Raw genomic sequence first — 72089 nt, 5'->3', positions numbered from 1 at the left:
TAATAATAAACGGATTGTTTGGGATTGAGATTGTCTTGATAAGGACTAAAGCAGCTTTTCCCCTTTTTTGGTGCACTCCAGATATGGTGGGCATCAACCCTTATGCTGGCTGGAAATGATGAGAATTGAAGTTCAGCCAGCTGAAGGTACCACTTTGAGCTAAGGAAACTGGACTGCAGCAATTCTCTCATGAAATACACAGGAAAAAATAAAAGCCTGAATCTTGTTCTCTCTTCTAGTAAACATGTTGACCTTGGAAAAGTTATTTAGTCCTTGTTTGCCTGGAATTCAGTCTATTTGTAAATTCAGTTGAAAGAAGCAAAGATCGGCTGGTGCGCATAAGGAGTGCTTGGTTATACACACACAGACACACAGACACAGACACACGGGGTTAAATCATTTGTATCTATGGCAAGATGGGATCCCACCCAAATTGCAGACAGATGTAGAAGTTTGCTGTAAGCAAATGCCAGGAGGAAATGCATGCCATGCATGCAAACAGCGAATAGAATCTGTTTGTGAGAACCACTTATAAGCCACAGATTTAATTGCAAAAAGGGGATCATTCATGCAATTTCTAAAGCACATGGACACAGGCCAGCACAGTTGTGAATTGCAATCTCCAAATGACTGTTCAGCACTAGAATTCTTGGTTGAAATATGCATGTGAGTGCTCAAAGGTAGTTAAATGAACAGCAGGGAGACAATTTCCAAAAAGAGAAGTTATATAAAGGAGAATTTTCATGTTCACTTTTTCACACATATTCCCTTGCCACAAAGTCAGACATGGCTCACTTTCCCAATGCAGTACATAAATGTCACTTCAAGAACAGACAGAATGATCTGTTATGCTTACAGAAACAGTGTCCGTGCATCTGTATCTTGAGATATATCTATACTAAATATGTATCTTGAGATATATGTATACTCGTTTTCTGCAACAGCACTTTGCTTGTGCAATAAAAAACCAAAAGAGAGATTCATCTATAGAAACAACACAGATTACAAAACCATTTTTAGGTTCAGGCATAATGTAACTGGTTAAAAATTCCTATAAGCAGTAACTGTTTAAACATGGGCAGTATATAAACTAAGGCATTTCATGTAAGAGAGCCAGTTTGGTGTAGTGGTTAAGGCATCAGGCTAGAAACCAGGAAACTGTGAGTTCTAGTCCTGCCTTAGGCTTAAAGCCAGCTGGGTGACCTTAGGCCAGTCACTCACTCTCAGTCCTAGGAAGAAGGCAATGGCAAACCACTTCTGAAAAACCCTCCCAACAAAACTGTAGGGACTTGTCCAGGCAGTCTCTGAGAATCAGACATGATTGAATTGAGTTTTTAAAAATCATATAAACACTTATTACATATTGACTATTTTTTAAATTGAGATGTATTTAAATCTATATTAAACTGAGATGTTGGGGTTCCAGACCTGGTGGGTTTCACTTCTAACTAGATTCTAAGAAGATGGGCTGTTAGGGATTCTGAGAGTTGAAGTCTAACTGCCCTGGAGAGCATTAGATCAGAAGAAATCACTTTAGAGCTGTGGTATTCAAACTGTGTTCCCCGGAACCCTAAGGTTCCGTTAGAATAATCCAGAATTTCAACACAACTGTTTCTGTATATATAGTATGCAATGTATTATTGCAACATTAACTGTAACATTTTGTTCAAATAAAATCTATGACATGAAATGATTTTTGTAATGGTTGCCTATCCTAATAGACTCAGACTCACAAGCAGGTACTTAATGATATCTGATTTATTAAAATAATAGTATGCAAATACAGAGAAAGCTGAGAATGAGTAAAAGCACGCCAAATACAAACTGAAAACCCTTGCCTCAAACGTAATCCCTCCCCTCGCCCTGCCGTTGCAAACTCCCCCCCCCCCCAGGTGCTGGTAACCGTTTGAACTGCCATCCTGGGAAAGTAACCTTGAACACATGAGATAACCCAAACACATTCCAACCCAGCAGCCAACAGATAACAACTCCCCGAGATGGAATCCTCCGCCCTTCCCAGATGAAACACGTATCAGTGAAATGACATGCGAAACGTTACGATGTACCAGCAACATTGGAACGGTGAACATGACATACCGCCCCCCCCCCAAAACTAAGGAGCAGGTTTCATAGGATAAGCGAGATGAAAGCGTCTAACTAAAACAGGAGATTGAACATCGCATGCAGCCACCCACTCAGGGTGGGGGAAATGCTTCCACCGAATGAGGTACTGCAAGGTGCCATGAAGCCTGCGAGAATCAAGGACCTCCTTCACCTCAAAATGTTGCTGTCCGTCAATCATAATTGGCCCAGGAGGTATAGGTTGCAGATGCCACTGATTGGAGTGGTTGACAGGCTTGAGCAAGCTACAATGAAAAACAGGATGTAAACGTCTAAGATTGTGAGGCAAATCCAATTTAAACATGACAGGGTTCACAACTCCCACAATGGGAAAAGGACCAACAAATTTAGGAGCCAATTTTTTCGAGGGCTGAGGAGACTTATTGAACTTGGTGGAAAGATAGACCTTATCACCAACTTTGAAAGCAGGTTGAAGGGCTCGTCTCTTATCAGCATGCAGTTTGTAGGCGGACTGGGCATCTGCCAACGCTTGTTGAATAACTGGCCAGGAATCACCCAGGTGCGCAGCCCAATCAGAAGCAGAACAGGGCAGTGTTGTGGGTTGAGGTAAATCAGGAATGGGAACAAAGTCCCTGCCAAACACAGTACAGAAAGGGGTGTGCCCTGTGCTCTGATGGACGGCGTTGTTGTAAGCCACTTCAGCAAAAGGCAGGAGATCAACCCAATTGTCTTGCTGATAGTTGACAAATGCCCGCAAAAATTGTTCAAGGGTAGAATTAAGAGCCTCTGTAGATCCGTCAGTCTCCGGATGCGACGCAGTGGACAATGCTTGCTTAGTGCCCACCAGCTTCAAAAATGCCCTCCAAAACTGAGAAGTAAACTGTGTTCCGCGGTCTGTGACCAAGCGGGAGGGGCTCCCGTGAATCCTGTAGATGTGGACTAGGAATAGACGGGCTAATTGCTGAGCAGACGGAATGGAGGCACAGGGAATGAAATGGGCTTGTTTGGAAAAGTAGTCCTTCACCACCCAAATCACAGTTTTTCTCTGACTAGGAGGCAGTTCAACAATAAAATCTGTGGAGATCTCCTCCCAAGGGCGGGAGGGACTGGCCACAGGCTGCAGCAAGCCTTGCGGTTTGCCCCCCTTCCATTTAGACATGGCACAGACAGGACACGAAGCAACATATTCTTTGACATCACATCTCAATGTAGGCCACCAGAATTGGCGGCGTACCAGGTGTAAGGTTTTCACGAAGCCAAAATGACCAGCCACTTTATCATCGTGAGATCTATTCAAAACCTCCCTTCGCAAACTGTCAGGGACATAGAGGCGGTTCTGCTTCCAAGCGAAGCCTCTGTCAAATGTAACATTGTCTCTATTCGCTTGCAACCAAGTGTCAGATTTCAGTTCTGAGAGAAACTTTTGTTGCAATTGCAAAGGAACCGCCGGCCTTCCCCCAGCTGGTGAAACTGAAGCTGAGGGCAGCTGCGCACGAGTCTGACTGCGAGTGACAGCTTGCAGTCCCAACTGGGGTTCCGTCCACAGTGTACCCACAATGTCAGGTGCCTGGACCGAATCCTGGGGTAGGCAGGCAAGCGCATCAGCCAGGAAGTTTTTCTTGCCCAGAATGAACCTCAATTTGAAATCAAAGCGACTGAAAAATTGAGCCCAGCGAATCTGCTTAGGACTGAGTTTACGGGGCGTGCTGAGCGCTTCCAAATTCTTATGGTCAGTCCAAACTTCAAAAGGACATTTGGCCCCCTCTAAGAGGTGGCGCCATGTGTCCAAAGCAGCCTTGACTGCAAAAGCCTCTTTTTCCCAAACATGCCATTGCCTCTCCATCTCAGAAAATTTGCGGGACAAATACGCACAGGGCTTCAGGCAGCCTGCAGCATCCGCCTGCAGCAAGAGTGCTCCAATTGAGAAATCGGAAGCATCCACTTGAACCACAAAGGGTCTAGTGGGATCGGGGTGTTGCAGAATAGGTTCAGCAGTGTACAGGCTTTTGAGTTTGTCGAAAGCCAGCTGGCATTCAGGTGTCCAATTGAGCAATGCTCCCGGGTTCTTTACCTTTTGTGTGTCCCCCAGCCCCTTCGTACGTAATAAATCAGTGAGAGGCAATGCAATATCTGCGAACCCCTGAATGAACTGGCGATAATAGTTGGAAAAGCCAAGAAAACTCTGGAGCTGCCTGCGAATGCGCGGGCGCTCCCACTCCAGAATAGCTTGAATCTTCGCAGAGTCCATTTCAATACCCTTGTCCGAAATTCTGTACCCCAAATAGTCAAGCTGAGTCTTATGAAATTCACACTTAGACAGTTTAGCATAAAGCTCAGCCTTTCTCAGTTTGCTAAGTACTTGCTTCACCAAGCACTCATGTTCCTCCACCGTTTCAGTATAAATCAAAACATCATCCAAATAAACCAGTACCCCTTTGAACAAATGCTCATGTAACACTTCATTGATCAATTGCATAAACACCCCAGGTGCCCCCGCCCATCCAAAAGGCAAAACCTTGTACTGGAACGAGCCCAGAGGACAATTGAAAACAGTCTTCCACTCATCCCCCTCCCGTATACGGATACGGAAATAGGCTTCCCTCAAATCCAGCTTAGAGAAGTTCTTCCCCTTGGCCAGATGTGCTAACATGTCTTTTATTATTGGCAAAGGATATTTGTTTAATATCGAAACTGCATTTAATCCACGGTAATCTGTACAAAGTCTCAATGTCCCATCCTTCTTCGCTCGAAACAAAATGGGGGCGCCCACTGGTGAATTAGCTGGTTCAATAAAACCCCTGGCCAAGTTTTTGTCCACAAACTCTCGCAGCGCTGCCAGTTCCTTTTGTGTCATGGCATAGATTTTTGGCTTTGGCAGTTGTGCATCTGGGACCAACTCTATTGCACAGTCAGTTTTTCGATGAGGTGGGAGTTGGTCCGCCTCCTTCTCACCAAACACATCTGCAAAACTCTGGTATTGCTCCGGCAAGCCTTCCAGTGGGGTGGCAGCCAAATGCGGGGTTGCTGCCACCGCCCTCCCCACTGCTGCCTGCGGAGCGTCGTCCTCCCCAGGGGCTTGATAGAAACCATCCCCAAAAGTCAAAGTCCTATGCACCCAATTTATATATGGGTTTTGCTGGACCAACCAAGGAATCCCCAGAATGACTAAAGGACCCCCCACAGGCGCCACTACAAACGGCAGCCCCTCACGGTGGCTGCCCATTTGTAATGCCACCATGCCCATGGAATGGGTGTCTGGCTTTCCCCCCGCCGTAGAGCCATCAAGCTGAGTAAAAATCATGGGGCGTTTTAGAGGGAAACTGGGTAACTCCAAAGCAGTCACCACGGGAACGGAGCAAAATGTCTTTGCGCAAAGCATTAGGCACATAGAGACGATCGTGCTTCCAAGCGAAATCGTGGTCAAAAGTAACATTGTGTAAATTTGCTTGCAACCAAGTGTCAGATTTCAATTGGGAAAGAAAGTGTTGTTGCAAGTCTGAGGAAATTGGCAAGCGTCCCGGACGGGGTGAAAGTGAAGCGTCGGTTTGCTGTGCGCAAGTCTGGCTGCGAGTCACAGCTGCCAGACTCAATTGCGGCTCCGTCCACAGTGTGCCTACTACATCAGGCACAGTACTGGAATCTTGGGGTCTGTGGGAAAGTGCATCAGCCAGAAAGTTTTTCTTTCCCGGAATAAATTTTAATTTGAAGTCAAACCGGGTGAAGAATTGAGCCCATCTGGTTTGCTTTGGGTTGAGCTTACGAGGTGCACTGAGCGCTTCGAGGTTCTTGTGATCAGTCCAAACCTCGAAAGGGTGGATAGCCCCCTCCAACAAGTGGCGCCAGGTGTCTAAAGCAGCTTTAACAGCAAAAGCCTCTTTCTCCCAAACATGCCACCGCCTTTGTGTTTCAGAGAATTTGCGGGATAGGTAAGCACAAGGCTTCAAACATCCCGACTCATCTGCTTGTAGCAGGAGCGCTCCAATGGAGAAATCAGAGGCATCCACTTGCACCACAAATGGTTTGTTAGGATCGGAATGCTGTAGAATAGGTTCAGCTGTGAATAGCTGTTTGAGCTTTTCAAAGGCCACCTGGCATGCGGGCGTCCATTTGAGCAACGCCCCCGGATTTTTTGCCCTCCGTGTGTCCCCCTGCCCCTTTGTTTTGAGTAACTCAGTGAGGGGCAACGCTATCTCCGCGAACCCCTGGATGAACTGCCAATAGTAGTTCGCGAATCCGAGGAAACTTTGGAGCTGCCTACGCGTGCGTGGCAGCTCCCATGCCAAAATGGCTTCAATCTTAGCTGGATCCATTTCAATACCCTTGTCTGAAATTCTATAGCCCAAATAGTCAATTTGAGATTTATGAAAAGCACATTTGGACAATTTAGCATACAGTTCAGCCTTTCTCAGCTTGCTGAGCACTTGTCTGAGCAGTTCTACATGTTCCTCCATGGTTTCAGTATAGATTAACACATCATCCAAATACACCAAGACCCCCTTGAATAAATGGTCATGCAAGACCTCATTAATTAATTGCATAAAGACCCCAGGCGCTCCCGCCAACCCAAAAGGTAATACTTTATACTGGAAAGATCCCAGAGGGCAATTGAACGCACTTTTCCATTCATCCCCCTCCCGAATGCGAATGCGGAAATATGCCTCTCTCAGGTCTAACTTGGAGAATATTTTCCCCCTCGCCAGATGTGCTAACATGTCTTTGATTAACGGTAATGGATATTTATTTAATATTGATACTGTGTTCAATCCACAGAAATCTGTACAGAGTCTCAAAGTTCCATCTTTCTTTGGTCTAAAGAGCACAGGAGCCCCTACTGGGGAGCTGGCTGGTTCAATGAAACCTCTAGCTAGATTTTTGTCAACAAACTCCCATAGCGTTGCCAGCTCCTTTTGGGACATAGGATAGATTTTTGGCTTCGGCAGTTTCACATCAGGAATAAACTCTATGGCACAGTCCGTTTTTCGGTGCGGCGGCAGCCGATCAGCCTCCTTTTCGCCAAACACATCTGCAAAATCCTGGTATTGTACCGGTAGCCCGTCTAGTGGACTGTTGAGGAAATGCGGAGTTGCCGCTGCCGCCCTCCCCACTGTGCCATCGTCCATATCATCCCCCTCAGGGGCTTTGTAGAACCCATCTGCAAATGTCACAGTTCTGTGCACCCAATTTATATGGGGGTTTTGTTGGACAAACCAAGGCATTCCCAAAATGACAAACGGACCCCCCACAGACGCCACCACAAAAGGCAGTTTCTCCCAGTGACTGCCCATCTGCAACGCCACCAACCCTGTGGAAAGAGTCGCAGGTGACCCTCCCGCTGTAGATCCATCCAATTGCATGAAGATCATAGGACGTTTCAAAGGGAACGTGGGTAACTCTAACGCAGCCACCACATCAGGGTGCATCAAACACCTAGAACACCCCGAATCAATCATCGCCCACAATTCCACCGAGTGCGGGACCCCAATTTCACCTTCACTGTCAGTGTAGGGAAGTTTCCACTCACTGAAGCGTGATCACGCCCTTCCTCTTCCACCTGCCCAGCGGCGCCCTTTAGAGCAGGTGGCTGGCGTTTCCCGCCGGTTGATTAAGAACAGCCTCCTCCTCATCCCCAAAGAAAGGGACTTCCTCAGGTTCGGCCTCCGCCAGCGCCGCCTTCATCTTTCTCGGTAGAGAAGGAGATTTCTCGGACGACTTTCCTGGCCGGTCCTCGGTCTTTCCCTTCGGGCACGCTGCTGCTCGGTGCCCCTCCTTTCCGCACCGCAGACACTGGCCTCGCACATAGCGTCGCTCCTTCTCTTCCTCCCAGGTCCGTTGTCTGGATCTCCCTGGAGGAGCCGGGGTGCGGGACCCTTTACTGAATCTCCCATACCTCGCCGATCTTCAGTGGGCAAATGTCTCTAGGGCATGCTCAGCGCTGCCCGCCAGCTGAATCCAGTCATACAGGGTTTTTGGGTCTTCTTGCCCCAGGGACCACTTCAGAACCTCAGTTTCCAGTCCATCCTTGAACATCTCCACCAACGTGGATTGAGACCAATCCTCCACTTTCCCAGCCAGATCTTTAAATTCCAGCGCATAATCCGCCACGGATCGTGACCCTTGGTACAGCCCCTTTAATGCCCGCTTCGCTCTTTCCTGAGCTAATGGGTCTTCAAAATGTTGCCTTAATGCCCACAGGAACTCCTCGAAGTCTTCTAACTCCGGGGCATCCGATTGGCACAGCTGTACATACCAATCAGCTGCCCTCCCCTTGAGCTTGGTGGCAATGGCGTTTATTTTGCCCCGTTCTGACCAGAACCCCTGTTCCCAGTCCTCCATATAACTGTTAGCATTGGTTATGAAGAAGGACAATTTGGTAGGGTCCCCATCGAACTTTACCGTGAAGGGTGGGGGTCTCGCCGCTTCTGGTCGCTCAGCCCTTGGCACGGCCCCTAGCGAGTGCCTCTCCACCAGAGGGGACCTCGAAATTGTCACCCTCGGGCCCCTCTCCTCTCCTCGGCGCCAGGTCCTGCTTCTCCCTCTGGGGGATATTAGGGGTGATGGTGGGGTGGAATGCCTGCGGTGGGACCCTTCCCTTCCTCTTTCAGGTGAACCCCAGCCCATTGACATTTTTTTCAGCATGAATTCGACCAAGTCTAACTTTGACTCTAACACCTTTATACGGTCTGAGATGGGTGATCCCTCAGGCACCTCTTTTCTGACCACCTTAGGTGACAGCGGGTACCACCGCTTCCAGGAGGCTTGAGTCGCCCCAGTGACCGAGTCCTCGTCCCAAGTGATGTAGTCACCGGCCGAAGTACTGGTCGTTTCTGGTGCTTTTTGACGTCCCTCCTTCTCCTTCGGGTTGGGGTCGGGTTCTGCCTGACCCTCCGGAGCGTCGCTGCAGGGTACCTTCCCCGCTCTCACCACTGTGGTGTCCGGTTCCCCTTCATTCGATGCCTCGCTCTTCATCTCCAAAGCAGTCACCAAGTCAGGGTGCATCAAGCAGCGTGAACACCCTGAATCGATCAAAGCCCACACTTCAACAGTTCTTGTGCGGGAGCCTAGCTTCACTTTCACTGTCAATGTGGGATAGTTGCCACTCACCGAAATATGGTCGCGCCCTTCCTCTACCACCTGCCCAGAGGCGCCCTTTAAAGCAGGTGGCTGGCATTTCCCGCTGGCTGGAGTATATCGGGCTCCCCGTTGCAAACTCCCCCCCCCCCCAGGTGCTGGTAACCGTTTGAACTGCCATCCTGGGACAGTAACCTTGAACACATGAGATAACCCAAACACATTCCAACCCAGCAGCCAACAGATAACAATTCCCCGAGATGGAATCCTCCACCCTTCCCAGATGAAACACGTATCAGTGAAATGACATGCGAAACATTATGATGTACCAGCAACATTGGAACGGTGAACATGACAGTTTTTCAGATTGGGAAGGGTTCCTTGGGTATCTCAAGTTTGAAGACCACTGCTCTAGAGTGGTGTGTTTCAGCCTTAGCAACTTTAAGATATTTATTTATTTGTTTGTTTGTTTGTTTATTAATCAAATTTATTGCTGCCCATGTCCCAAAAGGGACTCTGGGCGGTTTACAGTAAAACATAAATAAAAATATAAAACTGTAAAACACTACAATACGCAATAAAATAAATATCATAAAAACCCTGATGGATGGAAGTTCTCTAAGATATGTGGACTTGCTGGGCATGCTGGCTCGGGATTTCTGGGAGTTGAGGTCCACACATCCTGAAGTTGCTAAGGTTGAGAAACACTACTCTAGAGTATACATCTGATCCATCTGCACTGGGACTTTTGGGAAATCTTTGGAGGCATCTGTCTATGATATTGTCATCAATGGGTCACATTGCAGATGGCTCAGAAATATGGGAGAAATGTATACTGAGCCAGGTGTACTTTGTCAACTTCTTAAACAGCTGAATACTTCTGACAGCCTTGTAGTTACCAAAGCCTATTTCAATTACTGTAAGCTAGTAGGAAACCTGAAGCGTAATGGTATGTAAACCTTCACAGAAGAACTACACATTGTAGGGATTCAAGTACTGTATTTGGGAATCATAGGATTTGTTGACTTTGGCTTAGGATGTTGTATAAACCCAGCCATCATTGTTTTCTAAATAAACAGTGGTTAACATGATGCATGAACCTAGCCATTATGAGACAACATCATTTTCCAAACCCTTTGCTTGTTTTGTAATATTAATATTGTACAGAATGAGACATGCATGGAAGGAACATCATGGCTGGGTTCACTGGCATGACTGATCAAGACAACTCCCTAGTTCAGTGTTTCTCAACCTCAGCAAGTTTAAGATGTATGGACTGGGGAATTCTGGAAGTTGAAGTCCACACATCTTAAACTTGCTGAGGTTGAGAAACACTGCCCTACTTATTTCTCCCAGCCTGTGTGCTGCAAGTGCATGACTGGGAATGTCTTCATTAGTCATCTAGTAGCCATGTTAATAGCCCTCCTAACCACTGGGATGCTGGCACTTTCTGCGTTTCTCTTCTTACTGCAGCAAATACAGCATATAAATAATGCCTACAGTGGGACTGCAGAAAAGTTTAGGGCAGTGACGGCGAAACTTTTGGCTCAGTGTGTCAAAAATTAGGAAAATGCCTAACTTGACTCTGCTGGCATGTCACCCCCTCCCCCCACAAACAAACAACAACAACAAAAGCTTTACGTGAAGCCAGCAAAAGCATGCCACATCATTCAAAGGCACTGCTTTGCGCCTCTTTGCACCCCTTTGCTCAAATTGCAGACAGCTTCTCCAGGAACCGGCTTTGTGCGAAGCCAGCAAAAGCACGCCCCTTCACTCAAAGGTGTCCCTTCGCGCCCCTTTGCACAAATTGCAAACAGCTTCTGCAGGAACTTGCTTTGCACAAAGGGGCAATAACAATAATAATTATTATTAGTATTAGTATTGCCCCCTCATGCAAAGCTGGTTCCTGGAGAAGCTGCTTGCAAATTGAGAAACACTGAACTAGGGGGTTGTCTTGGTCAGTTGTGCCAGTGAACCCGTAACATATAGTCCCCAATCCTTTCTTAATGCTATTGTTGACAATGTAAGTTAATGAAGCTCTTGCTACTGCAAGATGGTTTATATTTGACACCATGAACATGTGCAAAAGTGGTGGTGGTGGTGGTGGTGGTGGTGAGTTGCTGGCAAATAATTTGGGAGGAGGAACTAAACCACTTTTGTGAACACTGAAGATTATATGGTCTTCTACATAAATGGTAAACTATGGTTTCAAATCCTAGCACACCAATGCAATAACTGACTGTAGATTTTAATCACTCCTTCAAACAAAACATTGTCCAAATGTGAACGTGCAGTCACCTTCCAATTGCCTGTCCCAGGAATAGCTGATGCTTTAGGAGTGAGCGTGGCATTCTGCCCAGTTGGTTCACAAAGAAACCTTACCCTTCTTGGCAGCTCTGAGTAAAAATCAAAATCTAGAAAAATAAGGAGCGGCAGGGACCTTGTAGGCAGTAATGAGGCTAAAAGAAACTAAGTGAAAATTTGTCTGGGAAGGCACGTCTTCTACCATGGGATTGAAGAGTGAAAAGAAAGCAGATGAATGTACAGAATGTGCAAAATCCTGACCCCCATAACAAAATGCCATTGTTGTGTTCACATAACCTGCCATGTCTAAGCAAAGAAATCATGTTGGGACTTAACACGTTGGTTGTGTGCACGCAAGATGCTAAAAATTATGTTTTAAGTTTTCATGGTAGGTTGAACCTCAAACCGTTCATCACATGGTAGGATATGAGGACAATAATTCATGCACATTCATATTTCCTAATTACTGGTATTGAGTGGCGTAGCATTTTAGCTTTTGAAGGTAGTATATACAGAACATGACATAGAACCAGTTATAGCCTTATACCCCATCATTTCTTTAATTCCACCGTAGAGGCATCAAGACTCTTGACCATCGCTATAGCCTTTAAAAAATACAAATAAACAATGATCTGTCTGAAGAGATATTTCCTTTTCTTTGTCCAGAATCCAGGATCTTTGTCAGGACATGCTACTTGAGACCATCCACTCTAGGGATGTATGATGATGATGATGATGATGATGATGATGATGATGATGATGATGATGATGAGCCATCAAGGTGTTGTCAACTCTTAGTGGCCACATAGATAGACCTTCCCCATGATGATCTGTCTCTAACCTGGTCTTTCAGATCTTCCAACAGTGCTAGGGATGTATAACAAATTATAATTTAGCCATTGTTGTAGTGATGTCAGTCAGTATTCCATAACCACTCACCATTCTCAGTTCTTATTAGAAAGGGTTCTGTCTGGTTTCATATTTCAGCAAATGTAGATGTGTCTTCCTTCTGTACATTAATGGCTACAACTGGCTTCACACTCAAATAACTTAATGTGCTATCTATATTATTGTATCATCAAACATCTGTGGAGGTATACAATGTGTAGCATTCAATCAACCTAGTTGTGAGTCATAATCCTATACACACCTAACTTTTTTCTGATAAAGTGCAACCCTCCTACATTTATGAAGTAGAAACTCGAACCCATTGGTCTCACTTCTATATGAATGTGCTAATAGTTTTGTGAAGCCTATTTTTGTTGGTTGAGGCCTAATTTACACTTCCAAGCAATGTTGGCCAGCCTGAATAAGGTCCTATATATGCTCTCATTAACTCCTTCATTTAATCTTTTCTTCCAAGAAGCAGTGGGCAAGCTAAATGTTTCCTACACACACACACGTGCGCACACACACCTCCCATTCACAATGTTGTACCATCACCACAACAGCCATATGAAACAGGCAAAGTTGAAGAACAGCAAGTTGAAATTTGAACGTGGGCCTCATACAAATCTCTACACCACCACATGGTCTCACTCTCAGACTTCATCTCCTTCCATTCATAGCCACGATGAAGTCAACATGACAGATTGTGTGCCCTGACATCATGATGCAAGCTCTACCCTTTCATCACACACAAATACATAAGGGGCAGAGTTTGCATTGTGCCACATGTTGTGATACTTGTTTCTGTGCCCTCATCCCCAGTGGATTCTCATGTTTTGGGGTACAAATAGTAATTTGGGGGAATCCAGATCTGCATGTTAACAGGAATTTCTCCACGTGACATACTAATACTGGAAGGAAAGCAGGGATATATGCTTGAAATTGTTCTGTATCAACTATATGTTCTGGTTTGGATGTTTTCTTCCCACTGTGGGTGCTGAAAAAGCTAGAGATGTTACCAGTGCAAAAATAGTCCCAAGGAGGGAAATGCAGTAGTGTCATACTAATTTCTGCATATCTAGCATGTTTCACCGCATTCAGAATGTGCTGGGATCAGCATATTCCCCTTGACCACATGTGAAATAATTTCTCTCTCTTCCCCCTTCTCAAAGTGATTAGGGAAATATGGAAGGGAAGCGGGAACCTGAGAAGCAAAGAAACAATTACCAAAATCCCAGGTAACTTTGGACTGAATCTGCAGTTTTAGCCTTTGAAATGGATCTTTTCCCCTCACAAATGCAACATCCCATCTCAGGCTTTTGTGCCTCTGGGGAAAGTGGCTTGACGAATAGAATATCCTATACATTTCAGTTCCCCAGAGTTTCATCAGGGCACCAGTGCCAAGATAACTTGAAAACGAAGCTTTGCTTTCTGCTAGTGTGTCGTGATTTTGCTAGGTCCTTCTCTTGCAAATAATGAAACCCCCTTGGTAGCCCACTTCACTGGCCACTTTCAGAGGAGGATCTTAAAATAATCCAGCAAATGATAGCTTTTGTTGCAGAAGATGTGCTGAGTGAAGCCGTTAGTGGACAGCTAGGACCACTGAATGGAGCAGAGCTTAACACAGTGGAGAATCTGCACACAGAAAAAGAACATAATCTTAAATAGCTTTAATAAGCACGTTAGAGAAACACAGATTATTGATCTTACACACTCAGCCCTCCCAAGCATAAAGGATCACACACTTAGACAAAGTAGGTTTAAAAGTAAAAGGAGTCTTACTGATTTTGTTCTTGGTTCAGTTACATCCATCTTCAATGGAAAATGAAATTTCTTTGTTTCTTCTCTTCCCTGAACTTAATGAACTCTTAGCCCTCATAACTGCTAAGTGCTGCATGCAGATAGGGGCAGAATCCTTATTCAAGGCCCAAGCATGTGGCCATAATGGAGGAAGAGAAAGCCGCAAAAGCATGCTGCCTCCTCGGACGGTGGACGGAGGAAGAGAGAGAGAGGAAGTGGTAGTGGCAACAAACAGCTTCCTTGCACACAGAGTCTACGTCCTAGAGCAACTCATACATATGCTAAGATGAGGTATGCTGATTGGTTAACATCTCCAACACTGAGAAGCCTTTAGAGGGTGACCCAAAATGAAGATGCTTGAAGTCTGGGGCTAATGTGAAGTCATGCAGAGGAGAAGCCAAAGGACAGGTGAATTGCTTTGCTCACTGCTTGCTGCCATGAGGATTCACTTCTGACTTGCCTCGCCAACTTGGGGAGAGTCCCCAGCGGTGCCATCAAGCTGGACTTTGGGACTAAATGCAGGGCCCTGCAACCCAAGTGGGGTCTGAAAGAGTTGCCAGTGATGGAAGCCATGGGATCAGCTTGGGTACCCAGTTTAACCCAGGCCTGCCAAGACTGACACATGTCCACCAAGCCATTTTCCTTCTGATTTTGAAAAAGGGTTATAAATAGGAGACAGGCAGACAGGCATGGCTGGCTAGGGGATTCTGGGAGTTGGAAGTCCACACACCTTAAAGTTGCTGAGGTTGAGAAACACTGCCTTAGAGAAAGGACACTGGATTTGGCTGCAAAAATCTGGACCACTCCTAATGAATGCAGAAAACCTTTAATGTTTTGATGCCACCTAGTGCTTGTCTGTCTTTTTAGTCCAAATCTGGTAGCCTAAAGACAGTTGATTCATCTTGAAAACAGGTGATGATGATGATGATGATAAACGATATTAATATCTGCCATCTGCCTATCCCAGGTCCTTGGGAAGGACTCAGTAGGTGGATCAAAATGTTAGATCCAGTCTAAACATCTGGCTGACTATGAGATCAACCATAATAATTTATCCTTAAAGGTAGACTACAAAGGGTTGGATTTTACACATACAGTTTGAGTCTTTTAATCCAAATCCATCCTACCAGAGAACTGAACTGAAAGACAGTTCGCTTGTTTTTAAGTTCCTCTTAAAAGAAGGAACTTTTTGTGGCTCAAGTTGACCATTCACCAAACTCAAAACTAAATCAACTTTCATTTAGCGAACCAAAAAAAAAAAAGTGAGGGGGTCAAGGTCAGATAATACAATATAATATATAGCATTGGAATAAAATTGCACATATATATTTTTCTTATGGCTTTGTTAAAAATAAGAGATTCCAGTCCAATTTCTTGTCTGTGGCTACCACTAAGCAAAGGATTGCAGACCCTTCCTCTAGCAAATGAAAGTCTTCAGGCAGACTGCTCAACTGCCAGTAAACATTGAACTTCTCATAAAGGGACTGAAGCTACCTAGAAGTTCATTTTTATTTCACACAACACAGCAGCATTCTTGCTAATTAAGGTTAAATTTTATATACACTAATTGCCCTTGGTGCACTTTAAACTGCACTTTAAATCTTTGATTAAATGATGGTAATATCCATAAATCATGCCATTGGAGATTTCCTCCCACAATAGTGCTTCGACTTGCATTATGTAGGTATGCATACATATGTAAGAAAAACAGCTTTAAAACAAAGGATGTTGTGGCAGACTAACAATTTCCTGTTGCTTAGAGCAAACTTCTCTAATTGGTATCCTTCAGTTAAGTCAGAAGGGCAATTCACCAAATTTCAATCCAACATGGTCAAAATGCCAGCTGGGAATTCTGGAATATTTACTCCATCATATTTTGAGAGTGTCAGGGTTAGGATCATCCTGTAAGGTCAATCTGATGTCTCCAATAAATCCTACAGAAACATATGCCAAATAGTCACAAGACTGCTGGTTTTGTTAAAACAGTCTAAAACAACTAGCCCTGCAGGTTAGGGTTTGAAATATAAAAAGTTTTCTGAAAATACTAAAGTCAACTGTGTTTTATCAAGTGGATCTTCCCCAACCAGAAAACATAACTCTGTTGACTAGCTCCATTTTCACAGGATCAAGTAAAAATTATCTTCACAATTCCTTTGGAACTCATATTTTTGACAGTCTAAAAGCTAACTACTTACAAAGTTAGCTTTACCAACACTTCAATCTTGGTAAATTCTTAAATTTCTTTTACCATTGAATGTGTTTGAGAATCCCATTCTCCTGCTAATTTAAAATAATAGTAAAGGTAAAGGTAAAGGTTTCCCTCGACGTAAAGTCCAGTCGTGTCCGACTCTAGGGGGCGGTGCTCATCTCCGTTTCTAAGCCTTGGAGCCGGCGTTGTCCGTACGGACCCGTCCGTGGTCATGTGGCCGGCATGACGACACGGAACGCTGTTACCTTCCCGCCGAAGCGGTACCTATTAATCTACTCACATTTGCATGCTTTCGAACTGCTAGGTGAGGAGCTGGGACTAGCAAAGGGAGCTCACCCCGTCGCGCGGATTCGAACCGCCGACCTTCCGATCGGCAAGCTCAGCAGCGCAGCGGTTTAACTCGCAGCGCCACCGCGTCCCTCCCTCTCACCTAGTGTTGTGTTTATTCATAACTAGCAAAATATGCCCTACTCAAATATTTTCCTATCATGCAAATACTGTATATAGTTGTAATGGTATGTGGGAATGACCTTGGGAGACTGAAGGAAGAGCTGCAGACTAGACAACACAGCAAATGTCTCAGAAGGGAAATGTCCCTAGTTTCTTGGACTGTAAAGGTGAAGGGGGGAGAGATGTACTTTCAGACTTGCAAGGTTCTGTTAATGTAACCTTACAATAAATTTAGAGATGGTACTTCTGGGTGTGCTTCTTGTCTGGACCAACTCGCAAGGCTGACAATAGTTGAGGTTATTCCTTACTACAGCAATACTGTTTTTAATAATGCAACAATTAACTCTATGCAAAGCAGTAATGGCTGACAGTTGGATTATAGCTGAGCGAAACTTTTCATTCCTCACCATGCATTTTTTCCCAAAATATTTTTTTTCACTGCCATGAGCAGCACATCAATGAAGCTGATCAAGTGATTGGTTGGCCATGAATGCATGCTTAGTTTCCTGCCAGCAACAGTTAGAAAAACACTTATCTTTTAATTTCTTGTCAGGAACTGATAATTTTGGTTAGCGGAAGATAGATAGAACTGTCTGTAACTCTACATTGCCAAGTTTGTGAACCCTTTTTAATTTTTGATACTCTCTTTATCTAGTTTTAGAACTTATGTGGAGAACAGATCATGTTTTAAGTCATATTTATGCAGAAATATTGAAAAGTCAGATGGGTTCACAAACTTTTATGTAGCATAGCAGTTAAGAGACTGAAGGACCAGAACTATGAATCAGAAAGGTCATGGGTTAAATCTTGCCTTTGCTATGTATTCCCTACATAAGCCAATCTCTCAGTCTCTCCTACTATCTGCCAGATAATATGATTTACAGTAAGAGTTAGTAGAATACTTTTTAAAACATTTGTCTATTACTATTACAGTATTTAATAGGGTGCCATTGCAAAAAGCACCAAGAAAGCAGCTTGAAACAAACCACTGCTTAAGTTCCTAAGTGTTGCCATTCCTGAGAATATCCGGACAGAGAAACTTCAGGGATGCCCAGCATAGTTCACAGCATACTGATAACTGCAGGAACTCAAGCCAATTGTATTTCTGTGGTTCCAGGGAAGTCATGGCATTTCAGTAAGAAACTCCCTTTTTAATTTAGAAGTTAGAGGACTGCACTAAGAAACCAGCACATTTGGTTTTTCAAAGCATGCACATTTAAAACCAGACTCATCCAAGGATGTGTGTGCATCTTGCTGTGCATGATGCCCCATCATGCCCATTTGGTTTTAGAAGGAAACCTCATAGGTAAGACAATTATATCTTTAGCTAAATAGTCCACAGCCAGCTCCTGCTACTCAACCTGTTTCACATAGCACCATAAAAAGTTGATAAAAGAAAATTTTATTGATGCTTTGGCAAAAGTTGACTCTAGCAGTGGTTGAGTGCCATCTAGAGAAGGAATGGTGAACTAGCTATGCTACAGAAGATCAGAAAGCCAGCGCTTGAGAATGGAAAGAATGCCAGAGGAAGAAACAGAGGCGAGCTACAATATAGAGCTACAACAGTGACACTGATTGAATTTCCTAAAACATTAGAGATGTTAATGTTGAACTAATATATCAAAGCTTTGGAATTTGATTATTTATCAGGAATTATGGTTGTATCTAGTGGGGGGTGGGGCTGGCTGCAAGAATCATATTGAGAAATTGGAATGTGATATTATTCCAGATGTCAAGGAATGGTTGTTGTAAATGTGTAGTCTCTCTTTTGGAAAAGGCAGTATTTTCTACTAATCAAACAAAGCAGCAATATGTGATACTATGGCAGAGATTTTGTGATACTTTATTATCATATTTTTTACTGTTCATTGTATAGTAGTGTACTCATTAGTAAACCAGGGACTATTGGTAAATATAAAATATAAGGTAGATTTTCCCCCCCTTCTTTCTTTTCTTAGTTTGTATTTTTAGTTTGTTTGGGAGTTGTCTTTTATATTCTTTTAAAAATTAAGTTCAAATATTGTTACATTGTCTACACATAAAACAAATACATAAAAATCAGTGCAAGAAATAAGAGAGACTGATTAAATTTCACTTACTTTAAAAAATAAACATTTTTCAGAGGTGCAGATCATTTGGTAGATTGGAATTTGATTGTTTTGGTAACCGAAAGCCTTCATTTGAGAGATCAATAGCTAGAGAAAGCTTGAGAAAAATCCAACTCAATTGGTAAAGACCTATTTACCCTAATGAGCAGAAAGCAAAATCAGTTTTAGGTACGATTAGTTGGGCATGGAAATTTATATTCTAGTTTATAAGATATGAAGGGTGCCTCAAGTATCGTTCTCACCAATAAGAAACACAGATAAAAACCAGGGACAGCAGCAGTTCTCACAGCATCACAACTTATTCAATGCTAATGTCTTTGATCTAAAACAAAATGTTAACAAAAGAAACAGAAAAGTAATCCCAGGCAGTCAAAAGTTTATTTTTCACAGGTGAGAAACAAAAGCATAACTGAAAACAAACTGCATGTATGGTTTTTATTTTATATAATCTTTTAAACAAAGCAGTGTTCTCAAGTCGGGTTTAATACTGGCAGCAGCAAGGTTTGCTCAGCCTGGTTCCTGCTCTATGTCCCTCTTAGGCGTCCTTCTCTTTGTAGATATCTTTTTGCACCAAACTTTCTTTGCAAAAAAAAATAATTGCAAGCCACCCCGCCACCCCCTGGACAGATAGAGCAGTACAGCAATCTCCACAGAAATCAAGACGTTTAAAAATAGTAACAACCCCACACTGAAGAATTAATTCAAAAATAATCACAACAACCTGGATTGTATGCTAATCTAAAATCTTTAAAAATTGAGTGAGGGAACAAGGAAGTCAGCAAGTTCAGAAACCTACAAATTGGAGCAATACTGCATCTTCCAGAATTCTCAGTACAAAGATGACAGCAGTGTCCCTCCTTGAGAATTCACCAGTCGTTGAAGAAAACACTTGGATTTGTGTTTGATCTGATTCAGAATACAAAGCTTCCTCTATTTCTATCAGTCCAGGTCTAACTGCCATGGAAAGTAAAGCGCAGCACATCATCCCCACAGGCCAATGATGCATTGAGGCAGCATACATCATTAAAGCTAACCAATGCAGGAAATGCCATAAATGAAGACTTCATTGGATTTCTGAAAAGTGGAACAAAACTAACATGAAGTGTCAGATCACAGATGTCTTTCCTGTTCCTGAAAAGAGTTAATTAAGGAGTGCTCATTTTCTGAGCATAGTCATGCGTCTTTTATCATGCCATATTTATATATTTTAAAAGTATTTAGGCCAGAATCCAAAGTGTGCATGTGAAGGATTGCATGAACTTGGAGGTGCAGTTGCTGCTGCTTGTCTTCCAAAAGTATCTCCCTGCTCCAACTCTGCAGGAATTACCATGAGAAAGTTGAAAAACCTCTCCCTATACATGACCCACTGTGTCCCAGCGACAGGGAATATTAACATGAGCTCTAATTTTGCAAGACAGGTATGTATGCCCATCCTGCGTACACTAAAGGTATCTGCATACATCAGCCCCATCTATAAAAACAGTATTTGTCTATTAAACTCTGCGGTAAACCTAAGGCCCAATCTCTAGCAAGGTGAGTAAGAATCTGATTATTGACTTTAGCAGAGCCATGATTCTGCATGTTCCAGTATCTGCAAAATAAGGAAAGCTTTTTGAAAAAGTGGGCATTATTAACCTCAAAGTATTTTTTTGAAATATTCCTAAGGACAGTAAAATCATCCAGCTTTGGTCTTGAATAAAAGGGGGGAAAATGACTGCTTTGTCTTTCTGCAACTGACAAAGAATGAAGGAGTGAAACTTGGCGAATGAACAGATACTTGAGAATTATGCAACACGTGTGTGTATGGAATTATTAATTCACAATTTTCAGAATATGAAAGAAAAACCAGCCTCGCGTGGATCCCCCCCCTCCCCAATATGCACAGATTTAGCAGAGTTGCAGCAAATAGGTTATAGCCATTTCTAATGCAAGGCTTCCCACGTTTATGACTGGAAAAAAAAACAGAGCTTTCCACAGCTTAGCAGCTGCAGCGTGATTGTATTAGAAAAGGAGATATTCTGCAGCACATAAAACAGCATGGATTACGGCAGCCTTTTACTATGTACAGTTGTTTGATTTGTATGCTGAAGCCTTTACAACAGATCAGACCTTGGGGTGCATTGCCTGTGGCATTCTCAAAGCAGTACCTCCCAGACAATGGCAAGGATGTGGGTTCTTACTTAAAGTGATCACCTTGGACAAGTCTCTTGGCATAATCTGCCCCACAGTCCACATGGAACACACAACAGAAGTCAAGCCAAACAAAGAAAATGCAGAATTATTTCACTTCTGATACCTTAAGGTTCAACATTTAATACTTCAATATGGTGACCATTTTCCTTTCCAGGGAATGACTAAGAATTGACATTTGTGATTATTTCCTAAGAAACAGACAGGAAAAAATCCCAGAAGGAATCTGAATGACTTCATGTATAGTGTTTCTTATTGTCTTTTGTTTTGTTTAAATAGCAATGCTGAATGGTGCTTTCCTGGAATAAGCATTTTATCAAGCCAGGGAGATTGTTGTAAAACCATAAACATACATTTGGCTTTAAATCTAAGGTCAAGTTTTACAACTTGTTGGTCACAGGGTCTACATGACATACTTCAGAGTAGGAACAGCCTTATGGGAAATACTGCAGCCGCCAGAAAACAAAGGGCTATATGTTTACATAAATATCTGTTCCTGTGTTAATAAGTATGGACACAATCCATACATAATAGGATTGTGAATTCAAGGCATTCAACAGAATGAAACATTATTTTTTAAAAAACACTACAAAAATTGTGGAATATGCTTTGTAATACTCAGCACCCTCAGACTCAAAAATGGAAGCGCTGTTTCCTAAAACCGAATAGCACAGAAGAGCTTAGTTACCAAAAACAAAGGCAGTGTAGCAATCAAAAAGTTATGCTAAAGAACACAAAAATGCGAAACAAATGTAAAAACTCACAGCCGCAGGCAGATAAACCAACTGGCTGACAGTTAACTTTGGATTATCATTCTCAACTAAACAAAAATCTTCATAAGGCATTCACACTACTTGAACATTATCACAGGACCTCTCCAGAGCAAGCTTTTGCCTTTGAATACTTTTCAACTCTCTTGAGTGTCAAATGCAGAGAGTCAAGCCAATTAATGGCAAGTGACAGCAGCTAATGATTTGCAATAAACAGATGAATTCCCTCTTAACAAAATCCGAGGCCTCTGATTACTGAAGAGTTTGTTCCCTTCAGCCTCCTCCTCTTGTTGACCTTCAAGTAGGGAATTCAGATCCAGGCCCAGTCTTCCTTCTTTGCTCTCAGGCACAATTCTGGAACAAATCTAGAAACTGACAGTCTCTCTCTTTTAATCTCTCTCTCTTTCTCTATCTCTTGCCAACCCCATTCGTTACTTTTGCTTTTGAATGACGATTCCTCCTCCTGGATGAATGGCTGTCGCTGTTGCTTGAGTGTTTGGGTGGACTGTCTTCCATTCCTAACAAGCAATTTATACATACACAAAAACACATGGGAAACATTCACTTAATGTATTGTTTTGTTTCTCAGCCAAGGGAAACACTGGATTTATGAATGCATATTGAAAGTTTAGCTGAAACCAACATGCCATCTAGTGGTTTAGCTGCTTGCTAACTAAATTTACAAACCGTTAAGGGAGCTAATGACTGTGGAATATGCACGTTGCTAGGCTTTAGGCAACAGCATGTAAGATCTGCTGGACCTTAATAGGCCAAGCTCCTGCTACACAGATGTATTTTATGTAATTTTGGATATTATCAAATTTTATATAATTTTAAATATCATCACACTCTATATAAATTTTAGTTATCATCACATTTTTGTAATATTAGATATTTCATTTATAGCCTAGACATGTATTATTCCTTTTGGACTTGACTCATAGGTTCTAGTCAGGTTGTTTTACAGAAGTATTTTAAATTTATCTCAAATTTTATTTATTGATTTCTTAAGAGAGACTTATAAGTGCTCAGAGATCACGTATAGACACACTTTTTGTACTGGCCTAAGACTACAATAATTGAATGACTGATTGTGGAGTAACAATCAGTTTTCCTCATTTTTTTCACCTCTCTTTACAGATATTCCTTACTTAATGACCACAGTTGAGACTGGAATTTTGGTTGCTAAGCAAAGCAGTCATTAAGCAAATCCAACCCGATTTTATGACTTTTGTGGTGGTCATTAAGCGAATCACTAGTGATTAAGCGAACCACATGGTTGTTAAGCGAACCACATGGTTCCGTATTGATTTTGCTTCCCAGAAGCTGGCCAGGAAGATTGGAAATGGCGATCACATGATCACAGGATGCTGCACCGGTCATAAATGCGAACTGGTTGCCAAGCACCCAAAATGTGATTACGTGACTGTGGGAATGCTGTGACAGTCATAAGTGTGAGCACCGGTTGTAAGTCAGTTTTTCAGCACCGTCATAAGTCTGATCTGAATGGTCATTAAGTGAGCATTACCTGTATAATAGGGATGGAGAATACCAGTGATCCTACTAATGATGCTAAATTACAACCTTACCCACAATTCCAGCCAACTCAGTCAATGATGAGGAATGCTGGGAGAGGTAGTTCTCCTCACTGCATTATATCAGTAAAGTAGCATTTAGTATATGAATATATTGGAGATTAAAAATTGGAAAAGGATGGAGTAAAGCTTGGGATTTAACCTACATAGAAAAAATCTGTAGGTTTGTATGAAAATCTTGGTATATGAAGAAAAATAACAGGATTTGAATCAACATTTATTCATTTGTTTATGAATTTCTAGAACCTTGAAGGAGGAGGAATGTGCAAATGTGCAGGAAGCAAAAATGTAGTTAGTCGGGAAAAAGGTACAGGTTGAGCAGAAATGTGGTCAGAATGATCTTTTTACTTAGCTAATCATAGGAACCACAACTAGTTCCCCTGCTTTCCTAGCTGATTCAATGGGCAGTGAAATGTTAGTGTTCGTTAACAAACAGGAGGAAGGAATGGCAAGGAGTTCAAAATGGGGTATCCTCAAATGCTTCTGAAACATAGTAGCAGCCTGGCCTGAAGACAAATGGGCTGTATTAGCCTCAGAATCTGCTTCTCTAAGAGCTCACTTCCTGGCTCCCAGGGAGAAGAGTGTATAAGCCTATTCTATTAATGTCTGGCAGTACTTACAAGAGTCTACTATACTGCTTTCCCCAAGGCACAAAAGCATGGCGCCCATCTGAGGTGGCACGTTTGTTACCACAGCACTGAGACACTTGTGGAATGGGCCTTCAGGCTTTATGGTCCAGACCACAGAGACCATGGACAGGACCAATCCTACATCCTGAAATCCTGCATCCTAAATCCCTCATATATGAAAAACAATAATTAAACTAAAATTAAACGTAATAGAACAAAGAGAAAAAAGGGAAACATTTTAGAAGAACTGATGAGTGTTGTGGCAGTTGAAAACAACCTGAAGGGATTCAGCAGAAGTCATACCTAGTTATGTGTGCTACGCAGGGTTGGGGTTTCTGCCAAAAAAATGTGTAAGTTCTAGACATTCCAGATGGACATACTGAATGAACTTGTATCTGTGAATCAGCAGGACCCACAATGAGGAACTCTAAAGTCATTCAGACTGGGGAAGGCTGTTCTGGAACTACACTTTGCCTGTTGTGAAATTTCTTATTATTATTCACAAAGCACATAGACTTTGGGACCAGAGAAGCAACTTAACCAAGAACTAGAGAATGCTATAAAAGATAGTGTTTCGGCACAGACTCCAGCTCTTATTGACCATGTTCATTTAATGAAGAAAATCTGAAATACTGTCATACCGCAATTAAATATTCCTCCACTGGTTCCCATAATCAGTTCAATTGTTTAAAAGCAGGTTTCTTTTACAAACCAGAAAGGACATGTGTATGTGTGCACATATGTACCCATGTGTGCCTGTGCACAGAGTCTTTTGATTAGGCAGAATAACCTCCTTGGCACATACAGACCAGGCACCAAGCTTTCCACAATCTTGCAAAGTAAGAAGTAAACAGCCTTCTACTACTAAGTGTGATTAAATCGTGGAAGAGGAGCTTAACCAGCATTTTTCCTTCATCCTGATACTACCCTGCGGTCAGCAAATACAACACTTGCTATGCTGGACAGTGCAGCAAGGAAGGGCCAGTGAGGGATCAATCATAGTCCCTTAAAGGTTGTTTCAATGGCCTGGTGTATAACATACGAAAAACTAAAAGGAATTTTGTGTATTGACAAGGCAGGGATAGATATACCAGGTCAGGTGACAGTACCTCTAGTGATTTTAGAGTTACGCCAGGAAACATCCGGGATGTACAAACCATCTTCGCTTTCCGACAATGTCTGTTGAGATAAAGGGAATCAGATAGTGTTTCTTTGCTAAAAGTTTTATCAAATATATCAGTTTAATAATTGAGATAACTAAGCTAATATTTGCAATTCAGTTTTTTTTTTCTTCTCCTTCAATTATACAAATTTAATCAACAAGTGAGAAAAGAACCCTTAAGCCCCTCTGTTAGGGTACACAATCATGTTTGACATCCCCATTTGCCCTCCTGTTCAAATAAAGGATCATTGATCATTTCCTCTCCAACTCTACTTTGCAAGAAGTAGTACACAGAATGCAGAAAAAGACAACCAAGAAAAGTTTTAGATCCAAGAGTTCTGCTTTGATCACACAAGAGAGATCAGAAAAGGTGGATTTGCACATTCACACAGCAACCAAATTCCCATTTTCCTCCTCTTTTGTAGTGCTTGGAACCAGCTGCCTTCAGGAAGCTAAAAGCAGAGAATGAGAACAATAGTCCTCTACACTATTGCTCCTCTGTTGCATATTGCCACTGAACATTTTTATTTAATAAATGTATAACCGAGTTCCCCTTCCCCAAAATAGTAATTAAAACAAATTTAGTCATAAAGGCACAAATCATGTTTCGATATACAAGTTCACCTAAATGTCAACAAGCTATGGCTAAAATACTTCAACATGGTTTACCCAGAGGCCAACAGTCTATAATTCAAGAAGTTTCTTGAGCCAAGTTTAGCATTTCCAGAGGCATTACCTTTTCTCGTTGTCCATAATGGTCTGCATACCACACCATCCCATACAAACACAGAAAAGTAGTAACAGCCTATGAGAGTGGAACAGAAGAAAATGTATGTGTAGACCTATGTTCAAATCTAGGATTGTTTAAAACTGAAACAAATACAGGACACTGTAATGAAACATTTTACCTTAACTTCAATATTTTCAGGCGACTTATGAGCATTGATTTTTGTTCCCTGTGCTATGCAAATAAATTTGCACAGCTAGCTTTTTAAATAAGTTAGTCAAAATCAATGTTTAAAGCAGATTCAAGAGACTATCATAGACCTAGCCCTAACTTTGTACGGCTATGTATTAAGGGTAGAGAGTGGGCACTACAGGCAGCCCTCACTTAACAACCGCATTTGGGACTGGAACTGTTACTAAGCAATGCGGTTTTTAAGTGAAACATCACATGACCGACCGAACTTACGACATCAGTTCTGCTGCAGTCATTAAGCGAATCATCCAGAGTCATTAAGCGCAACATCATGTGACCACGACGTGCAACATCCTGCTGGCTTCTCCACTGACTTTGCTTGTCAGAAGCTCACTGTGAAGGTTGCAAATGGTAATCATGTGACCACTGGATGCTGCAACTGCCATAAACGCACACCAGTTGCCAAGTGCCCGAATTGGGATCACATTACAGCGGGGATGTTGCAATGGCTGCAAGTTTGAGGACTGGTCGTAAATCTGCTTTTTCGGCATTGTCGTAAGTTCAAAAGGTCACTGAACGAGGCAGTTGTTAACCGGGGACTACCTATATTCACAATGCTGGCAGTTCTGTGCTTTGAATGCTCAAGTGCTGAAGTGAAGAATGCTACAGGGAGCCTTCACATGGACAACAATATGAAGGAAGCTTTGTATACAGTTGCATCACTATGCAAATGTTCAGGAAGCAAAGCTGCAAGTTGTGACATCTGTACTGGAAACTAGAAGGCAAAATCTTATTTCCAGTGGATGGCATTTCATTCTGGTCTCCTGCTGGCTTTGGTACTGGAGGGCACATTTGGAATTTTGGAATGATGTTGTGAATGCTCTTGTAAAATGGCTACCAGGATGGGATGGATTTACCATGAGGAAACAATCAATTACAAAGCACAGACTTATCAGAACCTTCAGTAGCACCAATTTCTATTACTCCTGCTTACGTTATCTTAAAATAATACAACTATGAATAGGGCTCTGATTACATTTAAAAAATTAAGTTGATCATGACTTCAATCCAAATAATTGATCATCTTATTCATTATAAAAGTTTGTATTTTGGACTGTAGGTTGTCGCATTTTTAATTTTTATTATTTATTGTTTTTTCAAGTTGTAAGCCACTGAGAGTCTGCACTGTGGTGAGATGTAAACACGATATATAAATAATAAAGAAATAAAGAAAATCAGCATATAAATAATATAATAGTTGTTTGTTTTTAAATGCTATGCAAGGATAAGCAGGTTTTTGCCGTCCGGCTCTTTTGGACTCCTGCAATTCCTATGCTGTCTGGAGCTGAGCAGAGTTGAAGTATAAAACACCTGCAGGATTGAATGTCTTTGTGCAATGCCTGTAATAGATCACATCATGTCAGAAGGGTCTTTCTCTGATATGTGAGAGAATGAATATTTGATGACAGAACTTGTCATAATTATTTGTCTATATTAAACAATACAATCTTATTATGAATTTGTCAGCGTGTATTTAGGCAAAAATTCAGTTATTTTCCCATTTAGCCATCTTAAGCAAGGAAGGCAACTGAGAAAGGTGCTACTGAGAAAAAAGTTTTTCAGTGCAACGGGATGCCTATCTAAAATAGGTTAGTGCTAAACTAGCAGAATTTGATTTAACATTTACCCATGTCTAAATAGCAAGGAATGAACAGAGCAGTTATTCCTGGTTATAACAACCAAGGCATTAAAAACAACTTGCTTTAAACAGGCATGTGATTTCTGGGAGGTATAATCCCAGTACTTCTGCAAGATGCCAAGTCAGGAGACTGGGTTAAAATGTAAATCTATGCAACATAAATGAGAACAGAGACACTTACCACACAAAGAAGCCAAAATACAACATACAATATTTGTGTTTTGGAGAAGAGATCTTGACCAAATTTGATGCATACAATAGCTTCAAGGAAACCAATAACCCTGAAGGGATGACAAAATTAAAATAGAGTTTTTATTTAAACCTGTACTTAGCCTGACAATCTCAACTTGTTTTTGGCCTATTTTGAGAGGTATTTTGTCATTGTCATACTACAAATCAGAAAACAAGATGGAGGGATCCTCCAGAAAGAGTTATCATGCAACTAGTTGGATCACAGTGTTCCTTTCTTCGAACTAGCACTGCTCTCTTCTTTTCCTTCCATTAACATCCTTTCTCATAAAATACTTTATGTTGGCCTCTTTCAGTGTTTTAACAATTTGATTGTTAAAACACTGAAAGAGGCCAACATAAAGTATTGCTATGTAATTACTTAACTATATTTCGGCTATAATATAATGTTTAGTTATACATTACTCTTGCTATGAAATGTAGCTAAACTATCTGTACTGACCAGAATATTCATACCCATTTTTAAAACCTCTCTTCATGAATTATCAACAGATGCCAACATAAACAGATACCCCTCCTGATGACAAAATCTGCCATGATTGCAATAAAATCAAAGGGAAAAAAAGTATCAGTATATTTGAGGAAAAACCCGTATTTTTCTAAAAAACAAAACAAAAAAACGAACAAAGACAACCTTACCTACAGTCATAATCACCTAAAGAGGACTGAGAATGTTCAACAGCTGTTACATGTAAAATTAAAGTTGGAGAAGCAAAAGCAGACCAGGGATGAGGGAGAATGAGTGGCATGAAATGCATCTGGATAATAGCCAGTTGAAATCCTGAATATGTTACTCCTAATTTGGATGAAAGACAGTTTTTTGAGAAGAAAAATAAAGGGATGATATTTTTAATGTGATTATTATTGTAAAAAATATTTTATTCCAGCAATAAGCTGTTTTACTTGGCCCTTAGAAAATCATACACAAAGAGATTATAATAATTAAAATGTAAGGTTACCTATAGCTACTAATAGGCACTTTCGGTCATGTAGACCAGTATTTCTCAACCTCAGCAACTTTAAGCTCTGTGGATTTCAGCTCCCAAAATTCCCCAGCCAGCTTGAGTTGCTGAGGTTGAGAAACACTGATGTGGACCATTCCAAAGTAATGATTTTAAGAGCACCCTGAAATTACATATCTATTTTTTCAGATGGACTGCAAATATGGAAACGTAAAAACCTACCATTCCTAGTGACTTGCAGATATGCCAGGCTACAATGTCCATAATTCCCAGTCAACACAGCCAAAGGGAATTATGGGATTTGTGTGAGGTGGAGAAAGGCTGCATTATTGTGTGATTTCTTATTTGGGGGGGGGGGAGGAATAGCTGTTGCAAACTGAACCTTAAAAGCAGTGTGTGAGTTTATATATTAATTATTATACAGAATTATAAGAAAGATAAAAAGAAACATGCAGCCAGTACTAGGAGCTATCTCTAAGCTAGAATTCTATAGGAAGACATGATTAAGACAGTAACCAAGATCATGTTTTTCATTTTAAAAGTTAACAGAACCTATAGTTGAAATTATCTCAGAAAACAGAGATACAGCTTTCAGTAACTGGAGGTTTGCAGAACTCTTGCCTATCATTAGGCCTAACAAAATGGTATAAATGGCAGCATAAATTAAGAAAAAAATTGTAGGATTTATAGGGATCCTAATTTCTCTTAAGCTGCAGTTTAGATTGAAGTTTTATTTCCTTCTCTTTCATTTTGTGTGTGAATTTACAAATACAAAAGTCTACTGCATCCCTTGGAGCTTTTCTTTTCTTTTCTTTTTTAACTAAAGTACATGTTATAAAAACACAGATTTCATGGATTGTCATTTAACTTATAGATACAGGTAGTCCTCATTTAGCAACCACAATTGGGACTGGCAGCTCTGCATTAAGCTAAGTGGTCGCTAAGTGCGGAATCATGTGTCCGTGACAGTGCTTTCCTTTTCCCCACTCCCCCACCCTTTGGAATGCTCACCCTGACAGCACTGGGATAATTAGCAAGAGGATAATTAGCAAAAAGGGAATTAACGTTTTGTATTTACATTCATTGGAGAGGAAGGGATTGCAAGAGAGTAAGCAGGCGCACAATGCAGAATACACACCGAAAGGAATGTTGCAGCGCCAGCAGCCTCGAGCGTGCTACGCTAACAGCCCCGCCGGTGTATTCCCCATTGTGTGCCTGCTTGTAATCCTTTCCTCTCCAAGCCCTTCCTCTCCAACCTCTTGTAACCCCTTCCTCCAATCTCTCCACTCTGTGAGGGGGGAAGGGAAAAAACAACAAGCAATTTCTGTAGGCAATCTCTCCTGTGCCTGACCTGTTTCCCCCCTCGTGCAGAGCAGAGAGATTGGAGAGGAAGGGATTACAAGAGAGTAAGCAGGCACACAATGGGGAATACATTGGGCTGTCTGCATAGTGTGCTCGCAGATGCCTGAGCCACTGCATTGCTTTCAATGTGTATTCCCCACCATGTGCCTGCTTACTCTCTTGTAATCCCTTTCTTTCTAATCTCACTGCTCTGCAGTGGGGGAGAAAAACAGGTCAGGCACAGGACAACGTGTACTGACTATAATGGCGATCACGTGACTGAGGGACACTGCAAAGGTCATAAATGCAGGCACTGGTCATAAAGTTATTTTTTTTCAGCACCACTGTAACTTCAAATGATTGCTGAGCAAGACAGTCAGTAAGCAAGGACTACCTGTAAATGTATTGAGAGGATTACAACTTCTTGTAATGAAACACTAAATAGTTTACTTTAAAAAAAGGCTGACACTAAGTTGCTTTTTTTTTTTTTACTGTATTTGTTCATGTGCAGAATTCCTTGAAGCAAAACACAATTAAAGTGATGCTAAGGTCCCACATTTCATACTGGAAAAGTGCTAAGCTTTACAACATTACAGTCTATGGAGTAAACAAGGGAACATTGGTCTCCAGTGACTTCTACCAAGCACTGAACGTATATTTTCAATGCAACTTTATGCTGTGGAAAATTCAATAGCTGCGATTAAGAAACAAGTTAACTTTTCTGTTTTTTCATATTATCCCTCTCTCCTTTTGCCTGTCTGGTCCCATTATAACAATTTAGATTTGTTTTGGTAGGGAGGTATATTATTCTTATTTGCTACTCACATCTACTGACTGAGTTAAAATAAAGAAAAAATAAGATGGTGTTGAATGACTTGCCCAGGATCATAATTACAAATTATTTTGTCCTCTACTCTTTGAACCCATTATATCTCTGTCTTCACACTCAGAAACAGATGTGAATTTCTGTAATATAGATGCTGTAACTTGGAAGCCAGGATGGTGCTGCTAAATAAAAGCGGGCATGCAGGAAGAATAATCCTCAACTCATGAGCTTTAATTGCATCTAAAATTACTGCAGCTGAATCCAACTTAATTAGTAGCTTAGACAAGAAAAAAAGTGGTGTGCCAGCAGGAAGAATTGTGTTCCACTGTGCAAGACAATTCACTCCCATTTAGAATCAGGTTGTTCACTAGGCACAGCTAAATTCTAGACAAGGTTCTTATTGCACAATTGTCCTGACTCACTTGCAACCATCCTAACTTTTCCTACAACTATTTCCATTGGTTGATTTTTCCGAAAAAGCCCACTCAGAAGAAACAGGTAGCCACATTGACTGATAAGGCTTGGAACTGTCCATCCAAAAGGACCCTATGGCTCAAACCTTTTCTTGTTTTTTGGGAAAAAACAAGATAGAAATATAAACCTAAGTAGAAGCTATGACGTTTGCAGTGTTTCTCAATTTCTGCATTAATGGTGTTTCAGTATGTTACATTCCATACTCCTTTATGGGAGGAGCCATACAACTACATCTCTTAACTGGAATCCTTGACCCAACCACTTCGATTATGCCAGAGGCAGCCGGTTGTCCACCATTTGGGGGAGGTGGAGGGAGCACGAAGCCCAGAGGAATGTTTTTTCTGTCATTGGGCTGGCTGTATGGAATAACCTCCCACAGAAAGTGTTTGGCCCCAACTCCAGTTGCTTTCCAGAAGCAGTTGAAGACAATGTTTTTCCAGAGGGCATTTGGGGGCTGATGCCAGATGCAGTCTGGGATGCAAATTTTTGTGTATTTGACTGAAATTATTTGTCTCCTCCTCCTCCTCCTCCTCTCATATGTTTGTGAGCTGTTAGGAGTCCACTAACATCATTGCCTCAGCTGTCAAAACATACTGATTTGGCTTAGCACCTCCCCCATTTTAAAACCAGTGATTTGTTAGACAGTGATACTGTCTAACAAAGGTTCACCTTCAGAAAGCAAGAATATTCTTTGAAGGTGAGTCTCTTTCTCCCCACTCCATCTTTTTCTGTCCGAAGGAGTGCTAGCTATTCTGAATACACTGACAAAGAGACATTGAAGATAGATCAGAACAAAGCAAGTGATGACAGAAAAATGTTCCCAACTTCAGCCAAGCCAACTGAAGAAATCAGTATGTTTCCACCACATGTGGGCGTAAAGCAAGAGGTTCAGTCCTTCGGTGTCTATTGGCTAAGCACAAGCTTTTCCAAAAGACCAGACTGTGCTGACCTGAACCCTGCTATTTCTGCAACTTCATAATCTGAAAATCTTTTGAAAGGCTAGCACGTTTTACACGGATGTGTTTGCTTTCCTCTCTTATGTTTGCATATAAGAAAGAAAACAATAGTTTCAAACAATAGGTCTGAAATAGTCTGGGTATTACACAATTCAGTGCAAGCTTTCACATCTTTCTCCAACAAATGAGAGTGACTCAAGCAGGAGCAATCAATCCAAGTTGCTGGGCTGCGCTCTCCTTCAACGACCAACGTTGCTCCAAAAAGAGAGCCAAATCACATACTCTTGAAAGACGTTTGGGAAACTAATTCTCCCTTAATGTTCAAAGGGTGGGATTTAATATTTTTACTGAAATCAGAACTCCATTTCAGACTACAGCCCTCTTTACAAATGATTACAATATATAAAAGTCAAACGACAGAAAACCTACAGGCTTGAAACTTGAGAAGCACAAGCAGAAAGAAGCTTGCCAAGGGGGCTGGATCATCCCTGCAGCCTCCTATAGCCACAGAAAACCACATCTGGAGGGTCAAACGACTCCTCAGCATGATGTACAATTGGGCGTGGCAGCAAAGGAAAAAGGAAATTGCTCAAACTGCAGACTTATGCAGAAACACAAGGTGAGTGTTGCCTTATCGCTCAACAGGGCTTAGGGTCCTTCGTTATGCCACTGTAGGCCATACAGACACTACAAAATACATATAAGTAAAGTAAGGTAGAGTATAAAGTGTAAAGGATAGAGTAAAGTGTAAAGTAAAAGGTGAAATATCTTATTCACAAGAAATTTTCAAACCACATGATTTGAGGGGAATAGTTCCTCTTCTCATCAGAATCACAGATCACACCATGGATTCTTTTTAATGATAGTATGTTAAATAAAGCACCATTAAAGGTAAAGGTTTCCCCGCACAGCCATGTTCAACTCTAGGGTTGGTGCTCATCTCCGTTTCTTAGCCAAAGAGCCAGCACTGTCCGAAGATGCTTCCGGGGTCATGTGGCTGGCATGACAGGCACGGAACGCTGTTACCATCCCACCGAAGTGGTACCTATTTATCTACTCGCAGTTCCATGCTTTCAAATTGCTAGGTTGGCAAGGGCCGAGGCGAGTGCGGGAGCTCACTCCGTCACGTGGCGCTCAGGTCTCAAACCGCTGAACTTGCAACCTTCCGATCGACAAACCTGGCGTCTTAACCACCGAGCCTTTGCACCCCCTAAAGCACCATTAAGAGATCTCAAACAACAAAACGATAAACTATGGTTTCCAAAGTAGAATGGCCAAGGTTATAACGTATGCTAAGTCAAAATCAAACAAACACATTATGGCTTAACACAATGTATGAACCCAGCCACTAAGTCAGGTAACAAGAATTTCAAGATTTCTGTATTTAACAACTTACCCAAATACCCAGCACTGAGTTCCTACTCTTTTGCACTGCGTGTCTGTGAGGTAAGCGTAGTACTGTCTGAAACAACAACAAAAACAATAATGTTTTCAGTAAAACAGATATTGGCATATTTACTGAAAATTATTTAGCTTGTTGCCTATAAGTCTGTTTTCCAGAATTAGGAAAAAATACAGTTCATGCAAAGACTATAAACTTTTCTCAAGCATTACAGCAAAAGTCCCCCAAAATAGGGCACTTTCTCAACCCCGTCTACAAGGCTAGCAAACATTTCCATTTTAATCTTCCTTGTCAAGCTAAAGTAGCATTAGTTTATTTCTAAATGAAATTTGGAAAACTGCATGATCCACAGTTGAACAACTGAGCAGAGGAAAGTAGGAGAAAAGATGCAGGTACAACATTTCCTCTTGCATTAGCTGACAGTAGGTTTAAGGGAAAGCAAGACTTCCTGGACGCCTTGGTTCAATTTTGTGTGAGAGTTGGCTTTAGGATGAGTTTTTCTGATTAGCAGTTGTCTTATGTGGTGTATGCCAGGTTTGATAACTTCTATGGCAAACAGTTTTGATGGGCTTCCTAGAGGTCTAGGTTAATTTTCATGGACGGGTTGGCTTTTCAGTGAATTTTTTATGGTAAGTGGTAGTCTTAGGTTCCAACTATGGTACAAACTGCCTGCTAAAGTAACTCTGAGGCCATGAGATTTCTCCTGGCAAAAATCAGGAGTCTGTTAGCACCCTTTCAGGCTAACAAATTTTATTAAAAGGCATAAGCTTGCATGACCTGTTCATTCGAAGCATGGAACAATTAAAGTGACGTAGGTTTTATTTATTTTTATTTATTTATCTAATTTATCCCCGCCCATCTCCTCCCATCGGGGGACTCTGGGCAGTTTACAACAATCGATTAAAACCATAACCATAAATACACCAAATAAAATACAGTAATAAATAATATAAATAGAGGTAAAAATAAAGAATCCAAGTGGTGAAGAATCTTAAACAGTCCAAGTGTGGGAGGAGTGGTCTAGAACAACCATCCCCATGTAGATCTGTTCCCCTCTCCACCCCTTTTAATAGGATGAGGCAAAGGGATGGAGTAAAAGGGTGGTTATGCAAATTACACATGAGACAGATTAGCATTTGTAATATGTTAGTACTGGTAGTAGGTTGAAGGTATGGGTAGGGCTAGGCTACGTTGGGGTCTTTCATTCAATATGACAATGAGGATTACCTGTAGAGCAAACTTTGGTGGTTAGCAATATTCTTAGAATTGTGTTTCTTGCAGACTCTTTGCTGTTTTACATTAGGGTAACATTTTTAATTTGGGTTAGGGTTAAGTGTCCTTGAGATCTAAAGTAAAGTATGCCAGAAGGGGGTACTAAGACCAGCAGAAAACAGGAAAGAGATGTAAGGAAGCAGAGAGCTCAAAAAAGTTGATGCTAACTCAGCACCATCTTCTCTCTCTCTAAAGTAAAATAGAACCGCAGGGTTTACCCTAACTGAATTTTATGGTTAGTGGTCCTCTTATTTTCAGAATATAGTACGGACTGCCTGCCAGGATAACTTGAAAATTAGAAAATTGCTATTGGCAATAGGGAAAAGGTAGATAATAAGGTAGGCTTCCTTGAGGTCAGATAAAATATCATGGTAGGGTAAGCTTTAAAAGGTAAAGGTAAAGGTTTCCGTTGACATTAAGTCCAGTTGTGTCCGACTCTAGGGGGCGGTGCTCATCTCCGTTTCAAGCCAAAGAGCCGGCGTTTGTCCGTAGACCCTTCCGTGGTCATGTGGCCGGCATGACTAAACGGAACGCCGTTACCTGCCCGCTGAAGCGGTACCTATTAATCTACTCACATTTGCATGTTTTCCAACTGCTAGGTTGACAGGAGCTGGGACTAGCAACGGGAGCTCACCTTGTCACACGGATTCGAACCGCCGACCTTCTGATCGGCAAGCTCAGTAGCTCAGCGGTTTAACCCACAGCGCCTGCAGTAAGTTTTTATGGTTAGTGGTCCATAACTATTATGCATGACCTGAGAGGGAGTATAAACTACTGAACTATTTTAACCTTTTTTTCCAATTAAGGCAGGTTTTAACTGTGGCTTGTTTAAACTTGAACTGGTCTAGTCTAGATGGAAGAGAAAACAGTGGCTAAATGTGGAAATATTGTGGTTAGCATAGAACCAGAGTACAGAAGGAGGAGGCGTGTTGCTGATTGTACAAGTAATGCTAAACCATCATTTAGCATTATTTCTGTACCAGGCTTCTCTCTCTACAAATGAAGGAACTAGCTAAAGATTTACAATGATGAACATGAAACAGCCAAAACTTACCTCACAGTTGGTGCTGTAATAATTCCAATGAAGAGAATCCTACCCCAGCTTAAAGGGTGACTTGCTTGAAAAACAAAGATATGTTTCAAGAAAAAAGTGTTCAGCTCGGTCAACTAAAAAGGAAGAGGCAGGAAGAGGGGAAAAAAATCAACATGTTCATCTGGACAAACAAAACACACAAGAGCTTCTGGCTTGTTCCAGGATAATAAATATATACCTAGTTAGTTAGTTAATAAATAAACAGCTATTTACTTAACTATAAGTAATACATATAGTTTAAATGTAATCAATACATATTATGTAGCAGGGAATGAAGAATTTGCAAGATGTTTCTCTCCATTTGGAGAGAGTGAGGAATGAATTTCACAGGCAGAATGAGATGGTTTGATTTTAAATGTTCCTATTTAGTGATAAAAGGAAACACATTCATTTTTCTCTTTCATTACTCTGGAGTTTTGAAATTATAGATGTTATGTGAAAAGACAAAAATTGGCTGATATTACTAGTCTTTTTAGCCAGAGGCTGGATTTGTACAATGACCTAAACCATGGCTTGTATTAAATAAACCACAGTGATTGAGTTTATCCATCACCCAGAACCATAAACTCCAATTTACAAACCAGGCTCAATGTAATCAAACAACCACATTATATTTTAGCCCAAGTGCAAACCTGGTCAGAATGTTGCATATGACTAGGAAAGTGTTTATGTGACATTAGCTGTAACCAATGAACAGGACAGGACAGATTTCTTGTGGGGTGGGGAATAAAGAAAAAGAAGACCACTTGAAAAGGTGTTTGTCAGTTGAGGTGAAGAGCGTAAATCTTCAACTTTTGTACAATAAAAATGAGAATAAAAATGAGGTTGTGGAAAAGAAAAATAATAAAGATTAAATCATTTTAGGAAAATGCTAAGTAGCTGCAAGTATTACATAAGTACAGTATTATGATATAGGCAGCACTGGTCCCTGTATGAAGAAGTTGCATACTTAACTGACCAAGCTAGCAAACGATCTCACAAGGAGCCCATAATCTTATTATTTGTTCTGTAAACACATTTCTCTTTTGTTTATTTGAAGAGAATTCTCACACTTGAATCATTCCTCATATGCTCATCTGTGGCACTTCTGCTTCTTAAAAAATGTATTTATATCTGGCATTTCTGCCTGGAATTCAAGCCAGCATATATTATTTCATTTGGTTATGCATTAACAAAACAAGAATAATCCGCTCCCCCACAAAACATCAGCCAAGAGGCCCCAAGTCTTCATTTGTATTTTACCTGCCAGATAAACATGAAAAGATATATCCCAGCTACTCGCTGAAAGGAAGACTTGGGATCAAACCAGCGAACATATGTCCAACTTGCTGGAGTGAACTGTAAAACAGCTCTCTTGATTTTACCTGTGGTGGTGTGAATGTCCCTAAAAAGCAGATGAGGAGGAGATCAGTGTTGCAATGTTATGTAACAAACGTAATTCAAAATGGCCCTACCATATTGTGATTCCCAAGAGGGATGTTGCAGACTTCAGTCCTTTAATCTATTAAGCAAGCAAGCAATTTTCTCAAAAGAAATTTGCTCTAAAGCACTTTTTCACACAAAGGCTTGGCTCCCTAAATGTATCAAAGCTAAAAGAACAATTCCCTGAGTTATTCAAACAAACTTTTACTAAACACTACAGCTTTTTAAAAGTTGCTTTAAAAAAAAATCTGAAAATTCTGAGATTCTAGGCTTTCCCACACAATTTTTATCATTTAACAGATGTTCTTAGAATTAAGGGTAAGTGAACAAAATGCCACCAGTGATTACATCAATGCCAATGTTAATATTAAAGTGGTCTGTGGAAATTTCTATTTGCTTTTTATTCATATGAGCAGTTTCCAAGTAGATTTTAAAGACCCATAGGTGATGTTCCATTTCTATTCTAGAGCATTATCGTCTGGTCTAGCACCTTCCAATTCTATAGGACCTTCCAGCTTCTGTTCCAACTGCATCCACATTTCTGATTTTGAAGATGTGAGATCCTCTGGAGCAGCAACAGTGTGCCTGAAGGAACTGTAATCCCTTCTAAATTACTAGGATAAGCATCTTAGAAAATTCCTTCTTAATGTGTTTCGCTACATCTAGGGCACACAAATAACTAAGGATATCCACCATTATTTCTTTAGATAGGACACTTCTGATCTTGAAGATGTGAGATCCTCTGGAGCAGCAACAGTGTGGCTGAAGGAAGTGTAATCCCCTCTAAATTACTAGGGTAAGCAGTTTAGAAACATCCCTTCTTAAAGTGTTTTGCTACATCTGGGGCACACAAATAACTAAGGATATCCACCATTACTTCTTTACTTGTCACAGGGGCATTCAGAGGAATTTCTCCCTCTCACTGCTGCTAGCAGGACATGATCACTGTCAATAATAGAACTTCAAACACGAATCTGAAAATGATCTTTCTGCATCCTAGCAACTACAACATGAAATCAATTTTACTTCAACCTCTGGGGGATTTACTGTTATATGGATAAATGGCTGTGTGCATAGTGTACATAGTTGATATATCAAGAAAGACACTTGATATATCTCCAGAGTAAAAAGCAAGGATTGCAACCAGAAAATGGGTAAGCCAAAGGTTCATACAGAGAAACCATTTTTTCAGGCACTGACTCATTTTTGACAGTGCTTGTACACCAACTTCAACATGGAAAGAAACAGGAAAAATGGAAAAACCTTTAAATGTGACAAATTTCCATTTCACATTTTCACCCTTCAGCGCTATACTTAGTAACAAGGCAATAGGAAACAATTTATTTTCATTCTCCAATCCCACAAAATTAATAGTATTATTCAGGTTTCATGTCTATTTAACTTTTACCAGGACCAGCCAAAATCAGTTAAAGGCTAGTAAATTAAAACTAATAACAAAGGTTCTTCCTTCAAATTTTGACTTCTCATCCAAGTGAGTCTGTAGGTGAGTCTATATGATTTGCAACTCACACTGGGAAATATAACCAGAGAAGTAAGATTATTCTAAATTACAATTCCTAGCGCAAAAGTGTACATGTAGCTTTTTCTGTAATATAAGGAATTCAGAAATACGAGCATAAACACATCTATTTAAGTGGCCTACAATTAGATTACCGTGTAATTGGCAATTTTCACCATATTCCTGCAGTATGAAACTCTGCAATATAATGTCTCATTAAAACAGTGTTTATTAGATGGTGCTTGAGACCTACTTGAAGCTTGCCCAGTGATAGGTCCTCATCTCTAACCAGCGGCAAACCACCATGCCCAACCAGATGCCACCCCCATTACATAGGAGGATGTCCAAAATAACTTGATCCCACCAGCATTCAGCAAAATTCGGCAGTAGATGCATGAAGAACAGCTAAAGAATACAACAAAAATACTTGGTAAGAAATTCATTCTGCTTCCTTTTAATATAAAAAATAAAAACAGATTTTGAAAATATGGAAAATATTTTAATACAATAGCTGAGTTTGACTAAAGGCCAGCCTATGATTTAAGAAAGAAAGAAAACATTATTATACTTGTGCTTTAAAGACCCACAACATTCTATAAAGAAAACAACAATACAATACCCCCCTTTGGGGGTGGGGGGGCGGTGACAGAAATTTGAAATATAAATAAATAAATAATTCAGTGATGCGCAGATTTTCTGGTAAAGAGTCTACAGCTACAAAATAATGTTGCAGATAGTAATTTGAAATATATATATACTATTAAGTCTTGTCATATAAATTATCATATGGCAGTTATGCAGTGCTACTTTTGATAGTTTATTTATTTAATGGCCCAATTTTAAAAAAATGTATTCTATTTTCAATAAAGTTCTGCCCTTTTATCCATGGCATACTAGCAACCCATTGATTAGCATGGAAGTTTTGAAGGCCAGCATCTGTATAAAACTGCACTTAATCCAATTAATTTCATATAGATTCAGGCAGATGGATAATATAGAATAGTGATTAACATTGCATCTCCTGTTTTAAGTGTTCATATTCTCTAGAGACTAAGGTTTTAACAAGTATTCAGAAGAAAACATCAGGCGATGGATCAGAAAATAATCTAAAGGGCCACTGAGATTTTTTGAGACATCTGCTGGATAAAATCACTTGGATTTGCTCTGAGCTGGACTGCTGAGCTCAGGAGTGGACCTGTTGAATTTGCCTTGGTACGATCTATTGCATATGCACTATATGCTATTGCAATGCACTATAGCATAGGGCTGCCCTTGAAGAATACTCAGAACTACAGGTGTACTGGTTGCCAGTAGGCTTCTAGGTACAATCCAAGGTGCTGGTTATCACCTTTAAAACCCTTCATGACATAGGGCCAGGTTATTTAGGGACTGCTTATCTTCCATGGTCTCTACCTGTCCAGTAAGATCAGGCAGAGTTGATGCAGTTCTGGCCTCCTTAATCAAACAATATCAGGACCCAGGAGGCACGTCTTCTCTGTTGTGGCACCTGCCCCCTGGAACGATATCCCCCCCGAGATTTAGCTCCCACCCTGATGTTTTCCAAGTTTTTAAAAATCTGACTCTTCTCTCAGGCCTTGGGGTAGGGTATTTATGGTGGAAGTGGACAGAGTTCTTGGAACTATGAATGTGTCCATCTGTTTATGAGATCCACGTCCCTCCTGGTGGGTCAAGGCATCTTGGGAGGTGACATTGGGTCCAGTTAGTGGTCAATTCATCCTTGAGTGAGGGGGTAGTTCTACTTGCCCTTGACGAGACAGTGGTCCATCCCCTCCTCAAGAATCCTTAACCTTTTGGTGAAGGTTGTTGAGAAGGTGGTATGCCAATGGCTCTAGAGGGCTCTGGAGGAAATAGATTATCTGGAACCTCTTCAGTCAGGTTTCAATCCTGGGCATAGTATACCAAAACAGCATTAATTATGCTTGTGGATAACCATTGTAGGGACCAAGATAGGGGTTGTGGACCTATTCTGGCTCTCTCTGGTCTCTCGATAGCCTCTGATACTATCAAACATGGTATCTTCTGAATCAGCTCAGGGTGTTGGGAGTGGAAGGCACGATGTTGCAACAGTTCTTCTCCTTCCTCCAGGGCTGGTTCCAGTTGGTGTTGAAAGGAGAGGACCAGCCCTCAGCCCTTGCTTTGTGTTGTACCTTAGGGCTTGATTATCCCCTTGCTCCTGCTTAATGACTATCTGAAGCCACTGGGGAGGTCATCTGTCAGCATGGGATTAGGTATCATCAGTACCCAATTCCATATCTCATCCCAGCTCAAGTGATGTTGTCGAGATCCTGACTCAGCGTCTAAAGGTTACAACGGTCTAGTAAGTCCAAGTGGCTGTTCATCTTGAGGCTTCCTGGATCTGGAACCCATCTCTAGTTTTGAATGGGGTTGTACTTCCTCATACAAAGCTGGTGTACAATCTGGGGGTCTTCCTAGACTCACGATTATTTCTTGAACAGCAGATAGCAGTCATCGCTAAGATACCTTTGCACAAATCCATCTTGTGTGCCAGTTGCACCCTTTCCTGAATCAGGAGGCCCTACTCATGGTCATATTCATGCATTGGTCACCTCTCATTTGGATTACTGCAATGGGTTATGGATGGGGCTGCCATTGAAAAACATCCAGAAATTGCAGTGGGTCCAGAATGTGGTGGTGTGAGCAATTATGGACATGCATACACCCATATTACAACTTTGCTTCTCAAGCTGCACTGGCTCCCAATAAGCTTCTGGGTGCAATTCAAGGTGTTGGTTGTTACCTATAAAGGCTTACATGGCATGGGGCCAGGATATGTGGGAGACCACCTTTCACCAATTGTCTCTACCTACCCCATCATGTCTGGCAGGAGGGGTGTGTTCCAAGTCCCATATATTTAATATATATTAAGTAGAGTATTATCTAGTAGGACTCAGGAAGTGTGCTTTTTCTGTTGTTCCACCTGCCCTCTGGAACTCCATTACCCCCAAGATTAGATTGGCCCCAACTCTCCCAGACTTTCAGAAGGGTTTCAGGCATGGGTCAGGAGGTTAGATGACCCTGGGAAATATTGTTAATTATTGTTGATGATTATCTTCAGCCACCAGTTTTTCATTTTATTCTTGTATTTTTATTCTTACTTTACTTTTTTTTTATAAGAATTTTATTAAGTTTCAGTTTATTCTTATTTTTAATTTTTATTATTATACTGACATTTTTAAGTGTTCACCACCCAGAGTCACTTATGTGAGATAAGTGGCCATATAAACTGAACTAATTTATTAATAAAATAAAGATCACCCAAAAGTAGCAGTTGGTCCAAAATGCAATTAGATACGGGCGCACCTCAATACACTCATGTAATATTGCTACTTCACAAGCTGCACTGGTTGACAGTAGGATTCCAAGTGCAATTCTAGGTATTAGTTATCACCATTAAAGCCATTCATGTCACAGGGCCAACTCATTTGCCAATCTGACTATCTTTCATCTCTGCCCAATAAGATCTGGTTGGCATGCTCCAGGTCCCATCCTTTAAAGAATGTCATCTTATGGGACCCAGGAGATGTTTCTTCTCTATTGCTGTCCCAACCCTACCTGCTTTTCATAAAGCTTTAAGATCTGTTGCGCACCCCTCCCCTTGCCCTGCATCGGGTTGGGAGGATTTGGGATTCTGTCCATTGTGAGTGTTTGCTTCCTGAATTGTCTTGGCACATTTTCTTGTACAAATTTTATTATTTTTTTATTATAGTTCATTTTTAACTGTAGGCCACCCTGAATTGCTCTGACTATATAAATTGACTAAATCGATGAGTTAGCCACTCCATTGATTAACATAAAGGGATTATTTACTTTCTCTTCTCAAGGGAAGACCCTGAAGACCTTGAAAAGAAACCTTGACTTAGAACTTGATAAGCACTGTGCAGCATTTAATAATTGACTATGAGCAAAGACATTGTTTGTACACCTTAGATTAAGTACAGCTTTGCTGCGGCGTTCCACTGTTGTTAAGGCACTGATGAACTGTTAGTGCAGAGTTAAGCAAATGTGCTGCACTACTTTGAAGTGCTTGCCGAGCATGCCGAACCATCAAACATTCCTGTATTGGTATGGGATCAAGTTGTTAGGAGTTTTATGATGTTAAGGTTCAATACAGGCCACTTAAGGTGAGAAGAAACAAAAACTGCACACTTTCTGAAGCAGAAAATGCCATTGAGCATCAATATATTTGAACATAAAAAAGAATTACCTATTAATTAACTTTGTGATACAGCAAGCATATATCCACTGCTGAAAGTATACTGAAAATATGCAATATATACAACATTTAAAAGAACTCTGCAATGCCACTAGAAAGGACTATAACAATATTATTATATAGGATGGGATTTTCCTCAGGGAACTAATGAACATAGAATGATTGGAGCAGCTCGTTTCATCTAAGATTTTGAGACCTTCTATAAATTTTGAATCCTAGGAAAAAACAGTTAAATGGGTTATTTGTCTCTAATCTGGACTGTACGTACGGCTTTAAGCTACATTTTTACCTGTTAAACTGTTTAGTCTGATATAATATGAAAATATACTCCTGTCTAATTCTGAAGGATCACTCTTAGGTAACCTCTTATTTTTGACTCACAAACATAAAGCTTCTGAAGATAAATGAAAAAAATGTGTGCTATTTTAAGGCCATGTTCCATAATGGAAATTATTTGAAACATTCTAGTTTGAATAACTATCACAGGAGCAAACTTATATCTTAACAATGTAATATAATGTTTAACTTATATAAAATTTTGGAAAAAAAAAGACCTGGTAGCAATTTCTTGATGACTTTGGACTTAAATTCACATGATCCTGGACTGGCTGATGACTTAAACTGCAAATGTTTAACGATACGCAGAATTCAGAATTCCAAATATGCTGAACTTTCCAATTATTCCTATATATGAATGAATCTGGCCATGTAAGTACAACAATTTTTTCATAATATAGAGCCAATTCTACAGAAAAGAATCAGAACTGTATTTTGCCACATAAACTAGCTGTAGGGACTCCACACTTATGGCACGTACATACTTAGCTATCACATGTTTTTCTTTCCCTTATAAATGAAAAGGTGGACACATTTTGCCACATCTGACTTAGGCTGCCAGATGTCTGTCCCTCCTAAAAGATAAGGTAGATAACGTAACAATAGAATGCACACCAACTCATGTGTTTCATATTCATTGCAGCTGCTGGTTCTTGAGGAGCACTTCAAAGATATTACAAAAATTGGGCTGTTGCAGATCGTTTTAAAGTCTCTATTTAAGGCTGCTATCTTACAAACACTGACCTGATGATTGATCACTCAGAAATCAAGGGACTTCTTGTTGAGTAATATATAAGTTTGCTTACACTCTACAAATGATACTTTTTCACTAGGAGGCACACACCATCATACACTACAAAAGAAATATGGATCTCAGTGCTAGTTTTAATAGTGTGTGCACATGCTCTGTATCAATGCTTATATTCCTTCAATATATACAGTATATATAACTCAGTAGGTAAGGGCCAAATAAAACTGCCTGAGCACTCAAAGATGTGTATACAGGAGGAACCATTAAATTCAGTGTTTATGTCACACTTAATGAGCAAAAAATGGCCTGAGTTTGCTTACAGTGTTGACACAGTTAGTAAAGCCCCACCAAACACTGAAAGACTTGGATTTCATTCCAAAGAAATACCTTTTCTTTCTGCAACCACACCATTGGGAAAGGCTTGTTTATAACCTCAGCTGCAACGCAGCTCTCAGCATTCTTTGGCACACACCAAACATCAATTCATAGCAGGTGCCCTGGGCATTCATCTTTTTTCAATGCCCGTTACCCAACCTACCTCTGTCAGCTCCCAGGTGATGCTAATAGTCCAACACAATCCATAGCTGCGGATCAACAAAGCCTTCATTGCCCAGCCCCAGAAATGTCCAAAAGCAAATATATCAAAATGACTTAGGATTCGTTCCCAGGTAATAACATGGCAATTCACAGCATATTCCTGTTGATGATGAAAGGACGTAGAGAAAAGAGACAAATAAGGCAATAGAAGCTGAAATCTCTTCTGGAATAATTTTAGATGAAATAATATTGCACTCTAATAAAGTACAGTATTAAAATACAATCTTTTCTGTAGCTCAGTCTTGTTCAGAAGCTAAACTGTATCTTTGGATAACAGTCACAGACTATTAGGCAAGATTAGCTAAGATGCTTCTTCACACAATATTAACTGACACATTTGCTCACAAAATAGAAACATGCCCTTAAAATAGAAAGTTTGAGGGGTTATCTAAATAATTCTGGATATGACTAACAAAATTCATAGCAAGATAAACTAGATTCTGCACCAAAAATATTCTTATTCTTGGATAAGATTAGGTTGCAAGTCAACCCTGCCAAGGCTGAGCAGCGTTCTAGGTTCCATGGATCTAGGAACTAGAGAGTTTCCATCTTTGGTTCTGGACGAGCGGTGCTGCTCCGTTCAGACTCAGTGTGCAGTTTGGGGGTCCTCCTGGACTCACAGCTCCTGATCAAAGCTCTTTGAGGTGGCAGCTGTGGCCAGGGGGACCTTTGCACGACTTCATCTTGTGCACCAGTTGTGCCTATTCCTGGACTGGGAGGCCTTGCTTATGGTCACTCTTGCCTTAGTCATCTCCTGATTGGACTATTGCAACACACTCAACATGGAGCTGCCCTAAAAGACCATCCAGCAGCTTCGCCTGAAGGCAATGGCACAGGTAGTTATGGGCACAGCTCACTACACCCATGTGCTACTCCATGAGCTGCACTGGCTCCCAAAAGGCTTCTGGGTGCGATTCAAGGCACTGATCACCTTTTCAGCCCTATACAGCATAGGAGCAGGTTACTTGCAGGACCACCTGCTCCCAAGAGCATCTGCCCGGCCCACATGCTCTCATAGGGAGGGCATGCTACATGTTCCTTCATTTGAGCATTGCCATTTCATGGGACCTAGGAAATGTGCCTTCTCAGTGGCTGCCCTTGTTCTCTAGAATGATCTCCCCTTTGAGATACAACAGGCCCCAACTCTGCTCGCCTTTAGAAAAGCTGTTAAGATCTGGCTTTTTCCCTGGGTATTTTGGTCCAGTTGAGTGGCGTCCCCTTTTGGCTGTTTAATTATTCCATCTGGTCATCTTATTCCATCTTACATGTTATATATTGGGGTGTTTTTTTTAATGGTGTATAGTTTTTTTTTCCAGTTCGTCTATTGTTTAAGTTGGGCAGCCCTCTAAATCAAATCAAATCAAACACCAAACTGATGACAAATTTTTCCTGTTATCAGGATGGCAATCTTTAAACAAAATAAAGGCACTGAAGCTGCAGCTGTCAGGAGTCTGGCTTCCAGTGGAATGCTGCTACTAGGGCTTAGCAAAGATGGGCAAGAGGTGCCCTCCAAACCTGCTGCTCGAAGCACTAAGATGCCTGGTTCTCTTGAAGGGTAGGCACAGCTCTTCAAAGGCCATCCCATTCATCTGTGCACCAATATAGATGCAAGGAAGATGGGGCTGCTGCCGTAGAAAGCCCAGTGGAAATATGAGAAGATGCAGCACTTCAATACTTGAAGAAGTGGGTTCCGAGGGATGCTTCACTCAACTCCTGCAGCCTTGGTTATTACATTTATTAGACACAGCACACTTTCAACTCAAAATCTATCCCTCTCCTCAGAAAAAAAAAAGCCAACTACATTTTGGTTTTGGAGAAAGAGGAAATATTTGGCTCAGCCCTCTGAATATGTTCCTAAGGTTCTATTCTTCCTGTTTCCTCTGATTTTAGTTATTCTTTCTGGTATCCCTTTGCGTGAAAACAATACCATTGAATGTCTAGAGGCTCTGTACCTTCCACTACATTCTTTTTTTGATCAAATAATCAAAAGTCAACATGTGATATATGAGCTGATATGAGAATTCTGAATTATTTCCTAGTCCTTCCAACAGATTCATGTGTGGTACTTTGCTTCTTATACAGCCATAGAATCAGAGAGTTGGAAGAAACTTAATGGTCATCTAGTCCAATGACTTGCTCAGTGCAGAATCCACTCTGGCAGGTGACCATGCAACTTCTGTTTGAAGAGAATTCACCACTTTATCTGCAGCCTGACAGCTCATACAGTCAGGAAGTTCCTTCTAACGTCTAGCCTGATCTTCATTTCTTTTAGTTTTAATCCACTGTTTCTGGTCCTGCCCTTTGGGGAAATAAAGAATATGTCCATTCCTTCTTCTGTGTAACAACACTTCAGATATTTCCAGACTGCTACCATATCTTCCCTCAGTCACATTTTCTGTAAACTAACAAACCCAGATCCTTTCTAGACCATTTACCATCCTGGTAGCCCTCATATGAATTTGATCCAATTTGTCACTGTCCTTTTCAAATGGTGGTACCATCCAAGTGGACTTTCACCAGGGCAGAGCAGAATAGAATAATTACTTGCTGCGATCTGTACTCTATGCTCTTGTTAATTACCCCAAAATAGCATTTGTCTTTTTAGCAGCAACATCAAACCGCTGGCTCATATTTGATTACAGTTGTCAAGTCATATGGTACTACTAGGATCAAGACGCCAAAATGTTCATTATATCACTATCAGTGTACACACCATAATGTCTGCTTCTCTTGTCGCATATCGTAGGTTAGGATCCAACCAGTACATCACTGATTTCACTTGTTCAAAGTTAAGGAAGAGCAGGAATACCAGAAACAGAAAATAAAGTACACTCAAACCTAAAAGAAAATAATACATTTGGTGAATGGTTATTTAATGTACCACTTACAAAAATAATATGCAAACATGCACAAGCAATGTTCATATGCATCAAGGCCAAAAAAAAAAAAGTTAAAAAATTTTTTTATTGTGTCAGTGCTCATAAATTAAACTTCTAGAATTTTTTATACCAACTTTCAAGATCACAGATTTTCTTTTCTGTCTAGTTCTATATGCAATGAGAAAAAGAAAAAATAAAATAAGAAAGAAAAGGGAGCTTAACAAAAGGTATAGGAGTGTGAGTACTACTCGGATTATTTGTATAACTAATCATTAGTTTAGTTTACTCATGGTCCTCACAAACACGACAATTCTGCTAGGTTGTTACCCAACTGATTACCAAGGAGAGACTGAACAAGGTGAGAAGGTTGAGATATAAACAGAAATGCAAGCATTTGGAAGGAAAGGAGTCAAGAGGTATAATCCAGTTGTAGCTGTTTCATGTGCCTGAAGATTATGTTCTTTCAAAAGTAAGTTGACACTCAGTAGGTCAAGTCCTGCTTTCCAAAGTATTTCTGGCACTCCTGGGAATTTTCCCCAGGTGTTGGGGTAGATGAAATAAGAAACAATAAATGGAAGGCTTGCTCTGCTATCTCTCCATCTAATGCTAACCCCATACCATGTCTACTCTCTTATCATTTCATGCCCAGTATTCCTTTTTCAGAAATCCAACATGCTCACATACAGTGGTGCTTAAAAGTTTGTGAATCCTTTTGAATTTTCAATATTTCTACATAAATACAACCTAAAATGTGATCTGTTCTCCACACAAGTCCTAAAACTAGATAAACTGTAATACACTCTACATGGGGAGGCCATAGAAGAGTATTTGGAAGCTTCAGCTGTTGCAAAATGCAGCAGTGCAGGCAGTTATGTACACTCCAAGAACTGCACATTACACTCCTGCTGTGTGATCTGCAGTGGTTGCCAGTTTGCTTCTGGGTCCAGCTTTGGATCATTTTCCTCAATCAATAAATGAAAAAGTATAAAGTTTTTGACTCATTTGTTTAATTGGGTTTTCTTTATCTAGTTTTAGGACTAAAACTACAAACTACAAACTGAAACCAAACATGGACTATAGCAGACTTCCCCAAACTGGTGCTCTCCAAATGCTACAGCCCCTGCCATTTCCCTTACTAGTTAAGAATTCTGGGAGTTGCAATGCCCAAAAACAGGAGAGCGTTGGGCTGGGGAAGGTTGGAATACCAAGTGGTCTACGCTATACCAATGAAATCTATAATTATTTAGAATTTCAGATAATGGTCAGAAGTTTTGCCTTGCTGGCACTTCAGGGAATTTGGCATGTGAGCAGGAGACAGCTGGGTGTGGGTGTGCACAGGGGGGTATGCTGGTGTCGTACTTTAGAATTGCCTCCCAGGCTCCCCACTATATCCCTTTCATGATAAACTGAAGACCATATTATTTCCATAGGCTTTAATTTGTTACAGCTAGTTTCTCTGACATCAGTTTAACATTTTAGCATTCTAAAGGTATATTTAGGGTGCCTTTAGGATGCAAAGTTCTCCTCAGGAGGCTTACAAGATACAAAGAACAGAATAGGATTAGAATAGGTGAAAGCTGATAATGTTTAAGAAGTGTCTTAATTAAAAAAAAAAGAAAAGACCAACATTCTAAAGATATATTTAGGGCGCTTTTAGGATGCAAAGTTCTCCTCAGGAGGCTTACAAGATACAAAGAACAGAATAGGATTAGAATAGGTGAAAGCTGATAATGTTTAAGAAATGTCTTAATTAAAAAAAAAGAAAAGATCAATTATAATCAAAACCATCACTGTATGAATTAATCTCCATTTTTTTACCCCTAGCTACTCTTAGAGCTGTATTTTTTATTTTAAATATTGGCTTTTGGGAACTACTTTTAAACAGTCATATTTCATACTTACACTTTTAATAAATTATGTTCTGCTTTAATGATTACGTTGCATGCCATTCAGTGAACGTTCAGAACAACAGAATATAAATTATTACTGTAATCTATAAAACTATTTAATAGGAATTTAATGTGTGAACGCAGTATGTAAGTTCCACCACACTTTGAGCCTGCAAATTGTTTATGTGAAACTACTGGAAGAGGTTTACAGTTTGATTCCTTCCTTAAATAGAGGTATTATCATCAGCCTGTACACCAAGCTGAATATCAATTTTTCTTATAAGATGAACTATCTTATTGGCTTATTCTAAAACATTCCAATTGGTTTTCTTAAGAACAACACTGAGACTTTAAAAGGGAAAATCTTTCTCACAATACAGTATCTAAACATTTTAACATACTTTTGCAGTGGCACAGAGAACATAAAATATACTGTACTACAAAATGGACTGTGGAAAGGAAAAGGTATCCATATATCTATAATGGACTGTTATACTTTGAAAATGACTTACCAAATACCATGCGCCATATTGCAGGGTGTGGACGGGTGAAAGGGCCTGTAAAAAGAAAAGTGTGATTACTGAAAATGAACTGATGGTTAAGCACTGAAATAATACATCTAAGATTAAGGCTCATCCTCACATCCTGTTTGCCTTGGTGCAAAGACACCTTGTCAACCATTTTTCAGGGACATATCCTCATGATGTCACTTCAATCTCATCTTCAGCCCACTGCTGAGGTACTCTAGAGCCAGCTTTGGTTATTAAATTTTAGAAGTGATGTTTTCCTTCTTTTCTTCAAGTTTCCGTGGCAACAATCTAGGATACCTAGGGGAGGAATCTACAGATGATAGACTCACGGGCAATAATCTGTTCAGCTACAACTGGCCAAGCAACTGCTGTGGGATCACTGCCTTCCTACCTGATTTCTGGTAACTGTACCCCTACTGCCATTTTGTCTTGGTTGCATAGAAGTTCGACAGCAAAATCTCGCCATATTTAGTGTTTCCAATCAGCTGTCATTTCTCTCCCTCTCTCTTTTGGTGAAGTAGGGACAGGAGCAATTATACTGAGCATGGGAGGGGGATATCGCAGCCAAGACAACCAGGAACAGTTTTATAGGAAGAAAAACTCAAGTTTGAATTTAGAAAGCTCGGGTCTGGGCTCCAATTCCTTCTGAATTTCCAGAGGTCTAGCCAAATCCACAGCTGGTTCCAATTAAGAGATGAGGAATTAAGGTATATCTGCAACCAGAACAGTGACACATCCCTTGAAGCTGCTTCTACTGACTCCTGGCAGAAACCCCATGCTGATTTTCATGACTTAATAGTTGACTTTGACCTTCATCTCCAAGAAAAATACTTATCACTCAGTCTTCCATATCTTCTAGGAGACTGAGAACTTGATATTCCAGCAGCAAAAAAGTAAACACTTTTGTGGTTTCCCAGCATTGCCTCATTACATATTCTGGATATAAACTTGTTTTTTTTCTGCCACAGGTAACACTGGGAATGTACCGCTCACCACCAATTGTTTTCTGTCAGCACTAGACCACTCAAGCATTCACACAATGACAGTCTGGAGACCAGGATCCTTTAATTGTTTAATGAAGCGAAATGACTAGGACAGAAGTAAAGCTGCAAATGGAGAATTCCCACTAAAACATACATTTAAAACTACATTCCCTTAATTGCCTTCCTTTCCCATGAAAGTATGTCACCCCCCTTCCCATCCAGGTGGTGTTGCTGGTGTATCTCTACTGACTGGCCTTGATATGAACCACCATAAATCTCTAGCCATAATAATGCAATTCACACTCCATCCCAACACCCCCTCCCATCTGGCGACAGAGAGTCTGACCCATTGATAAGGAAGTAATGGAAGATGCTCCGATAAGGGGTTCTTTTGATCCGAGGACTCTGACACTTTCAGTCTCATGCACTAAAGCTGTATGGACAGTAACAGTGTCCAGCCCATTCCTGAGATATAGTTAAGGAAGACTGTGGCAGCGACACACTTTATGCTGACATACTCATGACTCAAGGATAGGAGGAAAGCGTATTAAAGTAGCTGCCTGGACAAGCTCTTAGTCTGAAACGATGGCAAAACTTAACAACAAATTAAGATTTTTACTGAAGCCATTAAAAAATACTGTGGGTAGTAGCATATCCTTAGAATTTGTCAGAGACCTCTAAGAATTATTGACTAAAATCCAAGCCTTTTGGGTCTTGAGAATAATAATTAACAACTTAGGATCTCAGTCTCTTCCACAAAGGAGGCAAGAATCTGCAAGGAGGTGAATGTTCATCGGAGAAGATTGCAATATAGAGGAGATAACTACTGTATAGTAACGCATTTAGTTGCTGATCAGGGTATACCTGATATATATATGAAATTTTATAATGTATTTTATATATTTATTGTTTTACTGAGTATTTTGTTGTAAATGGCCCAGAGTCCCTCCAGTGGGAGGAGATGGGCAGTGACAAATTTGATAAATAAATAAATACCATCAAAGAAACTTAGTAATGAAGCATCCATAACTATACCAGGGTCCATATGCATAGGCTGAGGTAAGACATACACTAAAAGGATCCTGCATATATATGTGCGAGCACCTAGGTATATATCCACAATACATCTCTGTATGCTTCATACAAAAAGATACTTTGTACAAATCTGTATACTTTCCCTAGCCAAGATTTCCAGTGTTAAGAGATATGGTCAAGTTAACCAGTCTTATACCTGTTTCTATGAATGGCACATTAGCCTTCTGCAACCTGGTAGCTTCCATATATGTTTGGAATTCTGCTGGTTAAACTTTTGGGAAATGCAATCCCAATTCATCTGGAAAATGCTAGGCTGGGAAAGATTGTGCCATATTTTACTTTTGCCAAAGTCATTTGCTCACATGCTTGTTGTAATGCTACGTCTTTGATAAAGTGGTCAGATTTTGACATTGCTGTATCTCGGCTATAAGCTTGACTAAAGCCCTCTAATATTGTCCTATGAAGCTCCATTAAAACTCAGCTATCCCCTGTACACTTGGTCAGCATCATCAAAGCTAAGGAATGTTGGAAGTAAAACTTCTGCGACATCTGCAGGACACAGATTCTCTACTTCTACTCCAAACATTCCATTTCTTTCTATGAAGAGAGGCTACTTATATACTACAATGGTTCTTAAAAAGTCTGTGAATCCTTTAATTTTCAATATTTCTGCATAAATATGATTTATATCTTGCTATACCTTCAAGAATACAAGACAGCATACATAGCAATCCCTCCCATTTTCCCCCACAGCGAACATATGGAGGTAGGTTGGGCTGGAAGAAATTGACCCAAAGTCACCCAGTGAGCTTCTATAACTGAGGGTGAACCTGAGTCACTCTGGTGTCCGAAGCCTTAACACTTAGAGCATTACACTGGCTCTACAACTGCACTTTCTGAGCAGATTAGAACCTGCTAACAACTAGGGAGAAGGAACAAGCCACTACAAAGCAAAAACAACAAGGGCAGTTCTTTGCGAAGTACTCAGCTATGACTCTCAGCAGGACCCAGAGGCAAGGGCCTTTTGATGTGTTCATAGCATATACTAGCTGAATTAACTCATTACTTAATAAATGGACAAACCCCTTAGACACATTAGAACTATACTGTGAGAAAACAGGATTATGCAGTAAAGGAAGCAACACTTTCACGCCAAGCTATTATTGTTTGTTCCCTTGGATTTAGATATCCATTTTCAAGTCATTTTAGAGGTTTATTTCTCTTTTATTTACTTTGTTCCAGATATGCCAAATAGATAGGAAAAGAATCAAGAGATTGGTGCTATTGACTGAAGGGCAAGGGAATCAGATGGGCCAGGTAAACTCCCACTAAACTGGACATTTGATATCCAACAGGATATTAAATACCATGCACATAGGCTGAATTTATATGGAAAATAGTTCCTCTTGGCTGTAGAACTGAAATCAATACCTTTTAGAGATACCACCAAGACCAAATATAAATCCAGATTATATGCCTTAAAGTAGATTAATTTAAATTTTGGAGGAGTTCCTGACCTACAAATATCCTGAACCACTGAAGGAACACATGTACTTAGCTTTATAGTCTTTCCTTTAGATTTATTTATATCTGCCATAATCAGGTATCTGGCTTTGTAATATATATTACAGAGCTCCCCCTGTAAAAAGAGATAATGTTGTACAATTCCAACCAGACATGATTTAATAACCAACAATTTGAACAATAGTTAATGCTTCAATAAACCCCCAGCCACAGCTCTATCCTGAGGAAGTATTGCAAAGTGCTGATGCTGCAATTTAATTACCAAGGCCAAGAATCAGTAAACTATCAACTATCATAACAAGGGAACCCAACCAATTTCAGAGGAATTGGAACAAGAGCACTTAAGAGCAGCCACATCTTCCTGGTGAAGCATCATCTGGAATTCAGCCCCTTCCCAAGAATGACCAGCTATAGCTTTTGGTCAGAGAAAGTAATATACTGTGCTGGCACCATGTGTTTCTACCTTCAACTGCTTTTTTGGAAAACAGCAGTAACCATCTGCTATAATAATGGCTGTACTGCTACCCATTGTCATACTAAACACAGTGAGAACATACCTATGAGTCAAAGAAGGGCAGGAATTTTAAAATACTGAACAGCAGGTTCACTTAAGCAAGATTTACTGATTGCACGTCCCTTCCAAATCTGAGCTCAAAAGCCTTTTTCAGGCACTGTCCCAAACATATAAGGGCTAAAATTAGGGTCAAGTCTCCAACCACATGAAAAGTCTTATGTGCATTCAAGCAAATGTGGACAGAGCTCTCCAGCAGATCCTCTCATTTAACACATTCAGGTTGGGGATCTGAAGGAGCAGGTCAAATGCACACAGGCTGGAAGAGATTGGTATGCATGGCCGCATCCTCTGTTTTAGCACCATTCATTCAGGAGAACGCATGAACAGGATTTTTATTTAGTAATAGCCTTGTGTGGCGCAGAGCGGTAGGTGGCAGTATTGCAACCAAAAACTCTCCCCACAATCCAAGTTCAATTCCAGCGGAAGCTGGATTCTAGGGTAGCTGGCTCAGGTTGACTCAGCCTTCCATCCTTCCGAGGTTGGTAAAATGAGTACCCAGCTTGCTGGGGAAGGTGACGACTGGGGAAGGCAATGGCAAACCACCCCGCTAAAGTCTGCCAAGAAAACGTTGCGAAAGGGGCATCTCCCCAAAGGGTCAGACATGACCCGGTGCTTGCACAGGGGACCTTTCACCTTTCAATAATACGTAACAGCCAAAAAATATTAACCTTCCAAGAATGCAGGTCTAAAACAAAAGCATTATCTTTGGGGGATAAACAGAATTGCAAATTGATCTAGTTAATCACTGTCTAATAAAAAATAAGGTAAAATAAAATAAAATAAAATATTGAAAACGTTTCAAGTTTAATTCCTGTGAAACAGTAAGATTCATTCCTAAGTATGTGTAAAATTAATCAGTCTTTCCAAGATTAATAGGAACTTGGCCCAACTCTCAATTATAACCAAGTAACTGCTATAGTTCAACAGTACTACATAAACTTTGTATGTAAGATGGCAATTGCTTAATCCTTAGAATTTCTAATATAGGCAAGAACTTTGCCCCATCTTTTAATAATTTAGCGTAGAGAGTGTTTTTTGTTATATACAAACACTGAAGAAAAAAATTGCCCCAACTGGAATCCTAAACATCTTTTCTTGGAGGAGGTGCCACAGATTTCAACAAGATTTCCTTTAATTATGCATGCTGAACTCAATGTTTAACTTCCTTTGATTAAATGCCTCCACTCTTTTTTCAAACGGTGTTTATGTGTGTGCATGTCTGTGTCTGTGTATTTTCTATTTCCGGGCTGGGGAGGGAGACTGGAAATGAAAATCTTATATAAAGCTCCACTTCACTGCTGTTTTTGTTTAACGATATTTCAAATGGGTTTCTGGTGGGATGGAGTGCAAGACAAAATGCCAAATACCTTCTTAGCCAGGAAACACACTTTGTGTGACAACTTGCCTCTAGACCATAAAGAGCAGCTATATTAATGGAGACTTTCTATTTATTGACCCATCTCTGGCAGCAGGTAATTAATTATATAATTATCACTGAGATGTATTAACCAATGACAACAGGGAAGTTCTATTTTCACTGTCAAGAGATAGGAAATGACCTTGTTCGTCTCCAAAAATATTATTTCAAAATCAAACAGGATTATAGTGGGCAAGAAAAACATGACTTGCGACCCTTGAGTTTACATTGCTGTCTTGTTTTGAAACTTGGTCTTACACCAAATACCTTTACAGAAACCTTTTTCTAAGTGAATTGAGCCCTGTTCATGTGTTACTACTCTCAGCTGCAAATGTAACTCCAGTAATCTGTGTTTTTTTTTTTTCTTTCATCAGGGGCATGTATCTACAGTATTTGTGGGTACAACTGCACTGTGTTGTCTACCATCTGAGCCTGGATCCTCAAGTCCCCTGGACCATGTAGAAGCCAACACAGATACTGTTATACCCACTAAGGTGTGTCTGCTCCACTTGAACATCTGCAGGAAAAACAAAAAAGATTTACCTGGAATGACAGAGCCTGAACAGGACTTTTAAAGAAACAAGACTGGGAACTATACCTCTATCAAACTATTCTCCAAGCTTAATGTAAGTATTTCCCAAGTCCCAGAGTAATTCTTAAAAAAATAATGTGAACGCAGTCCACAAAAAATATTTATAGAAAATACAGTAAATTAATACTGATGAAAGCCAGCTATAATGATGTTACTTACCATTAGGAAAAGCTAGAACACTGATGATTAGAAAGAAAAATATCACAGAGAGGATGCCTTTCCAAATATTATCTTCGGGGGTTGAATCATCTCTTTAAAAAAAAACAAGATAAAAATGGTGCTTAAAAGCAAAACACAAGATTAAAATACTTTTGTTCATCCCAGTAATTTGGGATGAACCAAAGCCAATCATGTAATCAATACATTCATATTTTTTTAGTTCTTCAAAATTTACCATACTTGCTACTTAATTAATATGAAAAGAAGTAAAGTATTGCTGGCCAAAATAAAGAATCAGCTATCCAGTCTGGAATACAGAGAACCAACTTACCAATGCCATGATCAGCTAACGGCTAATCATACCTTGTAAAAAAAAATCCTTTTTATGACCCTCTTCCTATTTTAGACAAAGGAAACTGAGGCTATGTGTGTACTGAGTAGAAAGCTAGATTTAATACAGGTAACTGTGACAAAGGATGGATTAGCTTTTTTAATGGCTTTATTGTAGAAAGAGGATGCTCTTTCTCCCTGCCTCAGTTTAAAGGTATGGAAGATTTGTACTGGATAATTATCAGAGAGGCAATGACCACATTCTGGTAACTTGAATCATGGTGCTAGTAGACATGAGTGAAAGCTAATTCATTTAAGTAATTATATCCCAGAGTATGCACAAGAACAAGCAACAATATTCAAGCAAGGAAAATTCAATGAGATAATTGTAACATACAAGCTAGAATCAGGAGCAGACTGTCTTCAGGTTGGTGCCATAATGGTTGAGGTAAATGGAACTTATACCTCTTAAGACCAGTGGCAGTAAAATCCAAAAGTCCAGCTCTGGTGCACTGGACAAATCTTTCTCTAGACATGAGAGCCTGCATATGTACAATTCTGCACACTGAAAAGTAACCCTTTCCAACATACTGGATGATATGTACTTACTTACCCAAAAGACCACACTGTTGTATCAGCACTTCAGCACATGGAATTTGACTCTGCATCTTCTGCTAATTATTTTTGGATATTAGTTTGTATTAATTTTTATTATTTAACTATTCTATTTAGTATACTTAGTATTTCTATTTTCTACTAGAAATTGAATGGACTGCTGTGATTTAGTTTCTTCTAATTCTCCTGTAAATATTTACCACTTGCAGTCACTTCATTCGAACAATGATAAACCAAAGGGATTAGCATAAAAGGCATGTATAGATGACGTGCATTTATGGATCTGCACTTCATAATTATAAGTGAAAACTTGTAAAAGATTGTAGCAACCTACGGAACATGCACATATGCAGAGGAAACACACATGCATAGTTGTGTAAATGATCAACAAAACACAATTTACACTAGTATGGAAGGCATTTCTACATAAGAATTTGTAAAGTTACAAGAGCCACAAAAATCATCCTAAATTTAAATAATAAGAAGTAAGAGTTAATCCAGGAAGTGCATTGAATTACAGGAGATCTCTAAGTCTGCTTAACCATAGGAAAAATGACAAATATGTTTGCTGGATGCTACCAGGGATCTTGTTCCTTTTTTGTCCATCAGTGAGTTTATGTCTGCTTATTTCAGCTATTTTGTGTTTTTTCCCTCCAAATGGATTAGGGTTATTGATCAATGGTTGACAGTTACCTCTACAAATTTATGTCAGCACAACAAGGACATTGCAGCAATCAATTACATTTGCAGCAGGCAAAAACTTTTGGGACATGAGATTTTAACACAAGTGTCAACCAAAACAGGAACAAGAGTTGCTATCAGATACACTTGCCCAGAAGAACTTTCCAGAACATCTGGCTGCTGTTGTTGTCGAGACTTTTAAAACAGAATGAAAGAATGACCAGAACTTTATTGATCCAGGAGAGAGGTAATTGTTAACAGGCAACTGTTGACAAGAAAAGAGTGGGATGTCCTCCACTAAATTTTCTACCTTACAATATCTGAGTGACATACATTAAACAAACAAACCCATCCCAGGCCTCGAAGTCTATATTTAAGATGGCATCCGCCCATTCTCCTTTGCATTTCTCTCTCCCAAACTTCCTTATCTCTCCCCACTGATTTCAGCACTTACCTCTTCCAGAACTACCCTATCTAGTCCACTAGAGAGTACAGAAGTTCACATTCTTTTTGTTTGACCATGGAACGAGTGACAAGAATTAAGCATACACATCTTGACAGTTCCCACTTAAAAAAAAGTTAAAGCATAAGCCTATGTCTGTCTACTCAGAAGTAAATAAATTTCTTGCAGATAACCCTGGTAGACGGGCACATAAGCATTGCTTGAAGCAGTCTTCTTGCACCTAAGGAATTTAAGGCCTACAAACATTCACATAGATGCTACTACCCAGGAGGGTGTTTTTAGGGAAAGCACTTCATTTTTTATTACTGTTCCATCCTTCTTCTCTAATGAAACTCAAGGCGACTAACACAGGGTGGCCAATCTCCTAATCTGGCAACACCACGTTCCTTTAAAGCAGTGTTTCTTAAACTTTTTGCTCTCAGGATCCCTTCCCACTTTTAAAAATTATGGAGGATTGTCAAAGAGCTTTTGTTTGTATGAGTTATCTTTATCAATATTTACCATATTAAAAATTAAAATTGGCACATTTGTAGAATATTTATTTATTGAAACATGTAAAAACAACATTAAACCCATTAGATATGAACAAATAAATTATTTTTCATGAAAAAAACCTTGTATTTTTGAATTTAAAAAATGAGAAGAGAGACATTGCTTTAAATTTCTGCAAATTACCTTCAATACCTGGCAAATAATTTGACTGTGCAGACCCCTGACAGGGTCTTCGGGGACCCCCAGGGGTCCTGGGACTACACTTTAAGAAACCCTGCTTTAAAGCATACACTCGGACAGCTGTAAACCCCAGATGTTGCCAGGATGATGCTCCCCACTGCAGCGGACCCGTACAGAGCACCTGCTCAGCATGCAGGCTCTCCCTCTCCAGCATCCAAGCAGGGCTGGAAAAACCCTGCCCCAGAGCCGCTGCCCCTCAGGGTTGCCCGTTCTGAGCCGAAAAGACCAGCGGAGGGTCTCTACGGCTCTTCCTCCCAAGACAGCCGGGCTCCCACCGCACCCTGCCCCTGAACGGGTCGCCCCCGCCCCGCGGATACCTGGTGAAGGCGAAGGCCATGAGGCTGAGGATGGTGAAGCTGAGCAGGGTGATGGTGTGGGGGCGGTAGAAGAATTCCAGAGTGATGTCCTCCACTTGCTGCTCGTTGATCATGCGGAAGTGCAGCCGATAGTTCACATCGTCCTTGCTCAAAGTCCGACTCCCCACATACGACGCCATGGTTGCAGCGCCTTCCCTCCGCCGCCTCTTCCTCCTCCTCCTCGCCTCCTCCTTCCCACGCAGCGGCGGCGGCGGCGGCGGTAGCGGCCCACTCCCGCCGCTTCCACCCCTTGCGGTTCAGCGAGAGGGAAAGGACAGCAGAGGGACGCGCCAGGCGGGCAGCGAGGAGACGGGAGCGGGATGAAAGAAGGGGCGGCGCAACGGCGGGCGGGAGGCGGGCAGGGCGTCGCTTTGGACGTCGCCGCCGCGAGGAAGGGCCCCGCGGAGCCTCGCCTCCCACTACTGCGTCAGGAGGAAGCGCCCTGCGCGCTGGGGGAGGCGGCCCGCGTGGAGGCGAGGAGCTCGTCGCTGCGGCCGGGCAGGCATTGCCCCCCCCTCCCTCCCTCCCTCCCTAGGCGCTGCAAGCTGCGGGGCCGACGGAGCCTCCCCGAAGGAGCGCGGAGCCGCGGGGAAGAAAAGGCCTCCAAGGATCCTCTCCCCCGCGCAAGAGCTGCAGCTTTCCCTTGCCCGGGCGTGCAGCCGGGTGAGTTGGTCATTCTGGCGCGTCCTTCCTCGGAAGCAAGCGGCCCGAGTTTCTGTGCTCGGTGGGGTTTCCTGCAAGTCTTCTTGGGGAGGCTTGTAAGGGGAGATCGAAGGGGGGAATCCCTCGCCGTTCCTGGGAGTCTCCCGTCGAGTTCCTGGGGTAAGCGGCGCGAGCCCGCGAATGCTTACTCGGAGGAAATCTAGAATACGAACGCACGCTAATGTGAGAATCAGCGTAAAGGTAGACTAGACCGATGCTGGAGTAAATATTGTAAAGATCAGGAGACACGCATTCTCTTTGGAGACCCACTGCATCTTCCCTAATTTGAGATCCTGCGTTCTTGTGACGGATGGTGGGAGATTTAGTCCAGGAATTCTGGAGGGCCACCGATTGTGTACCCTCCATGCCCTCCGCTTACTTCATGTTCCCGATAAAAATAAGACAACAGAGAAGAGGGTGTGCTGTGTAACTGCAACGTTGTATATTTTACCTAGTTTTGGTTCTGCTGGTAGATTAACTGTGAGGGGGAATTATTCTCAAAACGGTACCTGGAGAGTTACAGGGATCTCATCCCTGATGTATAACACTATTCTGGTCATGTTGCCTGAGGATGTATCAATGTTTTCTTGGAAAAAAACCACTGTAGGGATGTATTACTGGGGTTGTTAATCATAACAGTCCTGATGGGCAACTTTGTTGAGTCCCACTGACAGTTTTTGAAGAAAGGTCCTTGTTGCCATTCTTCTTACAAAGACAGCAGGATGAAGAATTGAAGTATTGAAAAACAATGTTGGATGCATTTTAGTTCTCATTCAATCTGAAAACTAGCTCATTAATTTTAGTCCTTGTAAATAATCAGGAGTCCCCAGAGGTAGGCTAAAGCAAAAGACTTGATCATCCCCAAACTGTGTGCAAAAGCAGACTGGTTCTTATTTTGATATTGATGGTAGAATAGCATCCACTACTGTAACTGATAACACCAGGGCAGGTAGTATGTCTCTAACATAAGAGCAGACAACTGTTCCCCCTCAAAACCCTCTTTTTTTTTTTTTTTTTTTGCAGTCACAGTGTCCTTTGACCATGTCACTGAATTCTAGTGATATTGGCAGCATGGTTACCAACTGTTTTATTTATTAATTCATTAATTCTATTTAGGCACTGCCCAACTCCAAATTAACTCTTTGACTGGACAAGGTTGAAAAAATAATTGCAGGCTCATGCACTTTCCTTCACTGCCCCATCTGCTGCTCCTTCACCTCCAGCAAAACAGTCTGTGTAGAGCCACCTATCGATTGATTGATTGATTGACTGATTGATTGATTGACTGAACTTATATAGCCGTCCATCTCACTTACATGTGACTCTGGGCAGCATACACAATTAAAACAGAAACTAAACGATCAACATAATTCAACCATGAAAACCAATTAAAAACCGTTTAAAAACTATAATAACAAAAAAGACAGGGAAGAGTGCAGTCTAAACTTACACCAGCCATTTAACAGGCTCTACACTTCCATGGGATCTCCATGCCAAATGGCAAAACCAAGTTTTGAGGACTTTCAAGGTTTCCTATCCCTACCATTGTAACACTTTGCCATTGCAAACTAACATTGCAAACCCTTATTCTGTCTAATGAATATCAGTTTAAATGATCCTTTGGTTTTTTGTTACAGAACTTAATCAGTAAGATGGCTTTGTGGACTCGACAATTATCCAGATGCTGCCCTTTGTTAAATGCATACAATATTATGAAGAGTACAGAACTGAGAAAACAATCAATAAAAACGTGGACACATTTTCTTGAACAACCAGATTTGCAGTGGCTTTGTCCTTACAGATATTTTTGCCAAATGCTGTTAAAGAACGTTAGAACTTTGCATTTGGATAATCACGTGCAGCTCTGCAGTTCGAGTGCTGAACCCAGTCAGACTTCACTTTCTTTTACTGACAAGTCAAAAACTGAGATAGTATCTAGTTTAGATACTGATGTATTGCTTCAAGGTAAGTAACAAATTACATGTATATGATGTTGAACTTGACATATTGCATACCATGTCTAAAATTAACCTTTAAATTTTGTATTCTCTGCCTTCTCTGCTCAAAAATTGCTTGGAATTTATTGTTTGTCATGGTGATTAAATCACACTTTTTAACTGAGCCTGAGAAAATTATTCAGTAGAGCTGAGGGTGATTCTTATACAGGTAGTCCTCGGTTAATGATGGTAATTGGGACCAGAAAAGCGTGACATCACGTGATGACATCGCTTAACATCGACAATCCTGGCACTCCCAGTTGCTGTTGTTAACTGAATCCCACCGGTCGTTTGCCGAGGACCCACCCTGATCCAAGCCACTACCAGCTTGGTCCGCCTCAGCCCTGAGCCTCGGTAAGGTACGGGACTGCCTCCTCTTCAACTCCCCCACATGCCTTTCCCCCCCATCTCTGCCCTTTTGTCCACCCTACACTCCACCGCCTCTGCTGGCCCTTCCGCCCCTGCTGCCCCCAGCTGACCTTTGCCATTTTCTTCCTTCTGCTGCTGACAAGGTGTGCCTGGCCTGGCCCTGCTACCCTTGTCCAAATGTATTCATTTATATTTCAAATTTAGTCACTGCCCACCTCACTCAAAGAATGACTCAGTAAATTGCACACAGTCTTGTCCAAATTGCGTGCGGCCTTCTCATGAGGCTTTAGAAGGCTTCAAAACCTCATGAGAAGGCCTCATGCGATTTGGACAAGGCCGCATGTGGCCTCAGGAAGAAGGCCTGGTGCAGCCAGCGGCTGCCTCACAAAGGGCCAGGTCAGGCATGCCTCATCAGCAATGGGAGGAAGAAGACGGCGGAAGTCAGCTGGGGGCGGCAGGGCCAGCGGAGCCCAGGACTGGCAGAGGTGGAGTGCAGGGTGCCTGAAAGGGCAGAGATGGGGAGAGATAGGTGGGTGGGATGAGTTGAAGCGTCCCTGTGGTCGTAAGTGCAGGCGGGTTGCCAGGCATCCAAATTTTGATCACATGACTCGGGGGGTGCTGCAACAGCCGTAACTTCGAGGACTGGGCATAACAACCATTTGTTCAGTGCCGCCATAACTTTGAACGGTTGCTGAACGAATGGTTGTTAAGCGAGGACTACCTGTATAAGTGCATTTATAAAAATATATGTGTATACTTTCATGTAAGACTGATTGCAGTAGTAATGAGAGCTAGAATAAGGTAATGATTACAGTATTGCACTTAGACTGGGAAAATTCAAGTTTATGTCAGCTGTGGGAGCAGATAGATAGCCTCTGATGCACACTTTGACTGGACCACCAATGTCAGTGGTATGATTGCCAAAACAGTTTACAAGCCAACAAGGGAAATTCAAGACATTTGATCTCCTGCATTCCCTACAGGTGTAGATAGATGCATACAGGGATCACAAAACACAGTATTAATACTTAGTTAAAAGAACATGAAAGGCATTGCCATCTAGGACAACCTGAAAAACCAGCGGTAGCGGGACATGCACTGCTTTATTTATTTATTTAATTTATATAGCCACCCATCTAAGACCAGGTCCAATTCAAAGACAGACAAGTACCAGCAACCATGTCAACAACCATGTCCAACTTGATAGGCCATTGAGATCCATAAACTTTCCAACAAATTAACAGGAAGGAGGAGAGTTTGAAAATCATACATGGAACCTAGTTTTACCCCACACCAAGACTAAACAGATCTTAACAAATCAAGAATCTGCAGCAGCCTCACCAGAAACAACACCTAGCAGTATCCTAGCTCAAAGACAGACCAATCAGGAACCAGCTCTTTTGGAATTCTTCAAAATAAAACAATCAGAGATCTATCTACACAAAGAGCCAATCAGCAGCCTTGCCCAAGGACAGGCCAATCAGGAGCCAGTGCTCTTGGAATGTCTTCAGAATAGACCAGTGAGAAGTCTACTTAGATGAGGAACCAATCAGGAACCAGCTTTTTCTGGTCGTCTGTGTCATGGACCAATCAGAGATCAGCTTGCCAGGTTAAAATACGAGAGCCTAGTCAGTCCCTGTTTTGTTTGTTTGTTTTGTAAATTTATATGGCCATAACTTATATAGTTATCTATGAGCGGCTGAGAAGTACACTACAAAGCAGCTCACTTTGCCTCTGAAAATGCCAGCCAAAACTGCCAGCAGAATGTCAGGACACCAGAGAACTAAACCATGGCCATTCATCCCAAAAGCTCATCATTGCTTGACATCTGCCTTGAAAGCCTACATCAGAACATCAGGTGTTCTCGAGAGCTCTTCCAAAATTGCAAAACTCACCAAATGGGTTCCAAATTATATATGCCATGGTTAAACCACAGTTGGCTGGTTCACAAACAATGATAAGTAATAAATCATGGTTATAGTGATTGTTCTATTGTATTCTGCTTTCTTCAAGCACTGAATCTAATTCTGGGCGCTAGAGTTTCAGAAGGATTCTGTCCTAACAGTCAGGAACCACGCTGAGACAAGGAATAGGTCTCTAGTGTTTTATTACTGCTACATTAGACAGAAAATCCTAACAAACTGAAGAAGTGTGGGAAAAACCCAGACAGATAAACCCCAAAGTCAAGACGGGTCTGATCTGTGTCTCTTTGAATGGCTGCTTAACTCCTCAATACTGCGCATGCATTTTCCCCCCTGGATAGGGGCCCCCTCCTGCTCACCATCAGTACTCATGACAGATTCAAAGAAATTGGAACAGGTTCAGAGAAGGGCAATGAAGAAGATCAGGAGCTAGAAACTAAATTGTGTGTAAAGGAGCTGGGTGTGTGTAGCCTTGAGCAAAGATGACTCATGAGATGTGATAATACTATCCAAAAATCCCTGAAAGGATGCCACCCAGAAGTCATAACCTCCTCTCCCTTTCCGGAGTACAAGACATAAAATAACGGATTTAAGTTACAGGAATGCAGATTTCTGACCTAGGGAGGTGGTAGGCTCTCCATCCAAGAAGAGCTTCAGTAAGCGCCTTTCATGGATACTTAATTTGGATTTCTGAACTGAGCAGGATTGGACTTGACAGCCTAAATGGTCCATCCAACTCTACAGTTCTTTACACTAGGAATATAGTAAGTCTGTAATGGGAGAGCAAATTTTTCTGAGTGGACTGGCTAATGTATGTTTGTAGAGTAATAAAATATACTTATTTTATATTTAAGGCACCATCAGATATCCAGGTTCACTGCAAAAATGCTTTTTTCCCCTTAGCTTATGCAGTGTGATAGGAAACTTCTGATCTCAGCCTGCAGCAAACCACAGTTTACTGTTTTATCTAAACTAGCAAAGGCTGATACGGCTTGTGGGACTACAAATAATGCTTTAATGTAATCTGTGATAAATTTCCAATCTCAGTGACTGGGTTCACTCTTTGCCCTAAGGTATAATATAGTTTGTTTGGTTTTGGCTTACTGTGCTATGTAAGCCCAGACAATTGTAGTTTAGTACATGTAGGAATCAAACAAGTGTTTGTGTGGGGGAGGACCAAATATGCAAGCATGAAACTTGTGTCACTACATGATTGTAACAGCAAATTGTATTAATATTTTCTAGTGCAATAGCTTTTAAGATTGAGTTGTAAGTCTCTTCTTCAGAGTGACAGCTTTGGAAGTGAAGTAAAATCTGGTGACTCAATCAAACCACAATTTACTGTATTGCTAGAAGTTGGGCATGAATGGAGGTTACTGTACCTACTGCAGTCTTTGTTATCTAGAGTAAATAATGTGTAATACTGTTCAGTTGGGCAAATATTGCAGTATAAGGCTTGAAGATATGCAAGTCATCCCCAAAGACTCCATATGCTATTACTGTTTTTTTGGTCTCTCATTTAAAAAAATAATAGTCTCCAATAGTCTATTGAAAAGGTAGGATCTCCCTTCCCCTACATTTTGAGAATAAATAATTAAAGGATTAAATAATCAATTTAATTCAGAATAATAAAAGAATTGTCTTAATTATTGTGCAATTAATTTTATAGGGCTATTTATCAGCAGCTAAGAGAGCTCAGAGGAATGGTGTTCACTATATAAAATCCATAGGTGTGTTCAGTATTCTATCACTTCTTTCACTTCAGTTCTTTTTTCACTTTAATGAACTTAAGATTTGGAAGATGAGTTGCCTTCATCTGCCTTGGAGGAAATTTCAGAAGATGAGGCTCTTCAAATCAAAGCTGCACCACCACCTCCGTTAGAAGCTTTCTCACTTAAAGATTATATTGATCATTCGGAAACATTGCGCCAGTTGGTGCTTCTAGGTAAGTGTATCTCCACTTGCTAGACACTTTGTGATATGTTGGAACTCCGCAATAATCATTTTTTACTATACAATAACCAATCATGATTTTGTATATGCAGCAGATTCATGTTTGCAGAATGTATTGGAAGTTCAGCGCTAAACATGCCTTCTATCATAAGGTGGGAGATGGGTGTAATACTATTGCAGAAGTATAATTTCTTGTGGGCAGAAACCACTTTTTTTACACAATTTCTTTGTGATAGAAATTTCCTTAAATGCAAGAAATTCATGAAGAATTTGGAAAAGAACTTCCTTAGAACTATTATTTACCTGCTGTATGTGTACCTCAGGGCTTATATCTTCAAATCAGTATCATGTTAAAATTTCTATATCTGTTTAATATTAAACTATCTGATGCCAGTAACCAGTAGTCTTCTGAGACTTCTAAAGTATGGAGCTGATGTGTCGAGTTTACCAGAATGATAGGAATCAATGAGCCTTGAGCTCTTTCTACCACAATCTTTAATGATTTAGAGTTGCTATTCCATATTAATCACATCAAAAAAATGGCTACAAAGGAAAGAGTGTGCAGTGAAATTTAGAAAATTGTTAATCTCCAGGGGTGGATACAGACGTGATCAGACTTAGAATAAACCTGTTGAAATCAATGTGACTTAAGGTGGTAATGTCTATCTGAAGTCTGATTGAGTGGGGCAGCTCTAAGTATAATCATATTTGGATCCAAAGTAGAACACACAGCTTTTAGTGTTTGCGTGTATAAAATTGGGTATGCTACAAGACAAATAAATATTTATTTCACTGAATAGTTAGCTATCTAATTTATCTTTGAATATCCTGCAGGAGTCGACTTGTCCAGGGTGGAAAAACGTCCAAATGCAGGTCAGCTTCTTGTAAAGCTAGACTTTGAAAACGATGTTAAAAAAATCCTTCTATTCCTTAAGGACACTGGTTTGGAAGATACACAGCTTGGGTCATTTCTCACTAAAAATCCTTATATTCTCAATGAAGAGGTGGAAGATCTAAAAACAAGGTAAGCACATCTGGACATTCCAACTCTGTCATCCACCAAACATCAGCAATTTTAAGCTGCATTGGGTTGGAAACTGTTGGGCTTCCTGTTCTCTCCAGTGACACGGCTTTAGAGTGCTAAGTTCTGTATGGTAGCAAGAACTGAGAAATTCTAAGCAGGGCTGCTGGCATGAAGAAAGAAGGCTGAGAGGAAGAGAAAGGGAGCTGTTCATGAATTCTTAAGTCTACATTGGACAGGAGTTTATTCATATAAGAGTACAGTCTTTGGGTGGGAGGGCTACCAAGTGTATTGTTTTCCAGTGTGTAGCTGGCCAAAGTTTTTCCAATCACAGATTGAATATACAGGTAGGCCTCATTTAGCAACTGCCTCATTTAGCAACTGTTCATAGTTATGACTGTGATGAAAAATAACATTGCAACCAATCCTTGCATTTGTGACCTTTGGAAGTCTGTAAAGGAAAGGAAAGCTGAAGTAAGATCATAAACACAGTCTTGGTTTCACTTAGCGACCGCATCGCTTAACAATCAAGTTTCTGGTCCCAATTGTGGTCACTAAATAAGGACTACCTGTAATATTAAGTGTTCAGCTTAAGTGTAGCATCTGCTATTCAGAAACAATTCCAAGTTCTGTTCATTGTTAACACACGATTACTTCCCAAATAGAGTCCAATAAAAGGCATGTTAACTAACTCTATTAACATTTTTACTGTATGGTGTTTATTTCTTTTCTCATTAATTGGGAATCGAAGTATTTTCTTACAGTCAGACTTTTGTATTTTACTTTAGTCAGACTTTTCTAGCCTTCATTTTGGCTGTTTTGCTTGTTAATATTATTGAAACATCAGTCATTTTGATACATAATGTTGAGGACTTGGTCATTTGAGTAAAAGCAGCTACTTTGATTTCTTTCATTATAAATGAATGTATTTTCCTCTTTTCCAGGGTCGACTATCTAATATCAAAAAATTTTACCAAAGAGGCAGTTACACAAATGGTCTTAAGGGCTCCATATTTACTCCTATTTTCTGTGGAAAGACTGGATAATAGATTGGGTTACTTCCAAAATGAAATTGGACTAAATCCAAGAAAGGTACCTTCTGCTTTCCTTTAAGGAGTACTTTAGATTGAAATGAGCACTGTGTGGCACTCCATATGTTGGTGAACTATATTGCCATGCTGGCAAGCTTGCTGGGAATTCAGCAACATCTGGATGGATGGATGGATGGATGGATAATTTCTGTTTTGATTATATGTTTGCCTACATTATAAAAAATATAGATAGTTGAAACAATTCAGCACATATCATAATAAGAATCTCTGGCATTACAAGCGTTTAAAAACTCCAGTTAGATCAACGTTTATCTGAATGGCAGGCATTATACCCAGTTTTCTGAAAAGAATATATATGGTATAATACTGTCATAGGTTAACAAAGAAATCCATTGACATGGAAGTTGAAGTAATTGAGTCATGATGCTCAGCTGGACATATCAGCATAAATTATTGAGACTGAAATCCTGTTGAGATTTTATCTATGTTATAAAATACATTCATATATTTTTCATGTGTTGTGTATCTGGCAGCTTTTTCCTTACACAACCATGATACCCAGATAAGAAAATCTGTGTCTATAATTGCATAGCTGAGGCACAACAACTTCCCATAAATTTGGCTGCCACACATCGCTTCTCTTTACACAAGTGTAAACAAAAATAGAAGATATATCACTGCTTGCTTTTGCAATTATGTATATTTGGAAATTGCCATTATATTGAAGTAAGTTGTATCTTCAGATGTGATTTCACCATTCTCTCTCTCTCTCTCGGGAAAATGTCACATATGGATGATCCTTGCTCAACATGATGAAAGACCGTATTTTTTTCAGCTAAAATCATGTTGCCTATATATAAATATATCCTACCGAAGAAATGCAAATGTTTATTTTAACTTAACTATATATTATTTAATACATATCTATTTGTTTTAAAAATACAGACGAGAAATCTGATAATCCGTCTTCCAAGGTTGCTGACTGGCAAACTTGAACCAATTAAAGAAAACCTTATAGTAAGTCTCCTTCTTTTAGCATTATTATAAAATCATTATTTCAGCTCAGAAAAGTTGTTAAATATAAAGAGTTGTGCAGGATAGCAACCTGGACCAATTTGCACGGGTTCCAGTTCTATTTAACACGTATCATGTAACATAGAGCTTTATGAATAATACCCTAGTACGTGTAAGGTATTTTGCATGAGCCCTGGGAGTTTGAAACTAGTAAGGTTCTTGAAGTCTTCATAAATACAGAGGTATTATGAAAAGCTAGTATGAGATAGTCCTTTGTTTGAGAACTTGAGTGTTGTTGTCCACAAACCACAAATGAAGGGGGCTATATGTTTCAACATGGTGTGTAAGCCCACTCACTGTGGTTAGCTTTATACGAATTAGGCTACTGATTTTTTTTTACTGTTTAAAAAAAATCATGGCGTTCCATTATGTGTGAACTCCAGCAGTGTAATCCTTATACAGTATTTTGTAAGAAAACAAGTGCAAGCAATGAATATTAGAAAATTCTCTGCTATACATGAAAACAAGATTTTTTGAATGCTCAAAAAAAGTAGTTAACATTGTGAGTCTGCTGGAAGCTGGAACTTTATTTTCTGCTTTAGTATTTTAAAGATCCTGAGAATACAAATCACACAAGGATTTTGGAAAGATACTGTAACTTGTTTTATTTTGGGCAATCTACAGAGCTGTGTTGAAGATTTAGTACTTATTCAAACTGGAAAAAAAAATTGAATGCCTCATATTTCATACCTGAAGATATTGTCCCAGTATCACCCTGACTTCTTTCAAACTTCAAAATTGATTCATTGTAATTACTCTCCTTTTCAGGTATATGAGCTTGAACTTGGATTTAGTAAGAACGAAATCCGTCACATTGCACACACGGTCCCTAAGAACTTAAGTACAAGCAAGAGAAAGTTAACACAGATGTTTGATTATGTGCATAATGTAATGGGCATTCCCCACAAACTTATGGTACTTTTTCCTCAGGTGAGAATCTTGAAGTTTATCTAATTACCACAGTCACTGGAGCACAAAATGTGAAAACTAGTTTAAGGGGAAATTATGCAGACTATAGACTGACATGATGTATTTATTTAATAGATTTATATGGCTGCCCATCTCATATGCATGACTCTGGGTAGCTAACAGTTAAAAACAGTAAAAACAACAGAAATAACATAGCATAGCAGCCAAGAACACCCGGTTAACATAATCATGACCAAGAAATGGGCTTACCCATACATTCATGATGTAAGGAGATTAATGTGTTTTAAAATGTAAGTGAAACTGTCCATGTTTATGAAAATTACTTGCAGATGACACTAGCTTTAACACCATATTGTTCAGTGCCATATTTACTCAGAACTGTATGCCATTGATTTCAGTATGACTTACTCCCAAATAAGTATCTATTTCATTTTTTTCCATTTTAGATTTTTAATGCAAAGTTTTTACGAATCAAAGAAAGGCACCTGTTTCTTAAGTTCCTGGGAAGGGCCCAATATGATCCGGAGCAGCCAAGCTACATCTCCTTGGAAAAATTGGTAGCCTTGCCCGATGATGTGTTTTGTGCTGAAGTTGCTAAAACAGAAGTAAAGGACTTTGAAAAATTTTTGAAAACACTGTAAAGAAGAATTTAAAAAAAAACTTGGTATAAAATACATCTGGTAGTGTGTTTTCTGTCTGTAAATTTTGCGGTAAAAATAACAAAACTATGTCAATAAGTAAAATGACATCTAAAGGTACAAACTGATTTAGAAGTAAGATGATAGAACTCATATCCAAGTGTGCTGATAAAAGATAGGTAAACCAAACAAAAGGATAGTTGAACATTTACAGTCACGATGCGGTCATCAGTGTTTCTCACCTATGACCTAGATGTAATGTTTACCTAAGTGTAAGAGTATCTGGATTTAGATTTATTCCACAGTGATGGTAACAAGTCAATATTATTACTTTCAAAACCTCC

General features: G+C 40.5%; 2 protein-coding genes across 2 annotated transcripts; one reads left to right on the top strand and one right to left on the bottom strand.

Moving 5' to 3' along the window:
• Window positions 1-19268: 19268 nt before the first annotated feature.
• Window positions 19269-60425, bottom strand: PTDSS1 (phosphatidylserine synthase 1). Its single transcript, XM_063299521.1, has 13 exons — window positions 60049-60425; window positions 56911-57002; window positions 50609-50653; window positions 48042-48166; window positions 45270-45428; window positions 39643-39794; window positions 37691-37832; window positions 36410-36522; window positions 34078-34143; window positions 28055-28154; window positions 25992-26060; window positions 25203-25272; window positions 19269-22387 (listed from the first exon to the last, which is right to left on the bottom strand). Exons 1-13 carry the CDS (start codon window positions 60225-60227, stop codon window positions 22278-22280), a joined length of 1422 nt encoding a protein of 473 aa, XP_063155591.1. The 5' UTR covers window positions 60228-60425; the 3' UTR covers window positions 19269-22277.
• Window positions 60426-60547: 122 nt separating this feature from the next.
• MTERF3 (mitochondrial transcription termination factor 3) lies at window positions 60548-71795 on the top strand. Its single transcript, XM_063299522.1, has 8 exons — window positions 60548-60750; window positions 62427-62754; window positions 66870-67022; window positions 67865-68054; window positions 68996-69143; window positions 70049-70120; window positions 70946-71107; window positions 71554-71795. Exons 2-8 carry the CDS (start codon window positions 62442-62444, stop codon window positions 71746-71748), a joined length of 1233 nt encoding a protein of 410 aa, XP_063155592.1. The 5' UTR covers window positions 60548-60750; window positions 62427-62441; the 3' UTR covers window positions 71749-71795.
• The last annotated feature ends 294 nt before the right edge of the window (window positions 71796-72089 follow it).

This window comes from Candoia aspera, chromosome 3 (assembly GCF_035149785.1).
Source record: "Candoia aspera isolate rCanAsp1 chromosome 3, rCanAsp1.hap2, whole genome shotgun sequence".
Lineage (NCBI taxonomy): Eukaryota > Metazoa > Chordata > Lepidosauria > Squamata > Boidae > Candoia > Candoia aspera.
Note: the sequence above shows the minus strand (reverse complement) of the source record. Positions and strands in the feature narration are given on the sequence as shown.

What these genes read in the sequence shown, in the direction of transcription:
- MTERF3 (XM_063299522.1), top strand. Translation starts at nt 62,442, where the DNA reads ATGGCTTTGTGGACTCGACAATTATCCAGATGCTGCCCTTTGTTAAAT. An exon ending in GTGGAAGATCTAAAAACAAG is followed by an intron (nt 68,055 to 68,995) that starts GTAAGCACATCT and finishes CCTCTTTTCCAG; the next exon opens with GGTCGACTATCTAATATCAA. An exon ending in TTATGGTACTTTTTCCTCAG is followed by an intron (nt 71,108 to 71,553) that starts GTGAGAATCTTG and finishes TTTCCATTTTAG; the next exon opens with ATTTTTAATGCAAAGTTTTT.
- PTDSS1 (XM_063299521.1), bottom strand. Translation starts at nt 60,227, where the DNA reads ATGGCGTCGTATGTGGGGAGTCGGACTTTGAGCAAGGACGATGTGAAC. An exon ending in ATTACAGCACCAACTGTGAG is followed by an intron (nt 34,144 to 36,409) that starts GTAAGTTTTGGC and finishes TTGTTGTTTCAG; the next exon opens with ACAGTACTACGCTTACCTCA. An exon ending in TAACTCTAAAATCACTAGAG is followed by an intron (nt 22,388 to 25,202) that starts GTACTGTCACCT and finishes ATTGCTTGTTAG; the next exon opens with GAATGGAAGACAGTCCACCC.